Source organism: Oncorhynchus mykiss, chromosome 10 (assembly GCF_057628025.1).
Source record: "Oncorhynchus mykiss isolate SJ-2025 chromosome 10, ASM5762802v1, whole genome shotgun sequence".
Taxonomy (NCBI): domain Eukaryota; kingdom Metazoa; phylum Chordata; class Actinopteri; order Salmoniformes; family Salmonidae; genus Oncorhynchus; species Oncorhynchus mykiss.
In genome coordinates, this window is record NC_143031.1 from 15,828,764 (window position 1) to 15,900,852 (window position 72,089).

A 72,089-nucleotide genomic window follows, 5' to 3' on the forward strand; every position below is an offset into this window, starting at 1 on the left:
AGATAACTGACACAGACATGGTGGCATAGCAGGAATATCTAAATGCTGTGAACCAAGAGGTTGTGAGTTCATATTCTAGGTGAAGATATGTTGAATAATAATTACTGTATAAATGAACATGCACTGTGTGTGAGTATCACTAACCTTGCCAACTGACAAAAGAGCTGTGAATGGATCAGTGGCTCACCAATAAGGACCTTGATGGGCTTGGCAACAATAACAGGGTGTGATGTGTCTTTCTTTTTTGGAGAACGTTTCTTTGGGACCATCAGGTGAAGTCCTGACAACTGATATACACAGAAATGTTCTTGCAACATTCCAATTAAATGTGTCTAGAACATGAATATCTTATATTCTGAGCAAGTGGCAACCATGTTGTGTGCATATTTGGTGGGAAGTTGATGGAATATTCTCCTAAAGCTGGACACATTGTATTTATTTTTTAAATCAAATTTGACATTATGAGGTATTGTATATAGGCCAGTGACAAAAATAAATACATATATTGAATCCATTTTGAATTCAGGCTGTAACAGAACAAAATGTGGAAAAGGTAAAGGGGTGTGAATGCTTCCTGAATGTTCCACTAACTAACGGAAAACTGGACACTCAAACATTAGGGGAACATTACGGGTAACATTATAAACCCGTTCTCTTTCCCTATGATTGTTAGCTGGTAGAGCAGCACATTACATTTCGGATAAAGTAGAAAGGCAAGGTGTATGTATGTATGTACAGTATGTATGTATGTATTCCGTTATTTCTCCCCCCAAAAAACTCTACATTCCCATGCACACACACACACACTAACGCAATCCCCACCCAGACTTAATAAATTAGTTTAAACTAATTTAAACAGTCACAAAACCAATAGAACAACGAAGTCAGCATTCATATTTCTTTATGACATGTTCATCATCAACAATCTTTCATTGAGTAGCGAGGCTCACCAGGAAATGTCAGCATCTAACGAAATGTTTCATGCTGTGAGTTTCGACTCATCGGCTGAGCCTCGTGCTTGGGTTTGGACATAATCCATCTCCTCGGGACCACTCAAGAAGTTGTTCTCACGGTGCAACGCAGTTGTCTTGTCTTGGGTAAGTGTTATCTGCCTTTTTCTGATTATAAATTAAAACAATGTTTATTTTTCTCTATGTATTGCGTGCGATGATGACAGTCGTGTTTTAATAAGGCTATTTCTGAATACTGTAACTAACGCAATATTTTTGCCATAAAACAATACATTGCGGGAAATGTTACATATTGTAAATCAACTGCCGCACTTGATTTATGTCGTGTAAATTTTGTTTCCTGGATTCAATAAAACTTGCAAACTGATCATTTTGCCATTTCCCCATTGTTACGTAAATTCAATTGAAGTTCCAACTCAACTGTATCTCTCCCAGTAGCCTCTGCTAAAATGAATCAGATCAGTGAAAAATAATGTGTATGCCCAAGCTCTAGAAAAAATATCAGATCACAACATTAAAATGATAGGAGGACATACATTTTGGGAATAATTATTTTTCATGCATGTTCATGCTTTGTTGAAAGGCCAGTTAAAAGTTAATCCAAGGTATTGTTAAATCCAAGGGCAATGGTGTGTGTGAATTTGACCCTAGACCCTGATCTGGGGTCAGTTTTGAATTCCCTCCACTAATGGTTAGTGTTGGGGGAGGAGAAGTTTATCCTAGATCTGTACCTAGGGGAAACTTCAACTCCAGAGCCCAGGTGGACAGGCCTCCTTTAAAATATCAGCTTCCATTGGTCTCAATTGAAAATACTTGTGCCAGGAGTCTTGGATGCTGCACGCTCAAGTCAACCTCTAAATTGGTGAGCTCTCGGAAGTGAGCAAGCACAGGGCAGACGTGCTTATGCAAGCTACACTCATTAGATGTTTCACCTACAACCATAAACCACCGTAAACAAATACCAAAAAATGGTACACTCCATTGACATTTGTGTTATGTTCTCTGCAAACCTGTGGCTTAACATTGATCTCACATATTTTCAGATATTTTCCTTTGACCACACAGTCCCAGATCATTGGTACTCTGTTGTAACATGCAAGCATTCCTTTTGGTGCTCTAAGCGTTTCTTTCAAAACTTCTCACCAGTTGTGTAAAGTAGGGGGGGGGGGGGGGGGGGGGGGGGGGTAAAATCCCTATAAGCATACATCCTGCTTCTAGCATACAAATAATTTGTACAGTACATCGAGTTGCCATAGAATGATATGTGGTTGGTGAGATCTAAAGGCCAGATTTTCAAATGTGTTCAACAGCGTATAACAAACCTAAACCAAGGGTAGCCCAGATTGTAAATGAAAATAGTTATGTATATTTTTATCTGAGATCTTTCCTTAGCTGCCTATTCATAGACTGATCCGCCCCTACGGGCATTGGGAAAACATGTCAGGTTTAAAGGCCAGTGTAGAGAAAGGGGACACCTAGTCAGTTGCACAACTGAAAAACATTCAACCGAAATGTGTCTTCCGCGTTTAACCCAACCCCTCTGAGTCAAAGAAGAGCAGGGGGCTGCCTTAATCAACATCATCAGGGAGCAGTTGTGGGGTTAACTGCCTTGCTCAAGGGCAGAACGGGTGATTTTTCCACTTCGCCGGCTCAGGGATTACAAACAAGCAACCTCTTGGTTACTGTCCCAACACTCTAACCTCTAGCCTACCTGCCACCCTAAGTGTACTGCCTCTGATTGTGGAACTTAGTTAGTAGATTTATACATTAGTTGTCTGTTTTTATTTCAGTCTCATGCATTTCATCCGGTGACAAAGAACGAATAGAAGTATTTTACTGTAGCTCCATTAGCCATTTTGTTCTAACCTATTTTACGATACATTCGCTACAACATTGAAAGACACATGGACGACTACAAGCAATATATGTGCCCATATTGCTTATCACTGGCATAGTTGTCTTGGTTCAAACTTCCATTCTCTGAAGGAAGTGCTACTGCTGCAAGTAAGGAAATGAAGGCTAATCTGATTGTGTACATAGCAAAGCAACCAGTCCCCTTGGGGAAAACAGGATTTGTAGCATTCTTTAAAGTTAATGATGTGCTCTGTTTATGGGCTGCAGAGTAGCCTAGTGGTTAGAGCGTTGGACTAGCTCAAATCAGCTCAAATCCTGAGCTGACAAGGTAAAAATCTGTTGTTCTACCCCTGAACAAGGCAGTTAACCCACTGTTCCTAGGCCATCATTGAAAATAAGAATTTGTTCTTAACTGACTTGCCTAGTTAAATTTTTGTAAAATGGTGAAGATGATTGGTAATCCCCTAGTACCTCAAGCTTTGCCAGTCACATTGATTTGGTTTCCTTTGACCACAGTCATACAGTCCCAGATCATTGGTACTCTGTTGTAACATGCAAGCATTCATTTTGGTGCTCTAATAGTTTCCTTCAAGACAACTCACCAGTTGTGTAAAGGAGATTGATAGTTAATTTCCACCATGTTCAGTATGGAAATTTGCTGATAGCTGCTTTATTGAGGAAACATGTACTTACTATGTCTGTGATATGAGGTTGTCCCACCTATCTATCTTAAGATTAATGCAAGAACTCTAAGTCACTCTGGATAAGAGCATCTGCTAAATGATGGAAAATGGAAAATGGAAACATGTATTTGATGAGGCTGTGCGCCCCGTGGTGAAGTTGCCCCTAGGTACAGATCTAGGATCAGCTTCCCCTCCCCAATCCTAATCTTAACCATTAGGTAAGGAAAATGCTAAACTGACCCAAGATCAGCGTCTAGGGGCAATTTCACCCTGCTCCAGGTTGAGCAGATTCTCTCTGTGATGACAATTTATTAAATCATCTTGTGCGCAATAATTTCAGATTATTTAAACTATACTCTACATCTAAATTCATACATGACACAATTATACATTATGAATTGGGTTCCATTACATGGTCTTTAGCAAAAGTATTATCTAAATGTATCTAAATTGCTCAAGAACACCACAGCTATTGGAGGGGTGGCCAATGAGGCTTTATGGATGCAAAGTTGCACACTGTGTCTTTCTTGTCTTTGTCAAAAGAGATCTACAAAATACAGAAATATTATTTGATTATTATTGATACAACAAGTTGGGGATGATTTGCTTGGGTCCCAAGTTGCATACCATTCCCTATTCAGTGCACTACTTTTGATCAGGGCCTATAGGGCTCTGGTGACATGTAATACACTATACTGTATAGGGTGCCATTTGGGATGCTGCCCCTCCCTCCCTGTTCCCTGTCTGTTCCCTATCTGTTCCCTTTTCACCTCACAATGAAGCACCTCTTTATGGCTCACTTATGACTCAACCTCAGAGCCAGCAGAATTCAACAGTTCTGTGATTGAATAGAGAACGATTTCGCTTCCAAATATAGTCAAAGGCACCTCTCACTGATGTTGCATAATATCCTGCTTTGTGCTAATGGTGAGATTTTATCAGGTGTTTAGATCTCAACCGGGCCAGCCACGTATCATTCTATGGCAAATAAGTGTGCAGTAGTTCCAGTGAAGAGAAATCTTAATGCTACAGCATACAATGTCATTATAGACTATTCTGTGCTTCTAACTTTGTGGCAACAGTTTGGGGTAGGCCCTTAGGCCCCCCCGTGCACAAAGCGAGGTCCCTACAGAAGTGTTTTGTAGAGATCGGTGTGGAAGAACTTGACTGGCCTGCACAGAACCCTAACCTCAACTCCATCGAACACCTTTGGTATGAATTGGAACGCCGACTGCGAGCCAGGCCTAATCATCCAACATCAGTGCCCGATCTCACGAATGGTCTTGGAAGCAATACTGAATGGAAGCAAGTCCCCGCAGCAATGTTGCCTCATCTAGTGGAAAGCCTTCCCATAAGAGTGGAGGCTGTTGTAGCAGCAAAGGGGGGGACCAACTCCATATTAATGCCCATGATTTTGGAATGAGATGTTAGATGAGCAGGTGTCCACATACATTTGGTCATGTAGTGTATGACAAATCTACCTTGTGACGAGCCCACTGATTAACATCGAATGGAAATTAACTATCGAGCGCCAATCTCCTTCATACACCACGAGCTGTCTTGAAGGAAACTCTTAGAACACCAAAAGGAATGCTTGCATGTTACAACAGAGTACCAATGATCTGGGACTGTGTGGTCAAAGGAATCCAATCAAATAAAATGTTATTAGTCACATGCTTCGTAACCAACAGGTGTAGACTAACAGTGAAACTTCCCAACAATGCAGAGAGAAAATAATAGAAAAGTAAAACACGTAATAATAAAAGTAATAAGAAATACACAATGAATGATAACTTGGCTAGATACACGGGGTACCAGTACCAAGTCGATGTGTAGGGGTACGAGGTAATTGAGTTATCTATGTACATATAACTAGGAATAAAGTGACTAGGCAACAGGATAGAAAATAAACAGTAGCATCAGCGTATGTGATTAGTTAAAAACAAGTTTGTGCAAAAAGGGTCTGGGCAACTATATAACTAACTATTTAGCAGTTTTATGGCTTGACGGTAGAAGCTGTTCAGGGTCCTGTTCGTTGCAGACTTGGTCCATTGGTACCGCTTGCCGTGCGGTTACAGAGAGAACAGTCTATGACCTGGATGGGTGGAGTCTTTGACAAAAAAATGTGGGCCTGCCTCTGACACCGCCAGGTATAGAGGTCCTGGATGGCAGGGAGCACGGCCCTAGTGATGTACTGGGCTGTACGCACTACCCTCTGTAGCGCCTTGCTGTCAAATGCCAAGCAGTTGCCATACCAAGCGGTGATGCAGCCAGTCAAGATGCTTTCAATGGTGTAGCTGTTGAACTTTTTGAGGATCTGAGAGCCCATACCACTTTTTTTCAGCCTCCTGAGGGGGGAGAGGCATTGTTGTGCCTTCTTCACGACTGTTTTGGTGTGTGTGGACCATGATAGATCCTTACAGCCCTGTCGATGTGAATGGGGGCGTGCTCGGTCCTATGTTTCCTGTAGTCCACGATCAGCTCTTTTGTCTTGCTGACTTTGAGGGAGAGGTTGTTGTCCTGGCGCCACACTGCCATTAGTCTGACCTCCCTATAGGCTGACTTGTCGTCGTCGGTGATCAAGCCTACCACCTTCGTGTCGTCAACAAACTTAATGATGGTGTTGGAGTCGTACACGGCCACGCAGTCATGGGTGAACGGGGACTGCAGAAGGGGACTAAGCAGACATCCCTGAGGTGCAACCGTGTTGAGGGTCAGCATGACGGATGTGTTGTTGCCTATCCTCACTACCTGGGGCGGACCATCAGGAAGTCCAGGATCCTGTTGCAGAGGGAGGTGTTCAGTCCCAGGGTCCTTAGTTTAGTGGAGGGCTTGAAGGGCACTATGGTGTTGAACGCTGAGCTGTAGTCAATGAACAGCATTCTCACAGAGGTGTCAGAGGGCAGTGTGGAGTGCAATAGAGATTGCGTCATCTGTGGATCTGTTGGGGCGTTATGTGAATTCTAATGGTCCAGGGTGCCTGGTATGATGGTGTTGATGTGAGCTAGAGTGGGCAGCACCCCCACACCAAAATAGTCTATCATCACTGTCAATTGTGAATGATAATTCTTCACGTTTTACCAGTGAATCTTCAAACTTTGTCTGCATACCAATCACTTGATCTCAATCAGTTTCATGGGAATATACATTTGGATCTTCTGGAGTTACTGTTTAGTGAGCAAATTAGAGCATATGGTGTTAACAAACTATATAGCCTTCCTGTATTTTGTTTTAATCCAAGCACATTCTGGCTAGTGCTTTGTGTGGTTGAGTTTTGGTCGTATTATCATTTTTTGGGGACTATTTCGCTAACCATCCGAACATTTAACAAGAAATTAGGTGGTGTTTTTGTTGTAACAGTAACGTTATACTATGCTATTATATTTGGTTATGTTGTATAATAATGAATCATTATGTGATCTTCCAAGAAATTCAACTTTGAACTAACTTTACTAAACCAGCAGCATTGGGATAAGTGCCTGAGCGACACTCTGGCAGCACTACCCCTGCCTGCTCCCGCTGCACCAAAAGACACGCACCTAGTGGGCTATAGCCTACTCTTTTGACTTGTGAAAATTTTGATGATGTAGAAACAAGAGACCACGTGTGGCTGTTTTATGAAAATCTGGGAATATTTGTCAAAGGAAACATTTCTGGTTGGTCTCAGGGAATGTGAAACAGCTAGTATGGGAGTCTTTTAAAACAGGATTGAGTGAAGTAGCAGCAGAGATGTTGAATGAGCAACTAATGTACATGGAGAGCCTCACAAGTTTGATGAAATTACCTTATATCTTTCAGTCTAATACGGCTATTTACTTACTTGTGTAGCTCTATGTCAAAGCACACTTTTTAAAATTAGTTAGTCCTAAATATCCTCTCCAAGTTTAGCCCGAAAGGATTTGATTGGTTGATGATAGGCCTATGACATTGGCCTATGTTTTTGTCTTGCACTGCGCAAAATACCAAATCTCAATAACGATTGGAGTTAAACATCACCAGTACCACATACTTATGATATATACCGTGCCTTCGGAAAGTTTTCAGACCCCTAGACTTTTTCCACATTTTGTTACATTACAGCCTTATTCTAAAATGGATTAAATAAAACATTTTCCTCAGCAATCTACACACAATACCCCATAATATCAAAGTGAAAACAGGCTTTTGAAAATGTTTGCTAATTTATAAAAATGTTAAATATCTTATTTACTTAAGTATTCAGACCCTTTGCTATGAGACTCGAAATTGAGCTCAAGTGCATCCTGTTTCCATCCTTGACATTGGTGATATCAGATGTTTCTACAACTTGATTGTAGTCCACCTGTGATAAATTCAATTGATTGGACATGATTTGGAAAGACACACACCTGTCTATATAACGTTCCACAGTTGACAGTGCGTGTCAGAGCAAAAACCAAGAAATTGTCCGTAGAGCTCCGAGACAGGATTGTGTTGAGCCACAGATCTAGGGAAGGGTACCAAAAAATGTCTGCAGCATTGAAGGGGGAGAAGGGCCTTGGTCAGGGAGGTGACCAATAACCCGATGGTCACTCTGACAGAGCTCTAGAGTTCCTCTGTGGAGATTTGAGAACCTTCCAGAAGGACAACCATCTCTGCAGCACTCCACCAATCAGGCGTTTCTGGTAGACTGGCCAGATGGCACACATGACAGCCCGTTTGGAGTTTGTCAAAAGGCACTTAAAGACTCTCAGACCATGAGAAACAAGAATGCCAAGCTTCACGTCTGGAAGAAACCTGGCACCATCCCTATGTTTTTTTCAGCGGCATAGACTCGGAGACTAGTCAGGATCGATGCAAAGATGAATGGAGCAAAGTACAGATAGATCCTTGATGAAAACCTGCTCCAGAGTCTCAGACTGGGGCGAAGGTTCATCTTCCAACAGGACAACGACCCTAAGCACACAGCCAAGACAACGCAGGAGTGGCTTTGGGACAAGTCTCTGAATGTCCTTGAGTGGCCCAGCCAGAGAGGATCTGCAGAGAGTAATGGGAGAAACTAACCAAATACAGGTGTGCCAAGCTTGTAGCATCATCCCCAAGAAGACTCGATGCTGTAATCACTGCCAAAGGTGCTTCAACAAAGTACTGAGTAAAGGGTCTGAATACTTATGTAAATGTGGTATTTATTATTATTTTTTTTCAACCTGGAATTAAAATTGATTTTTTTGGTGGTTTGTATCATATGATTTACACAACATGCCTACCACTTTAAAGATGCAAAATATTTTTTATTGTGACACAAACAAGAAATAAGGCAGAAAACTTAAGCTTGCATAACTATTCACCCCCCCCAAAGTCAATTACAGCTGCAAGTCTGTTGGCGTATGTCTCTATAAGCTTGGCACATCTAGCCAGTGGGATTTTTGCCCATTCTTCAAGGCTCCAGCTCCTTCAAGTTAGATGGGTTCCACTGGTGTACAGCAGTCTTTAAGTCATACCACAGATTCTCAATTGGATTGAGGTCTGGGCTTTGACTAAGTCATTCCAAGACATTTAAATGTTTCCCCTTAAACCACTCGAGTGTCGCTTTAGCAGTATGCTTAGGGTCATTGTCCTGCTGGAAGGTGAACCTCTGTCCCAGTCTCAAATCTCTGGAAGACCCTCAATAATTTCCCTGTATTTAATGCCATCCATCATTTCTTCAATTCTGACCAGTTTCCCAGTCCCTGCCGATGAAAAACATCTCCACAGCACTATGCTGCTACCACCATGCTTCACTGTGGGGATGATGTTCTTGGAGTGGTGAAAGGTGTAGCGTTTTCCTTGATGTCCAAAAAGCTCAAATTTAGTCTCATCTGACCAGAGTACCTTCTTCCATATGTTTGGGGAGTCTCCCACATTCCTTTTGGCGAACACCAAACGTGTTTGCTTATTTTTTTCTTTAAGCAATGGCTTTTTTCTGGCCACTCTTCTGTAAAGTCCAGCTCTGTGGGGTGTGTGGCTTAAAGTGGTCCTATGGACAGATACTCCAATCTCTGCTGTGGAGTTTTGCAGCTCCTTCAGGGTTATCTTTAGTCTCTTTGTTGCCTCTCTGATTAATTCCCTCGTTGCCCGGTCCGTGAGTTTTGGTGGGTGGCCCGCTCTTGGCAGGTTTGTTGTGGTGCCATGTTCTTTCCATTTTTTAATAATGTATTTAATGGTGCTCCGTAGGATGTTTAAAGTTTCTGATATTTTTTATAACCTAACCCTGATCTGTACTTCTCCACAACTTTGTCCCTGACCTGTTTGCAGAGCTTCTTGGTCTTCATGGTGCCGCTTGCTTGGTGGTGCCCCTTGCTTAGTGGTGTTGCAGACTCTGGGGCCTTTCAGAACAGATGTATATATACTGAGATCATGTGACACTTAGATTGCACACAGGTGGACTTTATTTAACTAATTATGTGACATCTGAAGATAATTGGTTGCACCAAAACTTATTTAGGGGCTTCATGGCAAAGGGGGTGAATACATATATTCATAGCAAAGGGCAAACTTTTCCGTTTATAAAAAATAAATAAAAAATTGAAACAAGTTTTTTTATTTTATTGCATTTCACCAATTTGGACTATTTTGTGTATGTCCATTACATGAAATACAAATAAAAATAAATTTAAATTACAGGTTGCTATGCAACAAAATAGGAAAAACGCCAAGGGGGATGAATACTTTTGCAAGGCACATTAATATGGAAAAGAACAAACAAAGCAAGATATATTTTTTTGAAAACATTCAGCATTCCATTAATCAGTTGGTGTGTTTAAGTGTGTGTGTGTGTGCTGCGGGGTTGAAGCTACAAACCCATAGGCTTGGTTCTCTCATCCCTTCCAGGCTTTTGGGAGGGAGGGTGGACAATGAGCCTGTCGTAGCGGATGTAAGCACTGTCCCCACTTGCTCTGGCAGCTTGCATGGCCGGGATAAGTTATTTTCTCTTCTGGTGCACAGCTTCCGGATAGACGTCGTCTCAAGTTTTTGTCTCTTTCCAGAACAGCTACCTTGTACCTGAACCTCAGGAACTTGACCTCTATCGGCTTGGGTCTGTCACCTGGGCCGGGGGTGGGTTTTCCAGTCCTGTGGGCATGCTCTACCTCAATCTTCCTGTGGTCCATCTTCAGTTTCTCCAAGATCATTTCCCTCCCTTTGTCTTGAGACTGCGTCCAGGTCTCATGTGGACATTCTGCAATTCCGTCCACAACAATGTTGATCCGCCTTGATTGTCCCTCGAGATAATCTGATTTCTCTGTCATTGTTATCATGGATTCACATACAGAACTGATGTCCTCTCTCAATGACTTACAGATTGCTGTCATCTTGCCGGTTTCCTGTTTAAACTCATCGAGCTGACCCTGAGAGAACTGCAAACTGTTCTTCAGGTCCTGGACCTCGCTGGTCTGGTCGTCCATTATTTTATTAGTTGACTCCACCAGTGTTGGGCACAAAACTTGTAGCTATTTTCTAGTTTTTGTAACAACTGCAGTTAGAAGTCTTTTTGTTTGTTTAAAAGACCCTTCACCCATGATAGAGAGAAACCACTTTCTTCAACAGTACTCCCACCGGCTTTGGTCTTTGTCATGGTAGCAACGTAGGCTACACTGTTAGTCCTCGCAGTTCCGGACAGAGCAGGTCGCAGTGATAATGGAAATAGAAACAAACAGCATGGATCTAGACAGTCACAAGCCCAACACAATGCTCGGTTCCAGCCACAAGGTCTAACTGTCTCATGGTATGCATTCTAGCCCTCGTGGAAACCTTGTGTTACGAATCCCTTTTGGCCCGACAGTCTAGGGGGGGATGGTAATGAGACCCGTAACATAACTCATGTAAATTATAGCCGTGACAAAGTAAGTGTGAACGAAATAACCACGACAACTGAAATAATACCGTCAAACTCAGGGTTTATTTATAAACACACGGTAATGGGGGGAGCAGGAAAAGGGGCTGAGCTGGACCCAAGGAAAGAAACAATAAGTATTCAAAACACCCCTAAGCTAGACTAGCCTATTTTAACAACACCTAACTAACTAACCAAAAATACAGTGGGTGGTCCGCCCAGTTCTAACTAGTGTATTTAACAAAGTTCACCTACGGGTAGTGTATGCCCATGGGCGACTTGTCTTGGTTTCCCCTTTTCCCACCAGCAACAAACAAACACCATAACCAAAACAATACTCACAGGAGATGACAAAGTGATTTGGAGGTGCTCAAACAAAAGAAGAGGTTAAGACGCAAAGAGAGAGATCTACATACATGGCATTTACAAAGAGATTGAGCTACTGAAATCTATATAGAACAGAGATCTACCAACATGGCATTTACAAAGAGATTGAGCTACTGAAATCTATGAAGAGCAGAGATCTACCAACATGGCATTTACAAAGAGATTGAGCTACCGAAATCTATGAAGAACAGAGATCTATCAACATGGCATTTACAAAGAGATTGAGCTCTAGAGCAAACAAATGATGGGGTTTTCAAACCATGGGGAAGGAACTGTGATAGGGTAGGAAACAGGAGGAGGTGTGTCTTCTGATTGATGGGTTGATTGTTGACTGATTGGGGAGTGATGATGTTCACCTGTGAGGGGAGACAGAGAGAAAAGAAACACACACAGGATACACGCACACAGGATAATGGTATCCGTAACACTCCCACCCTTAAAAGAGCAACCCTAGGGGGGATTGCGACCACAGTATTAATGAATACTCACAACAATAACAAAGTCAACAACCTTGCAAAACATACAACAATCATTAGACACGAGACAAAAACTCGTAATTGCTTACTCACTACTGGGGCTGTAATCCTTCGCAGAGGAATAGCCTCGGGGTATCTTGTAGCCATAAACATTATCGTTAACAAAAACTGGTTACCCGATTTTGTCTTCGGTAACGGTCCGTCACAATCAACCACCACATGCTCAAATGGTTCACCTATGACAGGTATGGGACAAAGAGGAGCGGGAGGAATAACCTGATTTGGTTTTCCTGTTATCTGACATGTGTGGCATGTCCGACAGAACTGAGCCACATCTTGTTTTAAACCCGGCCAAAAGAAATGTCGAAGGATCCGATCATACGTCTTTGTAATTCCTAAATGACCAGACCACTGGTGATCATGAGCAAGGGATAACACATTTTGTCGAAAGGCTGTAGGAATCACTATTTGGTAAACAGCATTCCAATCTCCACCCGCGTCAACATGGGATTTCCATTTACGCATGAGGAGATCACCATCAATGAAGTAAGCCACGTTCTTCTTCTTCACATCTTCCAATGAGACAACACTAGTAAAACATTTAGCAAGTTTGTTGTCAACCTTTTGGTTAGCAATCAGCTGCTCACGAGTGACTGGTAACTGTATTGCATAAGCAATAAGTTCAACGTTCTTTAATTCTTTCCTGGGCTGTTTGTCAGAGGTGATCAACTTCTCAGAGGTATCACACAATCCATCCTCTTGATCATCCTCTGAACAGAACAGTGTTCGACAAATCTATCACGTCACCCTCTTGTAGTGCCTGAGCACGAGTGACAGCACAAGCGGGGAACACATGTGGATAACTCTGTGCCATCTCATTCGAGAGAGAGTGGTCACTTTTATCCAATACTTCCAATACGGGTACTACCTTTCCTCCGGCAATATCGTTACCCATTATAAAGGTCACACCTTTCACTGGCAACTTAGGACGTACCCCCACTCTGAATATTCCACTGATTAACTCAGAGTGTACTTTCACAAAGTGCAATGGCACGGGGACAAAACCCATTTCAATACCCTGCACTAACACACTGGAACCACAGTATGTATCGTCAGATAAGGGCAACACATCAGACAATATAAACGACTGCGCCGCACCAGTATCTCTAAGGATTTTAACCGGACGCTGAGACGCTTCGTCATTCGTTAGGGACACAAACCCCTCGGAAATGAATGGTTCATAACTGCGGTCGGGGACTGAGTCTTTCAAACTACAGTTACTCTGAGGCACCTGTTTTGTTGCAGACCTCACAACCGTACGAATTAGACCAACACCTGTTGGTGGCTTGGCACGAAGAGGCATCCCTTGTTTGCGTTTAAGCAGGAAGCAATCATTAATCATATGTCCCACTTTATGACAATAGAAACAGGAACGCTCAGTCTTCTGGCGTGCTTGATATACCACTGCTGGTCGACTAGGGCTAAAGGTAGGAAACTCAGTGGTTCTACTCTCAGTTTGAGCCGAAAACACACTCTTGTGCGTCAACACAAACTCGTCTACCAACACAGACGCTTCTGCCAGGGAGGATACTTTCTGTTCGTTTAGGTAAACTACAATGCGTTCGGGTAAGCAATTTTTAAACTCTTCCAACAAGATTAACTCCCGGAGAGAGTTGAAATCAGTTACCTTACTAGCAGCATGCCATTTATCAAACAGATTTCCCTTGTCTCTAGCAAATTCCACATAAGTCTTACTAGAAGACTTTCTATGAGACCTAAATCTCTGTCGGTATGCCTCGGGCACAAGCTCATAGGCACGAAGAACAGTAGCTTTGACCACTTCATAATTCAAACTGTCCTCTAGAGGTAGCGCTGACAAAACCTCTTGGGCTTTACCAGTTAATTTACACTGAAGTAATAGGCACCATACCTCTTCAGGCCACTTCAATGCTACGGCTATACGCTGAAATACACAAAAATAGGAGTCAACCTCCGACTCTCTGAATAAAGGTACTAAGGCTATCTGCCTACTAATGTCAAACGTGTTTGAGGACGGCTCACAAACAGGCACAGTAGGAACAAAGGCTAGCCTTGCTGTCTCTGCCTCCAGTTCCATCTGGCGCATTTTGAACTCCAACTGCCTTTGTTCTCTATCTGCCTCAATTTTACACATCTCCAAATGCCGTTGTTCTCTTTCTTTTTCTGCCTCAATTTTACACATCTCCAACTGGAGAGTCTCTCGCCTAATTCGGGCTCTCTCTTCCACCTCTAGTTGGAACTGTGCTAAACGGACATCCCTCCTGGCATCACCATTTGACAGTGGGGAGAGTGGATCAAAACGGGACAATGTGGCTGGTGTTTTAGCCTCGCCCTCATTCTCAGACACCAATGGGCTTACAGGAGCAGCAACATCCCCTATAGGGGTAGTAGACTCAGACAGCGGTAACACAAGCACCTGCTCTTCCAACAATACATTTAACACTAGCTGTTTAACCTCCGCCTTAACTACACTCTGCGGAATCGATATTGAATAATGGTCAGCCAAGGTCATTAAATCAACTCTACGACATTTATCAAAAACCTCCCACGAAGGATTATCCAAAAAGGACTTCAAATCAAAAGTAGCCATCTTACACTACTTCACAAGAGCCAAAGAAAATAGCAAACACTACTGCTACTTCAGCTATGACGCTCAACACTGAACTATACCACGATCACAATCTACATGAGCGGCATGGGTGTCAGTAAAGACAGATCCCGGATGAGGCTCCACTTATGTTACGAATCCCTTTTGGCCCGACAGTCTAGGGGGGGGATGGTAATGAGACCCGTAACATAACTCATGTAAATTATAGCCGTGACAAAGTAAGTGTGAACGAAATAACCACGACAACTGAAATAATACCGTCAAACTCAGGGTTTATTTATAAACACACGGTAATGGGGGGAGCAGGAAAAGGGGCTGAGCTGGACCCAAGGAAAGAAACAATAAGTATTCAAAACACCCTAAGCTAGACTAGCCTATTTTAACAACACCTAACTAACTAACCAAAAATACAGTGGGTGGTCCGCCCAGTTCTAACTAGTGTATTTAACAAAGTTCACCTACGGGTAGTGTATGCCCATGGGCGACTTGTCTTGGTTTCCCCTTTTCCCACCAGCAACAAACAAACACCATAACCAAAACAATACTCACAGGAGATGACAAAGTGATTTGGAGGTGCTCAAACAAAAGAAGAGGTTAAGACGCAAAGAGAGAGATCTACATACATGGCATTTACAAAGAGATTGAGCTACTGAAATCTATATAGAACAGAGATCTACCAACATGGCATTTACAAAGAGATTGAGCTACTGAAATCTATGAAGAGCAGAGATCTACCAACATGGCATTTACAAAGAGATTGAGCTACTGAAATCTATGAAGAACAGAGATCTACCAACATGGCATTTACAAAGAGATTGAGCTACCGAAATCTATGAATAACAGAGATCTACCAACATGGAATTTACAAAGAGATTGAGCTCTAGAGCAAACAAATGATGGGGTTTTTAAACCATGGGGAAGGAACTGTGATAGGGTAGGAAACAGGAGGAGGTGTGTCTTCTGATTGATGGGTTGATTGTTGACTGATTGGGGAGTGATGATGTTCACCTGTGAGGGGAGACAGAGAGAAAAGAAACACACACAGGATACACACACACACAGGATAATGGTATCCGTAACACTTGCTAGATTGATAGGCAGCTAACAGTGGCAGCTAGGCTAGCTGCTACACCAAGCAGCTCATCAGACCCTTGGTCGGCAGGATCCCTGGACAGATAGCAGCAGTCCCAGCAACGGATGCCAACCCCGTTGCGGGATCCAAATTCAAAAAGTAGCTAGCTAGTAACAAAACCTTTTCAATAGATCACTTTTTCAGAGACTTTCAAAACTTTCCAAAACAACAAACCAAGTTCTCCCTCGTTCCGCGTTCAAAAGGAAGTGACGACGTTCAGTAATGTTATGCTCTCTCCTCCGCCCTCTCTCCTCCGTGACCCGGAAACCAATAAGTGGTCAAGGAGATGTCAATTTGTTAGTAGGCGAACAGAAGTGTCCTCACCGATACTCACCTTTCATCGAGGATTCTCCGTAAAACGGCAGCTATCCATTACAGCACCATTCCACTGTCCTATTGTCTCGTCACACATCAGCTCCAGTTCGAAGTTCACCTAAACAAGTTAATTCTTCGTCATTTGAACCGTTTACTGATACTATAACTTAAACCGTAACTGAAACAAAAACTGATTGTAGGAAAATAAAATGGCCTTTCCATATGGATACAAGTCCTAAACTGGTGCCTAATTTGAGTTAAGCTTAATTCAATTTTAGAACAACTAGGGCTTTCTCTACGGGAATCCACTCAACATGTTTTTAAGAGTGTTCAAACGCCACATTCTCTCAGTCAGCTGACAATACCGTATCACATGTCTCCTATAATCACAACGCCTCACTCTGACTCGTGAGGTTGATATGGGAAAATGGCATCCTGCCTGTTACCCCAATCATGGGAAATTATTACATTTGAATACTTGATGAAAAGGCTCTGGAATAAAAAGCTACTAAAGGGACAAATGTTTTCAATAAAAGATCATGAAAGTGTTTAGAGAATATGTAAGAAGATGCAGGTCTGTATGTTTTAGTGTCTGTCTAAAAGAAGAATTATTATTATAGATTTTTAAAATTAGACTTATATTGTGTTTTGCTGTGTTTTGCAGGTGCTAATGATGGATCACTGACAGACCACCACCACACATATACGAGCAGCTGCACCAAGTTAACCCTACCGCGTCCATACAAACCTGGCAATACATTCCCCTTCAGCAAGGAGAGTGCAAAAAGTGAATCAGTAATACTGAGATTGAGACAGAGGTCCCCTCATCCAGCCATCTACCCACTGAATATGAGCCTTTGGAAACTCAACTGACGCCTGGACTTTAGCACATAAACCACCTTCACTAACCCATACGTTGACTTCAAGGACCTCTGTACCAGGGGCTGCTGGAATTCCAATAACCCATATCCATAACTATACCTGGATTCTCCACCAAGCCACTGACCCAAACTAGGGAGAACCATCACCATCACAGACACCCTGAACAGTGGCTTTGAGTGGAATTGGCAACCATTTTGTTTTCTGAGAAGAGATAAGACCTGCAGAGTGGGCTTGGCACCATGATTGACCTGAGTTACCTGACGGAGGAGGAGCAGGAGATGATCCTGTCCGTATTAAAGAGGGACACAGATCTGAAGAGGGCCGAGGAACAGCGTGTGAAGTGAGTTCACAGGATGCCTTAGAGTTGAGAGTGAGTTGTCTGTGGATCTGTCAGGGCTGTGTGCAAATTAGATTGGGTCCAGAGTGTCTGAGATGATAGAGTTGATGTGTGCCAGCCTTTCAAAGCACTTCATTATTACAGATGTGAGTGCTACAGGGCGGTATTCATTGTGGCTGGATGCCTTAGAGTTTTTGGGAACAGGAATGATGGTAGTCAGCTTCAAAATGTGGGGATTACAGACTGGGACAAGGAGAGGTTGAAAATGTCTGTGAAGATGCTTGCCAGATGGTAAGCACATGCCCTGAGGACACGCCCTGGAAAACAGTGGCAGGGTTAAAGAAAAGTATTATAGCAGTGTGGGGAAACTCCAAGATATTAAAGAGATTCTCTGGTACCTTTGTATACTTTTTTAGCCAGTAGTTCTGTGGTTCTGAAAGTAGTCCCCAAAAGTGGTCCCCAAAAATTGCGTACTACCGCACATATGTGCAGATATGTGCACCACGTCATTGCTCTCTCTCTCTCACTCTACTGTGTGTATGTTTTGCTAGCTGTCACTCAAATGGCGAGGGGCTGTAGCTCATTGGCTAGAACTCAAATTGCTAGGGGGCTGGCCCATGTAGGGGAAAATATAAGGGAAAATGGTGCAGAACAGCATGCATAAAAACAGTTGTTTTTAGGGATAATGTGGCTAATTGAAGTAAGACAATAATTGTGCTCATAGATTATGAACGTTTGAACTACACATTGATACATCCAGCTTAAAAAATACTTATTAGTCACCAAAGTTATTGAGCATGTATTTAATAGATATGTCTGTTTCCTTATTATTTTTATCCTAATTTGTTTAATAATAAAAATGTTGGTTTGGGTTGACTACAAAGGCATTTTAAAATAAAAAACATACTGCTGAGATATGTGAAGAGCTTCATAAACAATAAAAACACAAAGTTGTGACAGAATTCAAGCTTTTGTATTTAAAAACTTACTGGGTATACCTTCTACTGCTTTTGTATTTAAAAACTTACTGGGTATACCTTCTACTGCATTTGTATTTAAAAACTTACTGGGTATACCTTCTACTGTTTTTGTATTTAAAAACTTACTGGGTATACCTTCTACTGCATTTGTATTTAAAAACGTACTGGGTATACATTCTACTGCATTTGTATTTAAAAACTTACTGGGTATACCTTCTACTGCTTTTGTATTTAAAAACTTACTGGGTATACCTTCTACTGCTTTTGTGTTTAAAAACTTACTGGGTATACATTCTACTGTTTTTGTATTTAAAAACTTACTGGGTATACCTTCTACTGCATTTGTATTTAAAAACTTACTGGGTATACCTTCTACTGCATTTGTATTTAAAAACTTACTGGGTATACCTTCTACTGCTTTTGTATTTAAAAACTTACTGGGTATACATTCTACTGCTTTTGTATTTAAAAACTTACTGGGTATACCTTCTACTGCATTTGTATTTAAAAACTTACTGGGTATACCTTCTACTGCTTTTGTATTTAAAAACTTACTGGGTATACCTTCTACTGCTTTTGTATTTAAAAACTTACTGGGTATACGTTCTACTGCTTTTGTATTTAAAAACTTACTGGGTATACCTTCTACTGCTTTTGTATTTAAAAACTTACTGGGTATACATTCTACTGTTTTTGTATTTAAAAACTTACTGGGTATACCTTCTACTGCTTTTGTATTTAAAAACTTACTGGGTATACCTTCTACTGCTTTTGTATTTAAAAACTTACTGGGTATACCTTCTACTGCATTTGTATTTAAAAACTTACTGGGTATACATTCTACTGCTTTTGTATTTAAAAACTTACTGGGTATACCTTCTACTGCTTTTGTGTTTAAAAACTTACTGGGTATACATTCTACTGTTTTTGTATTTAAAAACTTACTGGGTATACCTTCTACTGCATTTGTATTTAAAAACTTACTGGGTATACCTTCTACTGCATTTGTATTTAAAAACTTACTGGGTATACCTCCTACTGCTTTTGTATTTAAAAACTTACTGGGTATACCTTCTACTGTTTTTGTATTTAAAAACTTACTGGGTGCACCTTCTTCTACTGTTTTTGTATTTAAAAACTTACTGGGTGTATTTTCTACTACTTTTTCACAATTGATTCAACATATAAATGGTTTGAATATTACATTTTCTCTCTCTCTCTCTCTCTCTCGCTCTCTCGCGCTCTCTCTCATTCTCTCTCTCTCATTCTCTCTCTCGCTCTCTCTCTCGCACTCTCTCTCTCTGTCTCTCTCTCTCTCACACACACGCACTTAGACAACATTAATTCAAACGTGTGCTTGATTGCACTGTGTTTTGTTCACAAGAAATGTTGACAAGGTATTGTTGCAATCATGTGAAACAACTGTAATACATGAGACTCATAACAAGGATTACATCACAGATTCATAACTAACAGCATGCACCTTCTTTAAAAAAACCAGCACATATGCTTATGTTACTGTAAATGCCCCTACTAGCAGGGAACTCAAGGTTTTCCAGGTTCTGACATAAGCTGTCATCAACTTATTGTATTGCCTCTGCCTGGTCTCCATTACTGGTTTTCTATTGTTAAGTGTCCATATTTTGAACGTTTACCCTCTCTCCACTTAGGAATCTACAAAAGCAAGAACGTGACAAGGGCAAGCTGAAGTACCTGACTGGAGAGTGGTTCTATGAGACAAAGTCAAGGCGTCACAGAGACAGGATCCATGGTTCTGACATCATCAGAGCATCCATAAGTCGGAGGAAACCTGTGACCATATGTGAGTTATAACTGTGTCAAGCTATGCAACTTTAGACAGCCGTTGACTCTTGCAAACACCATTACGGATGTGTATGACTAAATGCTGCATTGCAGAAATTGCTCACAAATTCCCTTAAAATGTACAGTAACTCTATTCCTAGGCATTTAATTTGTTGAAATATTGTTTGGTGGATATTACATTGGTGAACATTGATATGAACAATTGACTCTGAAACAAGACCATAAAATAATCATTAAATAATGCATTTTACTCTTCATTCCTATTTTCTATAGCTGGTTGACGTTCAGTAGACATAGAGGGTGTTGCACCTAAGTTTATCCAATAGGAATGCTCATTCCATCCTTCACTTCATGAGAGGGATGGCTGTTAGATGTATTGTAACATATAGAGTGGAGGTGAGTTGGACTCACGCTCTTGGGATGAGGTTGCCCTGCCTGCAACTTCAAAATCAATGTTACCCTTGGCCCAAAAGTTAATTTCCTTTTGGCTTAATGGTCGGTTTCCCGAGCAGTAGATTGGGGTTTAGATCCCACCTGTGACACAGACATACAGTATGTGTCTTCATCTGGTTTGTCAGTGGTTTTACTGAGGCCTGCATCCCATTTGTTCTGTGTTGTAGTGGAGCTTTCCCAGATGTGGGCAGAGAGGCCCAGTTTCGTGAACAGTGAGAACCAGGATGTGTATGTTCCTCCAGAACTCTCAGGCCTTTTAGAGGAGCCACTGGCACAGCACAAGAACTACTACAGGTGAGAGTTCCATGATATGGACCCATTGTGCAGTGGTGGAAAAATTGTCATACTTGAGTAAAAGATACCTTAATAGAAAATGACTCAAGTAAAAGTGAAAGTCACCCAATAAAAAACCTACTTGAGTAAAAGACTAAAAGTATTTGGTTTTAAATATACTTAAGTGTCAAAAGTAAATGGAAAATCATTTCAAATTCCTTATATTAAGCAAGCTAGACGGCAACATGTTCTTGTTTTTAAAATTTACGGATAGCCAAAGGCACGCTACAACACTCAGACATAATTTACAAATGAAGCATGTGTTTAGTGAGTCCGCCAGATCAGAGGCAGTAGGGATGACCAGGGATGTTCTCTTGATAAGTGTGTGAATTAGAATATTTTCCTGTCCTGCTAAGCATTCAAAATGTAACAAGTACTTTTGGGTGTCAGGGAAAATGTATGAAGTAAAAAGTACATACTTTACTTTAGGAATGTAGTAAAGTAAAAGTTGTCAAAAATATAAATAGTAAAGTAAAGTACAGATACCCTCAAAAAATACTTAAGTAGTCATTTCAAGTATTTTTACTTAAGTACTTTACTCCCCTGCCCTTGTGTTCATGTTTTTAGGAACTATGGTTGTTTTTAGGGCTGCGTGTAACGCCCATTTTATAGTTTACTCTGTTTGTCATCTCTCTCCCTTTCTCCTGCTGCGGCTGTTTCCTACACACAAAGCCTCGCCCTCTGTCACGCAAGCGGCGCAGTTCCTTCTCATCAATGTTAGATTCAAAGTTAGATACATACATTTGCATGCTGTTCTGTTAGATCAAATGCAGTCAACAAATTGTTTGAGACAAGAATGATGCTGCTTTCCACTTTCTTTACAATCGCTAGGACCCATTTCTCAATACTTACGTCACTTTTTCAAAACTCTTCACACAGTTCTCCTAACCAACTTTCAGCTTGGCACAGTAGTTAATTTCACATCCCAAATGTAGTAAAACTACCAAAACACTTCATACATGTCTCAAATCAACTAATTCTTCCATAACACCAGCAAAGGTTGTCACCCAACAAGCACACTTTGTCACTCATTTAACAATGACCTAAAAAATACTAACAATAGGTAGCATTACACAATGTTTTCTTTTGTAACATTTCTTACAAAACAAGAATGACACCTCTCTACTGTTTAGAATTCACTTCAGTATATGTTACAGGAATGAATCAGACATGATGCAATATGCTTCAATATGTTTTATGTCATTTTTTGGCCTTGAGTGATTCCAAAATACAATTATTTCTATATTCACCATCTACAGATACAGTAGCAATGCTAGTCAACCCTGTCTTCTGCATTTGGCCACAGGTTCTCATCCACATCACATCTTATGTCATCTTGGGAAATACACATAGGAAATAATATTTTGGCATGCCTGGTCCATCCCTGGCAATCTTCTGCAGATATGTCCAGGCATCCAGCATTAATTTCGTCCAGGAGGGACATTTGATCATGTGGATGGTGGTCATAAACCTTCCACCTCCACGAGGAAAATAATTCCTCAATGGGGTTGAGGAATTGTCACGCCCTGACTTTAGAGAGCCATTTTATGTCTCTATTTGGTTTGGTCAGGGTGTGATTTGGGTGGGCGTTCTATGTTCTGTTTTTATATTTTTGTATTTCTATGTTTTGGCCGGGTATGGTTCTCAATCAGGGACAGCTGTCTATCGTTGTCTCTGATTGGGAATCATATTTAGGCAGCCTTTTCCCTTTTCTCATTGTGGGAAGTTGTCTTTGTTAGGGGCACTATAGCCCTTGTAAGCTTCACAGTCGTTTTTGTTATTTCTTGTTTTGTTGGTGACATTTTACTAAATAAATGAAAATGTACGCTCACCACACTGCACCTTGGTCTTCCTTTAACGACGGTCGTGACAGAACTTCCCACCACCAAAGGACCAAGCAGCATGGCCAGGAGGAGCATGGATCCTGGGCCCGGGAGAAGAGAGAGTGGAGGACATCTTGGACAGGTTATGGCAGGGGACAAGACCCTGCCATGGAAACAGGCGGAAGTAGCAAGGGAGGAATGACAACTATACCAGGAGTCACGGCAACGAAGCAGGCATGAGAGGCAGCCCCAAAAAATGTTTTGTGGGGGAACACGAGGAGATTGGCTGAGTCAGGTTGGAGACCTGAGCCAACTCCTCGTGCTTACCGTGAGGTACTGGTTAGGAACCGTGTTGTGCGGAGGAGCGCACGGTGTCTCCAGTGCTCTACATCACAGCTCCTCGCATCTGCCGGGTTAGGGTGAGCATCCAGCTAGGACGGATGATGCCGGATCAGCGCGCCTGGTCTCCAGTGCGTCTCTTCGGCCCCGGGTATCCTGCGTCGGCTCTGCGCACTGTGTCTCCGGTGCGTCTGCACAGACCAGTGCGTCCTGTGCCAGCGCCCCGCATTTGCAGGGCGAAGATAACCATCTAGCCAGGACGGGTTGTGCAGGCTCTACGCTCGAGACCTCCAGTGCGCCTCCACGGCCCAGTGTATCCAGTGCCTGCGCCAAGAACCAAGCCTCCTGTATGTCTCCCCAGCCTGGTGAGTCCTGTGGCTGCTCACAGAACCTGGCCTCCTGTATGTCTCCCCAGCCTGGTGAGCACTGTGGCAGCTCCACGACGTCTCCTCACTCCAGGGATGATCCATGGCAAGAAGCATCCAGTGATGATCCATGGCAAGAAGCCATCAGTGATGATCCATGGCAAGAAGCCTCCAGTGATGATCCATGGCACGAAGCCTCCAGTGATGATCCATGGCAAGAAGCCATCAGTGATGATCCATGGCAAGAAGCCTCCAGTGATGATCCATGGCACGAAGCATCCAGTGATGAGCCATGGCAAGAAGCCTCCAGTGATGATCCATGGCAAGAAGCCTTCAATGATGATCCATGGCATGAAGCCTCCAGTGATGATCCATGACAAGAAGCCATCAGTGATGATCCATGGCATGAAGCCTCCAGTGAGGATCCATGGCAAGAAGCCTCCAGTGAGGAGTCATGGCACGAAGCCTCCAACGAGGCGACGGTCTCCAGTCCGGATCCTCCAGCGACGGTTTCCAGTCCGGAGCCTCCAGCGACGGTCCCCAGTCCGGGGCCGGCAACGAGGGTTCCCAGTCCGGGGCCCGCAATGAGGGTCCCCAGTCCGGGGCCCGCAACGAGGGTCTCCAGCAACAAGGGTCTCGAGGGTCTGTCACGCCCTGACCTTAGAGAGCCTTTTTATGTCTCTAGTTTTTTTGGTCAGGGTGTGATTCTATGTATTCTTTTGTATTTCTATGTTTTGGCCGGGTATCAAATCAAATCAAATGTATTTATATATCCCTTCTTACATCAGCTGATATCTCAAAGTGCTGTACAGAAACCCAGCCTAAAACACCAAACAGTAAGCAATGCAGGTGTAGAAGCACAGTGGCTAGGAAAAACTCCCTGGAAAGGCCAAAACCTAGGAAGAAACCTTGAGAGGAACCAGGCTATGAGGGGTGGCCAGTCCTCTTCTGGCTGTGCCGGGTGGAGTTTATAACAGAACATGGCCAAGATGTTCAAATGTTCATAAATGACCAGCATGGTCAAATAATAATAATCACAGTAGTTGTCGAGGGTGCAGCAAGTCAGCACCTCAGGAGTAAATGTCAGTTGGCTTTTCATAGCCAATCATTAGGAGTATCTCTACCGCTCCTGCTGTCTCTAGAGAGTTGAAAACAGCAGGTCTGGGACAGGTAGCACGTCCGGTGAACAGGTCAGGGTTCCATAGCCGCAGGCAGAACAGTTGAAACTGGAGCAGCAGCACGGCCAGATGGACTGGGGACAGCAAGGATTCATCATGCCAGGTAGTCCTGAGGCATGGTCCTAGGGCTCAGGTCCTCCGAGAGAGAGAAAGAAAGAGAGAAAGAGAGAATTAGAGAGAGCATACTTAAATTCACACAGGACACCGGATAAGACAGGAGAAATACTCCAGATATAACAAACTGACCCTAGCCCCCCGACACATAAACTACTGCAGCATAAATACTAGAGGCTGAGACAGGAGGGGTCAGAAGACACTGTGGCCCCATCCGATGATACCTCTGGACAGGGCAAACAGGAAGGATATAACCCCACCCACTTTACCAAATACAGCCCCACACCACTAGAGGGATATCTTCAACCCCCAACTTACCATCCTGAGACAAGGCCGGGTATAGCCCACTAAGATCTCCGCCACGGCACAACCCAAGGAGGGGCGCCAACCCAGACAGGAAGATCACGTCAGTGACTCAACCCACTCAAGTGACGCACCCCTCCTAGGGACGGCATGAAAGAGCATCAGTAAGCCAGTGACTCAGCCCCTGTAATAGGGTTAGAGGCAGAGAATCCCAGTGGAGAGAGGGAAACCGGCCAGGCAGAGATTGCAAGGGCGGTTCGTTGCTCCAGAGCCTTTCCGTTCACCTTCACACTCCTGGGCCAGACTACACTCAATCATATGACTCACTGAAGAGATGAGTCTTCAATAAAGACTTAAAGGTTGAGACCGAGTCTGCGTCTCTCACATGGGTAGGCAGACCGTTCCATAAAAATGGAGCTCTATAGGAGAAAGCCCTGCCTCCAGCTGTTTGCTTAGACATTCTAGGGACAATTAGGAGGCCTGCGTCTTGTGACCGTAGCGTACGTGTAGGTATGTACGGCAGGACCAAATCGGAAAGATAGGTAGGAGCAAGCCCATGTAATGCTTTGTAGGTTAGCAGTAAAACCTAGGAATCAGCCCTTGCCGTAACAGGAAGCCAGTGTAGGGAGGCTAGCACTGGAGTAATATAATTTAAAAAATGTGGTTCTATTCAGGATTCAAGCAGCTGTATTTAGCACTAACTGAAGTTTATTTAGTGCTTTATCCGGGTAGCCGGAAAGTAGAGCATTGCAGTAGGCTAACCTAGAAGTAACAAAAGCATGGATTAATTTTTCTGCATTATTTTTGGACAGAAAGTTTCTGATTTTTGTAATGTTACATAGATGGAAAAAAGCTGTCCTTGAAACAGTCTTGATATGTTCGTCAAAAGAGAGATCAGGGTCCAGAGTAACGCCGAGGTCCTTCACAGTTTTATTTGAGACGACTGTACAACCATCAAGATTAATTGTCAGATTCAACAGAAGATCTCTTTGCTTCTTGGGACCTAGAACAAACATCACTGTTTTGTCCGAGTCTAAAAGCAGCCATCCACTTCCTTATGTATGAAACACAGGCTTCTAGTGAGGGTAATTTTGGGGTTTCACCATGTTTCATTGAAATGTACAGCTGTGTGTCATCCGCATAGCAGTGAAAGTTAACAATGTTAATTATGTTAATTATGTTTTCGAATAACATGCCCAAGAGGTAAAATATATAGTGAAAACAATAGTGGTCCTAAAACGGAACCTTGAGGAACACCCAAATTTACAGTTGATTTGTCAGAGTTGTCAGAGGTATGGTTCTCAATCAGGGACAGCTGTCTATCAGCTGTCTATCGTTCTCTCTGATTGGGAATCATACTTAGGCAGCCTTTTTCCCCTTTGTCATTGTGGGAAGTTGTCTTTGTTAGGGGCACTATAACCCTTGTAAGCTTCATGTGCAGTTCAGTCAGATGCCCTTACAGAATGCACATCTTACCTGTTATTTTGCAGATTTGGCTGCACTCTCAACACCAGCCTCTCTCATTGATAGACCATGATTTATTACATGATCAATTATAGTAGCCCTACTCTCATCTGAGGCTACAGCTCATGATCTTCCTCTCAGTCTTCTTCCACCACGCATACATATTCCTCTCCCTCTCCCAGCCACTCAAAGTTTTGTTGCTTTGCATTATTTACCATCTTGTGCTAAGAAGTGCAATGCCATAGAGAGGTTCTTAATTATTGCATTTTAAACAGGTAACAAACAGACAAATATAAGAAATTAGCAGTTTGTGAGATATCGCTCTTCCTGTCTTCGGAAAGTATTCAGACCCCTTGACTTTTTCCTAATTTTGTTACGTTACAGCCCTATTCTAAAATGGATTAAAATAATAATAATCGTCAGCAATCTACACACAACACCCCATAATGACAAAGCAAAAACAGGGTTTTCAACATTTTTGCAAATTTATCACAAATGAAAAACAGAAATACCTTATTTACATAAGTACCCTTTGCTATGAGATTCGAAAATTGAGCTCAGTTGCATCCTGTTTCCATTGATCATCCTTGAGATGTTTTTACAACTTGATTGGAGTCCACCTGTGGTAAATTCAATTGATTGGACATGATTTGGGAAAGCACACACCTGTCCCACAGTTGACAGTGCCTGTCAGAGCAAAAACCAAACCATGAGATCAAAGGAATTGTCCATAGACAGGATTGTGTCGAGGCACAGATCTGGGGAAGGGTACCAAAACATTTCTTCAGCAATGAAGGTCCCCAAGAACACAGTGGCCTGGTCATTTTTAAATGGAATAAGTTTGGAACTACCAAACAATCGGGGGAGAAGGGCCTTGGTCAGGGAGGTGACCAAGAACCTAATGGTCACTCTGACAAAGCTCCCGAATTCCTTTGTGGAGATGGGAGGAGCTTCCAGAAAGACAACCAAGCATCATGTCTGGAAGAAATCTGGCACCATCTCTACGGTGAAACATGGTGGTGGCAGCATCATGCTGTGGGGGTGTTTTTCAGCGACAGGGACTGGGAGACTAGTCGGGATCGAGGGAAAGATGAATGGAGCAAAGTACAGAGAGAACATTGATGAAAACCTGCTCCGGGTCGCTCAGGACTGGGATGAAGGTTAACCTTCCAACAGGACAACGACCCTAAGCACACAGCCAAGACAACGCAGGAGTCTCTGAATGTCCTTGAGTGGCCCAGCCAGAGCCCGGACTTGAAATCAACCGAACATTTCTAGAGAGACCTGAAAATAGCTGTTTAGCAATGCTCCCCATCCAACCTGACAGCTTGGGAGGATCTGCAGAGAAGAATGGGAGAAACTCCCGAAATACAGGTGTGCCAAGCTTGTAGCGTCATACCCAAAAAGACTCTAGGCTGTAATTGCTGCCAAATGTGCTTCAACAAAGTACTGAGTAAAGGGTCTGAATACTTATGTAAATGTGATATTTCAGTTATTTATTTTTAATAAATTTGCTCAAATTTAGATTGATGAGGGGAAAAAACGATTTAATACATTTTTGAATAAGGCTGTAACCTAATAAAATGTGGGGAAAGTAAATGGTCACTGTATGTCTTGTCTTCACCATCAAAGAAGTAAGCTAACTTGAATCTCAGCCCCTGTTTAGTAAGGCTGTCACATACATTAAATGGGATCAAGCATTAGCCCAGATCATATGGGCATGATTGCTAAAGGAGGAGTCATTCAGGCATTACAGTAAGTCGACATTTAGTAATCTGCTTCTAAGGTTAGAACTCACATGCCCTTGTTTTCCTTGGTTTCCACAGTCATGGTACTTCTCATTCATACATTGTTGAGGAATGTATGTTGTGTGAATGAGTGGTACCATTACACTCTAAAAACCAAGGAAAACAACTGGACTGCAGTCAGCCAACTACAGTGAAAATATCTGAGATGTGAAAATTTGAGTTTTTTGTCAATGTTGATACATGCAATACTTGGGGCTTTCATGAATGCATGCAAAGCTTGCAGAGCAAATGAAAATGCACCTGCACTTAACTGATGTGGTGGCAGTTATGTGGTCGACTGTAGGCATAATCGACCAATTGTCCACATAATTGCTAGAGTGATAACTTAAAAACATTAAACATTATTCCCATTATCCCATGCCTTAATCAAGTGTATGTTATTCTTTAAAAGATTAAGATAATAATGATGTCTACATTTTAAATTGTATTCACTATAGGGACGACAGCTACAATCTGCCAGAAGTGTTGCAGTCCCCCACAAAGGTTGGTTGAAGTAACTGTTACACTTTATTTCAAGTTCATGTTCATTGATTCTATTGATTTACTATTTAGTAACAAAGTATATGGTAACGCGCACACACACGCGCACACACGCGCACACACACACACACACACACACACACACACACACACACACACACACACACACACACACACACACACACACACACACACACACGCACACACACACACATGCACACACAAACACACACACGTGCACACACACACACACACACACACGCGCACACACACACACACACAAAAGTGGACAACATGGGTGTTTCATTGCTGATGCAAACCTGTGTTTTCCTCTTACTGTACTGAAGCAAAGACAGAACCCATTCAACAGCACACCACTTACACCTGAAACTTTGGAGGAAACAGACAGCCAGTTGCCCAATGAAGCAATGGAGCAAACCAAGACACCTGACGGGGGTGAGCTCCTTACCTGTACATTATCTGTGGGTGTCATTTTAGTATCCAAGAATAAACTGAAAAAGGACATCAAGTGAATATATGGATTTGGTAATAACACTTCATTTGAATGGTCTGTCATAATGTCTATGTAAGGTGGTCATAAACATGACTTAATGCTACGCTGCATGTTGCACCAAAAATGTTCTGAAACCTTACAGCTGAGAAGTTAGTTACTTTAATGAATCTTACTGTAAGTTGTGTTTTTAGCAGTCTTATGTTAATGATATCACGGAACATTCAGAAATGTTCAAATACATACCAATCACTGACATATTGTTTTATGGTTCCTATGCCAAGTCACCACCATTTTAGTGAAACATTTTGAGGTTGTGGTTTCGATTTGGCGTCATGTAATTTGCACGTTTACTACAGTAATTCAGGATTCATGATTCAACTGTAACACACCATGTGTTGTGTTTTTAATGGAGTGGACAGCTAGATGGACAAACAGTCAAAGCATTTTCCTTGCAAACAACCGTAAGTCTGGTGAACTGATCCCATTGAAAGCCATGCGTGTAAACCCTCTCCTGGGCTTTCGGTATTTCTCCGTTGCTTTTTAAACAGATTGCTAGCATGTTCTCCTTGCATGATTGTTGTAAGCATGTATTTTTGTCATGAACATAATATGTATGTTGTATTTCTTCCACCTTTCTTTCATAACATTCTCATAAGAAGGGAAGAGGAAAACACAGTTCCCATTAGCCATTTTGTAGATTTCAATTACCGAAACAGAATGCAAGAATGATTACCATTGTTCATTCTCATTGTTTGGCTAAAAGATTAACCTGCATTTCCCTTGTATAATAACTAATGGTCTAGTATTTAGGTAAACTTCAGTTTTGTAACTATAGTGCTTGAGCCAGTTGCCCTTAATTTCAAGACGTGCAACAATAGTGTGGCAATTTCTCAAAGTAGTGCTCTGAAACAATTGCATTTCATGAAATGAGCCAATTAGTATCTAGCAACCAGTCAGGTTTTTCCCAGAAGGAAGGCGAGCCAAAGGGGGAGGTATGCAAATACAGACTAGCAGAGGGATTACGCATAAAGGCATGTACCCTGACTCCAAAGCCCTAAGCTGCAATGCATGACTTGTCTGTGCTGGAGATCCTTAATATTTCCCCCATGTTTTTCAAGGAATCTAGGCACTAACTACCCACTGGGCAAAAACTGGTTGAATCAACGTTGTTTCCACATCATTCCAAACCAAAAAATGTCATGTGTTGACGTTGAATCAACATGGAAAACTGATTGGATTTGAAAGAAGTTATCAATTTAATGGAATTTCATATTTTTTTCACCCAACTTTTAACCTAAATCCAATGACATGGTGACATTTTTGATTGAATTCACATTAGTTGACAACTTAACCAAAATGTAAATCAAAACTAGACATTGAACTGACGACTGTGCCCAGTGGGTATTTTTTAACATTCTCTCATGTAGAATCATCTCCCAAGGTATTATGAAAATCATGATAATAACAATAACCATGAAGGAATTAAACCAAGGAAGTAAACCAAGAAAGTAATCCGATGCAAATGTACTAAAAGTCCCTAGCCCCACCACCCAATTAATGTATTGCATTTACATTGGGATCCATTGTATGTTTGTGGTGTTAACCATAAGACGTCATTGTCATCGCTTCTTGAAACATGCTTGCTTTATCCACCTGTTTTGTGCCCTAATTTTCTATCCACCACCCCCCATTGTCTTTCCCCCAGAGTTTCTACCACCATCTGAGTTCTGCGTTGCTCATCTAACTAACTTAAAATCGATCTGTTCCGAAAACATCCAGAGTGCACCTCTGCGCATGCCTGTCCCCAAAACAAGAACAATCATTAACAGATCCCAGGACTCTCTCTTGGAGAGCCCAGCAGCCAGACAGGCCAGCAGCCAGACAGGCCAGCAGCCAGACAGCCCAGCAGCCAGACAGGCCAGCTTTCCCGCCCCTAGGAGCATCCTCAAACAAAGTAGCTCCACTGACTTTCTTCAGTTCCGAAACGTCTGCAGCTGCCAGCCAGAACCACAATGTCCACAAACGCTGCACTCCAGTAACGGGGTCTTAGAGCCATCTTTAGACACCTGGCCTGCTAAAGAGAGAGAGACCCTGGTCTGGATAGACAGGAAACAGGTGAGATTCGGCCTAGCAGTGAGCAGGAGCAGCGTGGAGTGGCCCACTGAGATGCAGGATGGAAAGGAGCTGGGCGAACACAGTCTCCTGGATTTGGACTGTACAAGCCCCCCAGAGGGAGAGGAGGAGACGGGGCAGTCAGACAAAAGTGGCATCAACAGTGGTATTGACCAGGGTGATCACGGACCACTAAAGGAAGACATTGAGGTTTTGACAGCTGTAGGTTCACCTTGCTGGCTCCAACAGCCCATTCATGATATGCAGAGACAGGTGGACATAGGTGAGGGTCTGAGTTGCAGAGAGAAGCCAGATATAAGATGCCTAGACACAGGCCCAGCCCAGGTCCCTGCTGGTAAGGCTAGTGCATCTCCATTTAATTCATTTGATGATTTTATTAATTAATTCAATCTATCAGTCAACAATCAACCCATTAATCTATTCAAATATTTGTAGTGAGGAGTGCAGAGAATGATTTTAGGTTTGTATTCAATTAATTTAGGAAATAAAACTTTATAAACTACTCACCATGTTTGTGTTGTAAGATCTGTTTTTAATCACTAACCTGCTTGCTTTCATACATGAATGTACACATTCATTTATTGTATGATGATAATATTTGCTGATGGTGATTGGTGAATTTGGACTGCAAGGAATGTGCTCTTTTTTTCATTGGTGGGGGCATTCAGGCTTTGAAATTATATGGTTGTCTAATGTTTTATAAATCATTTTCTTCTTACATGCTATTGCTCATCATTATACTGACTTGTAGATGACATAGTTCAATTCAATAATTTGCTTGATTATTTATTGCTCTGTTCAAATGTAGGATCTGAATTTGATTATTCTTTTGTTGCTGAGAATTTTCCTGGTTGTAGTATATTTGAGTTTTAAAAAAGGCTTCCAAAATGTGTCATTTCCACTTTAAACTTCTGACTTGATTTGCCCTAATGAAAAATATATCAACCCCTGCAAAAATGTCCATTCATTATAATCCACATAATAATTCACATTTCCTGTTGCTGCAGGATTATTTTCCTGCTGTAGCAAACTGGCTCAAATTAAGATCCTACATTTGTATGTCAGCAAATACAAGTGATGAGAAATCCAAGTTGTTTTGATTTCCTTTACAGATCAACTTGACCATCGTCATGCTGAGTCCCTTACCCTTCAGGTGTCCGACATCCGTTGTGCTGAGCAAGAGACAGGTAAGCCCATTCTCTTGGGGGCCGCGGCCCAGGGGATCTCCCCCACCACGATAACAGAGGAGGACGGTCAATCCATGGCTAAGGTTCGCGACTGGTTCAGCTGGAACCTGGGAAGCTGTGACAAGCCACAGGTTCAGCTCCCCCAACAACCCAGTGATGAACCAGTGACTCCTGTCGACATCATCACAGATGAGATGCCAAGTGATGCTGCCTCTAAGAAGCCATCTAGTCGTGTGTCTCCAAAGCCTCGGAGAGGGCTCCTAGGGATATTTAGTAGATGGGAAGCAAGAGAAGAGAAAATCCCTGAGCCGCAAAGCCCAGTTAAAGAGGAGGTGGTTCTCTGTGAACAGAAAGAGCTTGACGACACCACCCTGAACTTCGTCTTCTGCCAGTCCACTGTGAATACTTATTCTGACCAGCAGCAAGATCTGCATAAATGTGCTACTGACAAACAGTCAGCTAAAAATGAGAAGACACCGGAGGTTAGAGAACTAGTGCTTAAAAAAGAAATAGACCAAACTCAACAGGAGCCACAGGGGAGTGCATGTGGAGTAGATGCGTTACCAGATAAACTCTCCAACTTGAAATCATTTTGGGAAAGAGAAATTGGCCCTAAAATACTGCTCAGTAAACTAAGCACTGATACAATGAGGTGTGAAGTACTTGTCAGTGCTGGGGATACTTGTGACCAAAAAATTCATGATTTTGGTAAAGATTTTGCCAAGGCTGAGACTGTTGAAGCATCATCATCTTTTCAAAATATTCAGCTTCACCTCGACACTAGTGGCATGAGAAAGTCCAATATCTTTGGAGCAAAAAGCAATGATAGTAATGACTCACATAGGCTGATTAACGATCCCTTCTCCCAAAAGGTGGAAACCTCAGAGCAGTGTAACATAGACCTCAGTGCTGCTCTGTCATATGACGAAAAGTCCTCATCTTCTGTTGAAAGTAACTACATGTTAAAAACATCAGGTGACAATGGTACATTCAGGGATAAATCCATCCTTATCTCTGAAGATAATTCCAGTTCATCTGTGGGCTTGACAGTGCCTTCTCAGACAGTCCAGCCAGATGAGAAGGTGGACATTCCTTTACATGTCTCTCCATCCAGTACCCGCACAAGCCGGCAGGGGCGTGTCCCAGTGCCCCTTGTTAGACGTTCCCTCAGTCAACAGGAAAGCAGAAAGGCCAAGATCAATAACCTCAAGTCCTTCTGGGAGAAGGAGAATAGTGGACCAAGGGTCATTGTTGGCAAACCAAAGGAGGCTTTAGATAGTCAAACCCATCCATTTTCAGAAACACCTCCAGTCCACCACTCAATTGCCACTTCTCAGTCTAGTCTAAGAGCAATTGAAACTGACCCAGGGAAGGGTGACTGTGACAAGCAAAGCTCTTCCTTATACGGGGTTAAGGCCAGCGCCTCCGACTTGTCCATGGCTGAAAGAATAGAAAAGGGTTTCATCAAGTGGAGTTCAAACTCATCACTACCGAGTAGTCACTGTAGTGTTGGCGATGTTGATTCTATAAATCAGCAAGATTCATGTAAGATGGAAGCAGGGCCAACCCTGAATCAAGAAAGACCCTTAAGTCCTAAAACACCTCTGCCTAGATCTGAAATTCCAAAGTGGAAAGACAAAACTGACGATGAACTTAAGAGAAGTCCTTCAAAGACCTGTCATCCAAAAGTCCTGCCCAGAGGTTCATCCACTTTCCAAGGAGCCAGGCGTGATAGTTCTCCATTTAAATCCTTCTCCATAGACATTGCCTCACCCACAAGAGAGCATCAGGATGATCCAGAGAGAGCAACACCAGTGGTTAAACAGAGAAAAGGACTCTCACATGAAGCAATGCAGTCAGGATCAGAGTCCACCAAACATACCCTAGGAATCACGTCTACCTCTCCACAGTTTAGATCTGAAGAGAAGGGTCAGGATCGCCTGACCTTTCCACGTAGAGGCTCGGCACAGAGCTCACTAACTTCTATGATGTCCCCGCTATCACCTACTAGGTCGCTCCCTTGCCCCTTCAGAAGGACCAGTTTAGGGAACCTAAGTGTACAGGAGGGCAGTCCTCACTGGTCCTCTAGGCCAAATCATGGGGACCCGCATATAAGAAGAGCCTTTGAAGCTGGCAAGATTGGTCAACAGCCCATCAATAGGGATCCTGGTGAAAGAAAGCTTTCGGGAGCATCTGAAGTCTCTGAAACATATCTCCGCCTTGCAAGATCTTTCATTCCCCAGAGCAACCAACATTATTTGGGGCTCCCTGAGCAGACACACATCCCTCAGTTTATCTCAGATAAAGTGGGGAATGACCATCTGAGTCCCACTGTCCCCACTCCATTGCTCCTGAGCATGAGAAGCAGTGAGGGGAGTCCATCTTGGATCAGTCCTAGGTCCATGGAGAATGTCGACAGTCGCTTATCCAGAGGAAGCATGCCTGAGATCTGGTCTCAATCTCGGGCAAGTTCAAGCTGTGAGCTTTGCATTTTCTCATCAAACATAGATTTAGTGATTTAGAAGTGAAATGGCTAATGATTTAAATGTGGGGGCAAATCATGTTGGCCACATCATTCTGAACTTTGATGGGAGCAGCAGGGTTAGACATACAGGACAATGTCTTCCACATGGCAGAATTGGCCTCTTTTGGGTAGCTATACAGTGGTTCTTCCTTTAAAAGTTACAAGCTTGTGCCGCGACCGTTTGTGGTAGATGGTGGCATTCTGTCATTTCACCACACTATCACAAGGGGGAGTTAGAACGCTGATCTATCAGTAGTCAGGAACTGTGGCGGCTTAATGGAGGCGTTTTCAACAGTCATGTGGACTGACGATTTTCAAAAAATAGGTACAGTGGGCTTTTGGTTTCTCGCCCTCTAAAAACAGGAATAAAAAATTCTAAATAACAAACTGGCTTCATTTATAAATTAGTAAGAATTACAAATTCAGATTACAAATGAAATCATCTCCAAAATATAATAATTTTTTAAACAAGCAATAGAAAATTGGTTGTAATTTCAGCAAAAAAAAAAAGAAAAAGTAAGGAACTTGTCTGTCGGCCCAGCATTAAAGACCGAAATTGGTTAAAGAAAATTGTGATAAATAAAAATAAATACCACTGTCTCTTGTGCATGTCGTTTTTCTTTCACAATACATTATTATTATATAAAAGCCCCTTAGATATTCTCACAGATTAGATTTGCCCTAACGAAAAACCCTTAGATATTATTCACGGAGAGTCTCGTCATTGGTGGAGAGTCAGGTGGCATTGGCAGGGTTGAATAGGGCGAGGAACGAGATGGATTCACAATCCATGCCAGGCAAACATGCAAATGTTTATTTCAACTACATTTTAGTTACAACAAGTTCGATCGGGTTAACATCAGGAGACCTACATGTAGAGATGTAAAAAATATTTTAGGCCTACCGTAGGCGACATGAGTCTCACTAGTGTTGAGTAATGTGCTGTTAAAAGTATTTTATGTATTTTTACTTAACCTTTATTTTACTACATAAAGGATGACTTACTCTGACGTCTTGACCCAGTTTATGCCCTCATTTGCAATGCAAACCATAACAAATTATTATGGGAATAAATGGAAGAGGCAAGTGGAAGGGGGAGAAAGTAAGGAACCTGTCGGCCCTGGAGGCCTTTTGAAAACATGTTTTCAAACACTTGTTTTTCACAAGGGCTATTAGCAGGACTATAGACATGACGTGGTCCCAAAAACACCTCTCTGACATAGGGTCCAGACCCATTATCAGCAACCATCACTCCTGTGTTCCAATGGCACATTGTGTTAGCTAATCCAAGTTTATAATTTTAAAAGGCTAATTGATCATTAGAATCCCTTTTGCAATTATGTTAGCACAGCTGACAACTGTTGTTCTGATTGAAGAAGCAATAAAACTGGTCTTCTTTAGACTAGTTGAGTATCTGGAGCATCAGCATTTGTGGGTTCGATTACAGGCTCAAAATGGCCAGAAACAAAGAACTTTCTTCTGAAACTTGTCAGTCTATTCTGGTTCTGAGAAATGAAGGCTATTCGATGCGAGAAATTGCCAAGAAACTGAAGCTCTCGTACAACGCTGTGTACTTCTCCCTTCGCAGAACAGCGCAAACTGGCTCTAACCAGAACAGAAAGAGGAGTGAGAGGCCCCGGTGCACAACTGAGCAAGAGGACAAGTACATTAGAGTGTCTAGTTTGAGAAACAGACGCCTCGCAAGTCCTCACCTGGCAGCTTTGTTAAATAGTACCCGCAAAACACCAGTCAACAGTGGCGACTCCAGCATGATGGCCTTCTAGACAGAGTTCCTCTGTCCAGTGTCTGTGTTCCTTTGCCCATCTTAATCTTTTTTTTATTGGCCAGTCTGAGATATTACTTTTTCTTTGGAGCTCTGCCTAGAAGGCTGCTTGTGGTCAACTATTTCAGCACCATTTCGAGCTGCGCTGAGACAAGCAAGACTACTTAATATACATTTTATAACAGTTTTTTTTATCGACTTCAATAACATATTTGTCCTATTGTAAAGTGTAGTCTAAAGGCCAATATGGGCAAACTTGCAATGTATTTAATGCTTAAGTACTCTAAAACCACGCTTGTGAAAAACAAAATGCCTCCAGCTGTCCATCACTACTGTAAATAAAAACACACAATATCTAAGGGGCTTTTATATGATTATAATGCAGGGTTAGTAATAATAATAATTGTTGGATAACAGATCACTATCACAATATTAAAAACTTTAAAATGCATTTATGGATTATATCGCTTTAGTCGACATGTTGCGGTTCCTCTGATGAAGGTGCGCATGGGCCTATTTATAAAATGGATATGAAATCGGTGGGCAGAAATGATTCAATATTTAAGCATTAGACCTCTCACTAAAGGCGTCAGTCATACAAAAGTTATACTTAAATCCGAACTGGTTGGAGATTATAAAAGTACATGGCCATAAAGGCTAGATAATTTTTCAAGCTGTTCATACATTCATAAATGATCAGCAGGGTAAAATAATATAAACAGTGGTTATGAAGGGTGCAACCGGTCAGCACCTTAAGAGTAAATGTCAGTTGGCTTTTCATAGCCGAGCATTCAGAGGTCAAGACAGTAAGTGTGTGTGCATGTAAGAGAGAGAGAGAGCAAGAGAGAGGATCTAAACACGCACACACAAAAAGTGAAAGCTAGCTTGCCAGACCTTCTGTGTCCCTATTGGATAGCACGCTATTGTGTCGTTGAACTTTACTCAACTTTATCTCGTCGCTCCTTCAGCCAGGTGTGCATAGCCAACGGTTGCATCACTCAAAGTCTCTTCATGACATTAATGGGTCGAAATAGATGAGCAAACCGACAACTTTTGCGGTAAAAGGAAGTAACAATATTGAAAATACTGTGCTGTACCAAACTACTAATGCCATTAAGACTGTCACTTTGCAGGAGCCAATAAGATCTCAATTAGATTTTTAATTTATATACAAATTCCTACATTTCATGGGACTAATCTGCCTTCATATTTGTAATTGTCATTTTATTGTATCTGCATTCTGACATAGGCACAAGATGATTGTCTCTAACATTATCATGATAACCATTCTGTAGAGTAGATTAACTCTGATTCAAATAAGTACATGAAGTGTAAAGAGAACCTTTTTGATTTCTAGATGCTTCCAATGTAAAATGTTTAGTAGATCACCTTTTCAAATCACTCTGTATGCCACAGACTTGGATCATTAAGAAACTGAAGTAAGCTAATATATATTTGTATTATCTGTCAGGGTGTTTTAAATAATCAGTTGATGGAATTGAAAACAAACTAATTCAAATATTCCCTAATCTTCATAAAGTACAATCAATAGATTTTTGGAATGCTGTGCAACTGTTTGTTCAGAACAAGTATCTGGAAATATGAGATGGGGACATTTTTCTTAATGTCATGCAATCTATGAAGACCGGTCTGTTTGTTTGTCTGTTTTTTGCAATATTTTCCAGAGCTGATTTTATTTGATCTGTGGCAGGTCATGGTGAGAACTCAAGCCCTATCAGGTTAGAGTTTAAACAAATGTCTTCAAGACCCTTATCCAGAAGTCTGGAGGACGTTTTATCACCACCAAAACGTAAATAGACAGTTCTTGGTTTTCCTGAGCTCAATAGGCTTGATTCTTGAATTCCTTAACTCAGTGTTATTCTCAATCCTAGACTGTGGTTAGCCGTGGCCAATTGTCGCTGTAACCATTCAAATAAATTGTTTAAGAAAGAGTTTTCAATGAGCATTATGATGTTGTTTTCATGATATCTGAATTTAACTGTTTAATCCTCTAACCCTTTATTTTCTTCCAAAGGAGAAGAGAGAAGTATAACTGACCAAAGAAGTGAAATGAATCTAAATGTGGATGATGGTAAATATTTCTGCTCAATTTCATTTGATAAAACAGTGTACATTTGCTTTTTGTTTGAAGGCAGACACCGAGTATTGTGCAAACAAATACAATTTTGTTATACTTGGTTTCTACTAAATTGTATTATTAGATTTTGACTGTATTTATTGGTGAGAGTTGAAACCGTGAACTATCAGTATTGAGAATAGATTAGAATTATAACTCATTGTTGAAATATCACTATTCATATTTTATTTCAATTTGAGGAAACTAGAATTTTTCAAATAACATTGTTCTGTTGGTTGTTGTGGTTTCAGGCACAGTGATGCCATGGTTATAACAACATTTGATCTTGTGATTGTTTAAATCAATCTTCCTTGACTCTGCCCAATATGGCAACAATTCATGCACCTGTACTATCATAGGGCAAGGTGGAAGTTCCGCAATTCGCTTACACCTTCCCAATCCTCTCCGATCTACTCAATTGTCCAAGGGGAAGATAATAGGGGTTGATTTAGGAATGATTCAGGAAGTGGATTATTGAGAGCAGGGGAATATTAAGGAAAGCATGTCGTTTGGCCAATATGATTACATCAGCTGTCATTACATTGTCTGGCAATTTCACTATTTCAGTGAAGACCCTGCTGATTTGAGCCATTAGGAGAGATTAGTTAGAGAGTTGTAAAAGTCCTTATCCACCTATCTGCTTTGCCTCTTCCAGTCTCTGCAGTGCCTCCCTCCTCCCTCCTTCCTCTCCGTCTCCCTCCTCCCTCCACCCTTTCAGTCCCGGAGCAGATGAAGAATATGAGCAAGTCGGTGTCTGTTATGCAGGATGAGGTAAAACAAATACAAATAAAAATACAGTGCCCTTTGTTCATTGTAAAAAAAATACCTAAGCATTTTTAGAGTGATATACCCCATCTGAATTAGGGGGAAGTGAATTGCCTTGTTAGCTTTAAGATGACAACAATACAAAATAACTGATTTTATAGAATTCTTTCCTCTTGAATTCATTTTAATGGCTTTCAAAATCAACCATTTATGACCAAATGCATAACATATTCAGGGGTCAGGTCACTCTCAAGACCTTTCCTTTTTTGAGGTCATATAATGAATGTATTTTTCATGCTTGGATAAGACGCATGAGCTATTGATAACCAAACTGTCCCACATTTGAGTACATTTTTAACATGGCTTGTACAGTGCCTTCGGAAAGTATTCAGACCCTTTCACTTTTTCCACATTTTGTCAGGTTACAGCCTATTCTAAAATTGATTAAATAGTTGTTTTTGCTCATCAATCTACACGCAATACATCATAATGACAAAGAAAAAAAACTGTATTCTGACCCTTTACTACTTTGTTGAAGCACCTTTGGCATCAATTACAGCCTTGAGTCTTCTTGGGTATGAAGCTTGGCACACCTGTATTTGGGGAGTTTCTCAGATTCTTCTCTGCAGATCCTCTCAAGCTCTGTCAGGTTGGATGAGGAGCGTTGCTGCACAGCTATTTTCAGGTCTCTCTAGAGATGTCCGATTGGGTTCAAGTCCGGGCTCAAGGATATTCAGAGACTTGTCCCGAAGCCACTCCTGCGTTGTCTGGGCTATGTGCTTAGGATTGTTGTCCTGTTGGAAAGAGTACCTTCGCCCCAGTCTGAGGTCCTGAGCTCTCTGGAGCAGGATTTCATCAAGGATCTCTCTGTACTTTGCTCCATTCATCTTTGCCTAGATATTGATTGGTCTCCCAATCCCTGCCGCTAAAAAGCATCCCCACATCATGATACTCCACCACCATGCTTCACCGTAGAGATGGTGCCAGGTTTCTTCCAGACATGATGCTTGGCATTCAGGCCAAAGTGTTGAATCTTGGTTTCATCAGACCAGAGAATCTTGTTTCTCATGGTCTGAGAGTCTTTAAGTGCCTTTTGATAAACTCCAAGCAGGTTGTCATGTGCCTTTTACTGAGGAGTGGCTTCTGTCTGGCCACTCTACCCTATTGGCCTGATTGGTGGAGTGCTGCAGAGATGGTTGTCTTTCTGGAAGCTCCTCCCTTCTCCACAGAGGAACTCTGGAGCTCTGTCAGAGTGACTATCGAGTTCTTGGTCACCTCCCTGACCAAGGCCCTTCTCCCCCGATTGCTCAGCTTGGCCGGGCGGCCAGCTCTGGGAAGAGTCCCGGTGGTTCCAAACTTCTTCCATTTAAGAAGGATGGAGTCCACTGTGTTCTTGGGGACCTTCAATGCTGCAGACATTTTTTGGTACCCTTCCCTGGATCTGTGCCTCGACACAATTCTGTCTCGGAGCTCCACGGACAATTCCTTTGACATCATGGCTTGGTTTTCGCTCTGACATGCACTGTCAACTGTGGGACTTTACATAGACAGGTGTGTGCCTTTTCAAATCACGTCCAATCAATTGAATTTACCACAGGTAGACTCCAATCAAGTTGTAGAAACATCTCAAGCATGATAAATGGAAACAGGATGCACCTGAGCTCCATTTCGCGTCTCATAGCAAAGGGTCTGAATACATGTAAATAAGGTATTTCTGTTTTAAAATTGTAATACATTTGCAAAAAAATCTGAAAACCTGTTTCCGCTTTGTCATTATTGCGGTGTTGTGTGTAGATTGCTGAGTTTTTAACATCTATTTCAGAATAAGGATGTAACAGAACAAAATGTGTAATACTACCCGAAGGCACTGTATGTGCATGTAGCAGACCCTGGCTCCAACCACCATGTAGGCCCACAATGTGTTTTAACCTGTGTGTGTGTGTGTGTGTGTGTGTGTGTGTGTGTGTGTGTGTGTGTGTGTGTGTGTGTGTGTGTGTGTGTGTGTGTTTCTGACCACCCGCCATTGTTGTTTCTGCACTATCTTGTAGAAGGATGGCAGAGACAGTGACAGCACCTCAGTGGAAAGTCTCAACTTCAGCTGGAAAAAGCGGATGGGCAGTTCCCTCACTAACCTTAGCCTCTCCTCTGGCATGGCGTCCATGTCCTCTGTATGTTCCCATGCAGCTTCCCTATCAGATATGTTGACGTGTGCCATGAAATAATCAAACTCACTTTGCTTTGAATTCACATGGCTGCAATCCTAATAATGCTAATAACAAAAGTTATTAGCATAATACAGCAGAACATTTGTTTTCTCCCCCACATGTGATACACAGGAATCATACAATTGTCCCATAGCAGATGTAAGAAGATTAGGGTTCTAGAGAATCGGGAATATTAGGGTTATAGAGAATCGGGAATATTAGGGTTCTGAATGTGGACTAAGAGAGGCATTTGTTCCGCATCTAGAAGAAAATAATGCTGAGGTTCAGTGGTGGCTGGTGGCACTTTAAATTGGGAGGACAGGCTCATTGTAATGTCTGGAACAGAATCAATGGAAGGGTATCAAACACATCAAACATCTGGTTTGATGGCTTGATACAACACTTGGTGATGCTGTTGTCTCTTCCTAACATCATGTGGACCGTTAAGGTGAGCGGCAGTGTGGCAAGCATCTACAGTGGAGTAGATGGGGATGTGGAAGTGAAGGGAACAATCCGGTTTGCCATGAATTATGTCCAGAAGCTCGGGGAGTTCCACATCTTTGTTGTCCACTGCAGAGATCTTGCCGTGGCAGAACCCAAGAAGAACCGTTCTGATCCGTAGGTGTTCTTGCAATAAATAAGATTGTGTGTGTGTGTGATTATCCTATCATTGTAAAATAAATCTGCCATCTCCAGGTGCATAGGTTTACAGAGGTTGATGTTTCCCATTACCTTACATAGGATCATCAGTGTGTTATTGCAATTTGAGACTAGGTGCATGGAAAGCAATGATGTGCCTTGGAAACTTTCACCGACTTCTATCCGATTGCACTTGTAGACATGTTACCGCATTTGCTGAGATCGCATTCAAGGTAAACATTGCAGATGCCTGCTTAGTTGTTAATTACCTTTAAATGTCCAGCGCACTATAGCACAGCTTCTAATTTAATCCCAGCCGTAGTTGCTTTTGCTTTGTATTTGTGTAGTGGCTACGAATCTGATGTTGGATATTCATTTTCAGATATGTGAAATGTTACCTCTTACCGGACAAAGCGAAGATGGGAAAGAGAAAAGCCAGTGTGAAAAAGAAGACCTTGAACCCCACTTACAATGAGATCCTTAGGGTAAGAGAGAAGAGATATGATGGCTGGTTATTAAAGTCCTCATCCAATCTCCTTTTCAGATTATTTATCACCTGATTCACTCAACAAACATCTCAATAGGGGGTATGGCAGAAGTCTGTGTGTGTGTGTGTGTGTGTGTGTGTGGGGGGGGGGGGGGGGTACATTCCTGATTTTATACTCGGGAAATTGTTTTTCAACAGTTCAAAATTAGCTGGACACAAAGCTATCAGTGCTCGGTCTATTGTGTCTATATTGAGTAAACAACTTTTATCCCCTTTTCTACCCCTGCAGTTTAAAGTTACCATGGAGACCCTCAAGACTCAAGCACTTAATGTCTCCGTGTGGCACAATGACAACTTTGGACGGAACAGCTTCCTTGGCGAGGTGGACTTGGATTTGTCTGAATGGGACTTTAGCAACACGCAGATGAATGATTATGCTTTGAAAGCAAGGGTAAACTGCAAGAGGATTAGTTTTGGTCGTATACAGTCTGTTTTGCAGTGTCAATTTTTATATAGGTGGTAATTCATAAAGACTGATCTGGTACCAACTTGCCACAACTAAAAATAAAGTTATTCTATTCACTCTAGATCTCAACACAGTCTCTCAGTCCCTCTCACTCCCAATCTATTGACCATAGAGGAGAGATGAGAATAGGATTGCGTTTCCTGCCACAGATCTCCTACAGTAAGCGGTTTCTCAGACCACTCTCATCATCATCTAGCCTGTTATGTGTTCTATTGAACATAACTTACTTATGTGTGTTTTTACTCAATTGGTAGGTAAGAGGTCATCCAAAACTGAGACGGGTGAGGTGCAGATTTGGGTGAAAGACTGCAAGAACCTGCCTGCTATCAGGGGTGCGATCATTGACCCCTTTGTGAAATGGTATGTGTTTTGGATATGTTGCACCTGGTTAAATACGGGTGTGAAGCATAATTTAGTATTGAATATGTTTATAGTGCCAATGTGTCATTTAGTCATATATAAACTAAACCATTGGATTTGTAGCGATTCACTCACTGTAGAAATACAGATTTTTTTATACTGTTGTACTCCTGTAGATGGCAATTTTTTGTCCTCTTTTACTCACTGAATATTGGCCCTGTTTTAATACTTTGAAAATGCATCCTCCCTTCTTTCCTTGAGGTAAGCACTTATGCATATAAACTCAGCAAAAAAAGAAACGTCCTCTCACTGTCAACTGCGTTTATTTTCAGCAAACTTAACATGTAAATATTTGTATGAACATAAGATTCAACAACTGAGACATAAACTGAACAAGTTCCACAGACATGTAACTAACAGAAATTGAATAAGGTGTCCCTGAAAAAAGGGGGGGTCAAAATCAAAAGAAACAGTCAGTATCTGGTGTGGCCACCAGCTGCATTAAGTACTGCAGTGCATCTCCTCTGCATGCAATGCACCAGATTTGCCAGTTCTTGCTGTGAGAAGTTACCCACCTCTTTCACCAAGGCCCCTGCAAGTTCCCGGACATTTCTGGGGGGAATGGCCCTAGCCCTCCGATCCAACAGGTCCCAGACGTGCTCAATGGGATTGAGATCCGGGCTCTTCTCTGGCCATGGCAGAACACTGACATTCCTGTCTTGAAGGAAATCATGCACAGAATGAGCAGTATGGCTGGTGGTATTGTCGTGCTGGAGGGTCATGTGAAACGCCATAGACAGAGTCTGCAGGCAGGGTACCACATGAGGGAAGAGGATGTCTTCCCTGTAACGCACACCGTTGAGATTGCCTGCAATGACAACAAGCTGTCCGATGATGCTGTGACACACTGTCCAAGACCATGATTGACCTTCCACCTCCAAATCGATCCCGTTCCAGAGTACAGGCCTCGGTGTAATGCTCATTCAGTGAAGAGCACTTTTTGCCAGTCCTGTCTGGTCCAGTGACGGTGGGTTTGTGCCCATAGGCGACGTTTTTGCCAATGATGTCTGGTGAGGACCTGCCTTACAACAGGCCTACAAGCCCTCAGTCCAGCCTCTCTCAGCCTATTGCGGACAGTCTGAGCACTGATGGAGGGATTGTGCTTCCTGGTGTAACTCGGGCAGTTGTTGTTTCCATCCTGTACCTGTCCCGCAGGTGTGATGTTCGGATGTACCGATCCTGTGCAGGTGTTGTTACACCTGGTCTGCCACTGCGAGGACGATCAGCGTTCCATCCTGTCTCCATGTAGCGTTGTCTGTGGCATCTCGCAGTACAGACATTGCAATTTATTGCCCTGGCAACATCTGCAGTCCTCATGGCTCCTTGCAGCATGCCTAAGGCACGTTCACGCAGATGAGCAGGGACCCTGGGCATCTTTCTTTTGTTGTTTTTCAGAGTCAGTAGAAAGGCCTCTTTAGTGTCCTGAGTTTTCATAACTGTGACCTTAATTGCCTACCGTCTATAAGCTGTTAGTGTCTTAACGACCGTTCCACAGGTGCATGTTCATTCATTGTTTATGGTTCATTGAATAAGCATGGGAAACAGTGTTTAAACCCTTTACAATGAAGATCTGTGAAGTTATTTGGATTTTTACGAATTATCTTTGAAAGACAGGGTCCTGAAAAAGGGACGTTTCTTTTTTTGCTGAGTTTATATGCAATTTGATAGGTATAAGGTGAACACCCTATTACTTTCAACAAGCCACCCAGTTCATATCTGTGATTACCTCAAGAATGGTAGTGAGGAAGGATAGGATGCATTTCTGTAATATTCTAACATGGCCATTGATTGCTTTTGTCCTAAACTTACAGTATACTGTTAGAGCTAAAGCTCTTCCTTGAAATGCACAGGATCAGATTGTGGGCCAGAGTGTGCTAGGCTACTAATCCGTTGTTGTTGTATGCTATTTTAGCACCGTGCTTCCAGACACGAGCAGGAAAAGCCGACAGAAGACTAGGGTGGTGAAGAAGACAGCCAACCCCATGTTCAATCACACCATGGTCTATGATGGCTTTCGGCCGGACGACCTACGAGAGGCCTGCATTGAAGTCACAGTGTGGGATCACGACCGGCTCACTAACCATTTCATTGGGGGCTTAAGGCTGGGCCTTGGAACAGGTAAGATACTTTGTAATTTGTTTAAAGTTTGGCCTGTACTCAATTCAAGGCACGTTAAAATGCAACACACTATAACAGACTTTTAAAGGTAATTTACACATGAGCCGACATGCGCAACGTTGACCATGAATGCGATCTCTGAGAACATCGGGAAAATGTCTTTAAAAGGCACATTCTCAGCTGTGCTATAGCACCGATTGAATTACAGCATCTGATGGGTTGACAAAATTCCCCACATTTCTGAATCTGATTTATGCTTTTCTCTAAGGTAGTATGTCTTTATATTGAAATAGTTTCTTGAGTCGTTCCAAACCTAATTATTAATATTGAAATGCATACACAATACATCCAATAGGAAGCTAACTGGATCATCTCAAATCTGTCTTTACAGGTAAAAGTTATGGGTTAGAGGTGGATTGGATGGATTCAACCTCTGAAGAAGCAAGTTTATGGGAGAGAATGATGCATTCTCACAATGAATGGGTTGAGGATATTATACCCTTGAGAATGTTGATAATGGCAAGAGGTTTATCAAAATAAGATGGTGTGTGAAAAGTTGGATGTCAAAATGAGAAGAAAGTTGCTCATTGGGTGTATCAGTTTGATGAAACTTATAACCGATAATGTAATCAGTAATATAATCTCTCACTTTTTAAAGAGAAAGACCATACAGGCACATTGGAGTATTGTGCTTGGTGCTTAGATTCTTCTTAGAATTACATTACAAGTGTGTATTTTATTTTTTTGAAAGATTAACATTTTACATAATCATGCTTGTTGTCATACAGATCAAATACCTACTCAGAAATTGTTAAGATATAAATAGGTTGTTTTAATTGATTCATTCCAATGCATATTTATCGCTATTTGTATATATTCCTATATATGTTTTCATAATGTTATTCCATGGTAAATTAACTGAAGAAAATGTTTCCACTATTGATACAACAGCATATATAATCAGAAATGTGGTGTTATGTTATCATTGTTGTCTTTGTAAAATACATTTTTTCACATTACTCAATATAGTAACAGCATATATTTTTCATCAAAGTTAATGTTTCCACTAATTCAGGCACCCCAACAATAAATAGAATATCACATGTTGAAATTTATTTGGGGTGTGAATTCAATAGTAATGGTTGTACACAAAGAATGACATTTTTCGCCAGCAATTGGCAGGAAGCAATGAGAAAAATAACCACAACATTTTCAAATAGACTGGAAGTTGGATTTCCAAGAGAATGCAAAAAGAGCCGTGATCCTATGGGGAATTTGGGACAGAGTTTTTTTTAAATGCTCCAGAATTTGTATTATTATTAATAACAATATATTGCTGTTATTTGGCAGAGAGGTTTGGAACTCTATTTCTTATTGGTCTATTAACTAATTTACCGCAAGACCCAAACTCCATTACAGCATACCATAACAGGCTGAAATTTCAGGCGGTCATTTCAAACAGGGCACTAATCATAATTTTCATAGTATCACGTTTTTGACTGCACAGAGGTCGTTTCTCTCATTTGTCTTATGAGACCTTTTGAGTCTTTTGAACATCTGGTGATTATAGATCTCTCTAGCATCGACTTATTCAGTCTGACGAATCTGGCTACAATACATCCAAGCGTGATCAGAGCTGCCTTGCGCACATTAGAGCAGTAGAAAGGGAGGAGGGGGTGGAACCGAGTAGAGAAATGCTGAGGGTCTAAGATGCTACAGCGGCCGAATTTCAGCCACGTGTGGGCCACCCTGTGAACCAGGAGCGAATGAAGGCCAAGTGGTATACAATTCGATATTTTAAAATAAGATATTTATTTTTAAAAGGTAGCCCTGCTAGGAGGCCCAACCCTTCATAATGTGCACAAATAACTAAGCACAGCTGCGACTATTTTTATAGACTCACGCTAGACCCCATGGGAAAGATCGCCTTCATTTGCTCAGACGTTGCGTGCATCAACCAATGGTTGCAGCACCGACTGGCAGTTACTGCTATAACATGATGGGGTTCGCTGAGAAGTAAAATACCTATGTAAGGTCTGGCAGACGTTAGCAACGCCTGGGCAGAGGAACTGATTTCCCTCCCAAATATAAAGAAATGGGAGCTTGTTGAATTTGCCAAGTTTATTGGAATTGTAAAAAAAAAGGTAAATAAATTACAGTGACGTTTCACAAAGAGTTTTCATTGTATATGATTATTAGTGATGTTTTTCCGTCTCGTCACTAGTTACCATAGCCACAAAGTCATTAACCACGCCCATGTCTACAATTGATCTTTATCAGATTTTAAACCTAACCACAATGCTAACATTATGTCTAACCGTAAATTAAATTAAGAGCAAAAGGCAAAAAAAATCTCATATTATATATATATATATATATCTTTTTTTTTTACAATATAGCTGTTTTACTTTGGCTGTGGTAGCTAGTGAAAACCATTTCCGTGAGTTGAGTCGCCATTTTGACTTTGTGGGTGTGGTAACCTGTGAAAACCATTTCCGCAGGTTGAGTCGCCATTCTTTGCGTCCTTTGTACGTTTAGAAGTTGTCTCCGCTAGTCAGCAAGTAGTTGTTTCGGGATTAGACAAATTTACAGACTGTCAAACAAGATCGAATCTTTTCCTACGAAAGCTGAATAATATTACGAACAAATAGCTACAATAGGATCCAGTTAAAGCTTCACGGACGGTAAGTGTGGTTACTTCAAAAATGCTTTGTCATTTTGTTTGTGCGCAATGGTCTTCCAACTAGCTAATATTGTTATAACTAACTAGCGTTAAATAAAAAATAACGTTAACGTTGTTGAAACCACAAACTAGTTAACAAAATATCAATGTGAGTACTTATAACATGTTCCAAAAAACATAAAGATTGCATGGTAGCTAATGTTAGCTAGTTAGGCCTAATGTAACGTCATTCTTGTTCAGACAACATTATGGCGCCTAAATTAGCTAGCTAACGTTAGATACAGCACGCATTGAACAACTGCATTAACTAGAAATGTTTAATTTCTCGAGAAAGATCCACACAGAATGAATGTTTTTGCAATTGAATGTTCATGATGTTTGGCTTTGGAATTTCCATGAAAAAGCTCTAAAATCACGTTTACAGTAAAAAAATAAATCGAAATCCGTGATTATTTCAAATGATCTAACCGAAATATGACAACTTAAAAAGCACTAATCGCTCAACGCTACTGATTAACGTTATTTGGTAAAGGAAACGTGTATGGCCTCTAGACTTTAGTCCCTTCAAAATGGGGGTTGAGGTAAGGGACAGAGGATCTGAAGGCTAGCTAGGCCTAATTTAACATTACTCACTGAAGCACAGGACACAATACTCATGTCTAGGGGGTATGAAACCCAATATATTCATTAAACAGACTTAATTCACTAATCAATGTTCTTGTTGTATTCTCACAGATAATCTGAGCGGGAATACATTGGTGGTGTCCCTCATCAAAAGCTAAAAATGATCACCAGACGAAGAGGTCGTTCAGACATCACCAATGTGGAGGTGCACTCTTCAACTTGTCCTTTTGACGTTGAAGTCACTGACTTTGTTGAAATGATAGAAAATGTTAAAACGAGTCCCTCTGAAGAAATTAGGTCAGAGAATGGGGATAGTACAGTTGGATTAGAGCTGGATGATTTATTTGGAATTGACGAGTTAAACTGGACATTTGAGAAGGATGCAGTCTCCCCTCTTTTCGACATTGGGTTGACCGAAATAGGTGTGGGTGACACAACAGATCAAGATTTTTGGATTGGCACGTCCAGGACCCCATCGCCCGAAGGAGTGTTTGCTGTTCAGAAAAGGAAGGGGAGAGATGACCCGTCTGGGCACATGATCAACAAAAACGCTGTCGCTGCGCGAATTAATCGTCTGAAAAAGAAGGAATACGTGAACGGGCTGGAAAATAAAGTTGGGTCTCTGTCGTCAGAAAACCGCATACTCAAACAGGAAAACGTCCAATTGAATAAGAGGGTAGAAGAGTTGGAAGATGAGACGAGGTACCTGAGAGCTGTGTTGGCCAACGAGAGCATGTTAGCCCAGCTGTTGTCAAGGCTGAGCGGTGTGAACGGCATGAAATTATCTTCCTCGCTTTTCCAGGGGTCCAACAAGAATGACGACCACGATTATGCCTTGCCGCGGAAACGTGTGAAGGTGGAGGAAAAGGAGACTTCTGGTGGCGTCTGTCTGCACGTGGACAAGAACAACGTCTCAGTGGAGTTCTGCACTAAGTGTGCAGAGAGTGCAAGCGCATCACTCAAAATGTAGGGTCAAGTACTTGTATCTGTTTTCAGATGTTGAGACTGAACCTGATTAACTTCAGTGTAATGAACGTCAGGGGAATCTATGAACACTGTTAAAACTATTTGAGATCAATACTTAATTAAGAAATGTTGAATGATTGAGCATGTGTAAAAAATCTTACCAATGATTTAAGTACACGTTACTCGTTAAACCTTGTTGCCAGTTTTCTTCTAGGTGATGATTGTTCTACCATGCTGGATGAATGGGTTACAGAACGTCCCTGTCTGCTTGGCTCCATGGTAAGGATCTCAGATGAAGAAAAGCTGATGATTTGATAAATTCTAAGGTGTTTTTCAAGTTTTATTCCTCTTAGAATACACCAAAGGCTTTTACACTAACATTAAGTTTACATTGGAACATATCTTTCCATCTTAGTTTGAATTACTTTTGTTTTAAGTGCTATGCAGTAAGCGTTTAACCTGTAAATATTAAATCAAACTGATTTCCCTCCCAAATATAAAGAAATGGGGGCTGTTGAATTTGTCAAGTTTATTGGAATTGTAAAAAAATAAATAATTGTAAATAGATTACAGTGACGTTTCACAAAGAGTTTTCATAGTATATGATTATTAGTTCATATTGGCTCTCAAACCAGAATGGGTAAAAACAAGAACATATAATGGCGTAGCATGGTTTGGTTAGAACTTGTCTTTTTGTGAAACGTCACTATTCTGCTGAAGGATGTTTTCATTTAGCGCCCCTATTTTTCTTTATTGCTAAAGTGGATTCTGCTGTTCGGGAAGCTGAAGAGGCGGGACCCGCTGCTGCCAACTTGGCCTGGTATTTTTTTAAAGGTAGTATAACAAAGGGTGTAAGTGACTACATTCAACCAGTATCCCATAACACCTTCTTTGTAAAAAAGTAGTGAATTTAGAATATATTATGGATGACAAGTGTTCCACTACCTATTACATTGACAATATTAGAGGTCCTATTACAGTTTGTTCACAAGTTTAACCTGACTTGTTGACACATTGGTATGTAACCCAGTTGTTTAAAAAAAAAAACTAGTCAAACTATCTTGTTATCGATGTGATCCTGATAGAAATGGACATCACCAATTTTGTATAAAGTGACAATCTTAACGAATGTTATGTAAAGTACAAAGATGTGGCAACTTTTTTTTCTAAATGAGAGAACAATGTTTCAGGAACATGGATATGATTGAAAATAAATCTTATTTTGATTATACACGTTTCAGTTATATTTTACCTTGAATGTGACCCAATGTATTTGACATTAACACATCTCTTTTTCTCTTTTCAAACAGCAAGCTCTTTCTGCAGACAAAGGTCTATCAATTCCTCAACAAAATGGAAAAATGTGGTGATGGTTTGTGAGGGCTGATTTCAGTGGAGAGTTCAAAGCCTACTAGTCCGATGTACTTTTTACATAATGCTGCTGCATTTAGTTTTAAAGTGATATTTCACTCAAATCAGCTTCAGGTGTTTTCAGACTTCAAAATTGGTGTAATGAATAAGTTCATGTCCCACCCCACCACCTGTATAGATCCAGCTGTATGCCTCAATCGCAAATGAACCCCCCCCAAAAAATACAGGTGCTGATTAAAATAATGCAAATTCAAATAATTTCAGATGGCACCTGTCTTTCCTTGGGGTTGAGGCATTTAGTGGGATTTACACACCTGGTAGCTTGGGCCATTGATTCGTTTAGACAGACCACTTCTGAGGTCTGAAAATATCTAACAAATGGTGTAAGGGACTGTCACTAAAGTTTATCGAGCTGGATGGCATTTCAGTGGCATTTAATGTGGAGAACCCACAACGCTTTCATTTGGATCTGAAAAGTAAATAGTTGGCTACTTCACAAATTAACTTTGTTAAAAGGTACCGTCCTTAAATTGTTTTTCAGACCTAAACACTTTTTGTTTGCTATAAAGCCAAAGGATTGGTTGGAGAAATGTAACCACCTTCAAATTCATAGACGAAGCTATTGCTGAAAGGAGTGACAATACATGAGATCGAAATGATAGTTTGCGTTTATATTTAAGCTATACATAGTTTGAAACAACCTTATTTTGGGTTATCATGGCGTTAGCTCAGGGGGCGTTAAGCTGTATTCCAAGAATCCATAGGTATAGGTAGGTGGCTAAAATTCACAGGTGGTGGCGTGCAAGGCTACTTATTTGGGCATGCACTGCAAACTAAACTGTTTTTATGAAAAATCTGGAATATTTTGCGATGTGTGCATATATGTTGGACATAGGAAACCGTAAAAGGGTTTGAGAGCCTGTTGACACAGAACATTTTTAGACTGATGCATTTAGCTGATTACTTGAGGTGTACATGATTTTCAAGGACCCCAATCAAAACACACCGTTGAAACCATAGCCCCCAATTTGTTTTGTAATCCATTGTTTAAAGAATATCTTTGTTTATATACACTATAGCTTCAAAATATGGTTAAAACTATCACGTGGACAGTCAGTACATGCATCCTATGAATTGAGTGCTTATATTTCTCCAGCCCTGTGATCACGCAGATTTGTAGCAAACCAAGTAGTGGTGCTGTTGATTTAATTGTTGTGCCATTAGAATAAGTTTGGTATTTAAGACCTTTACAGTTAAATTGTTTTTTTTTGCACTGAAAGTAGACCAGGAGCCAGTTGGCTGCAATTTGGATTTCTTAAAAACACAACTCCAGCCAACTTTAGCCACTGCTAACCAAAAATCAATGGGAGTGATGGTTGCTGTCCAATTTTGAACAATTCACTGGCAAATAAATTAAAATCAATTTAATGACTTGGTTTGAAATCACGAAAGGTGATTTGGCCAAAAGTGAACACTTCACAGGTGCCTTCATCACGACCATTGATTTTTTTTGTTAGCAGTGAGTGGCTTTAAAAAAATAAAATAAAAAAATCCCAATTGGATTTAGACTCCTGGCCCATATACCACTGTCAGGGTAAGGAATCATTTACATTTTTATTAATTTAGCAGACTAATCCAGTGTGATTTACAGGAGCAATTGGGGTAAAGTGCCTTGCTCAGGGGTACGTCAGATTTTTAACCAAGTCTGCTTGTGGATTCGAACCAGCGACCTTTCGCTTACTGGCCCAACGCTCCAAACTGCTAGGCTTCCTGCCGCCGAATGATGAATGAATGTATTTGGCACTCTCAGACCTTTGTTTTCATGTCAGGTCACTCAACATTTTCCTTGTGCACATAGGGTATGTTGTACGCTTTTTTGGGGGGCCTTTGTGTTAAAGGGTTTGTTTAGGATTTGACGCCTTTATCAACTTCCCCATCAGATGAACTCGTGGATACCATTGTCTGCATGTAGTTTGAAGGAAGTTGATCAGTAACGGCAGCGCAATTGCTAACTAGCGTTACCCATAGACTTCAAGTCAATGCACTATCTGCTAGCATGCGCTAATGCTAGTTTGTATTGGTTCGTGAAACTACCTAAACTTCCTTCATATTGCACACAGACGTAAAAATTCTATCCATGAGCTCATCTGACTAGGGAAGTAGAAAAAGGGCTTCATTGCCAAAATCCTGAAGTTGACACGTCCCATGAGCCGGGTTGTGACAGTGTCCATTTCAAATAATTTAGGACCCTCAGTTTATGGGCATTTAACACACAGCTTTGAGGTAGGCCTGGATTTAAACAACCATTGTATCGCGATCCTGATTCTGAGGTGTAATTTCTTACCACTAAAATTGCCAATGGATCATGCATTAAGTAAAAATATGCCAAGTAAAAACATTTTCAAAATCCAGAACAGTTATACAAACTGATAATCACCTAATGCATATTTTAATTAACATTTAGCATTACGTTATAACATGTATATTGAACTGGGCATGTTATTTAATGTCTGTTAGCTGGGATTCCACTTCAAACACAGCAGAAGCATTTTACAAGTTAATTGCAGTGCAATGTTCTGCGCAATTTGTTTTGAATTCTGTCCTCTATACTAATTTCAGTGAAGCGAGAATGCCCCATTCTCCCGAGGTTAAACTACAGTTGTCCATATGGTTATGAAACTACAGTGAGAACACTGAGTAATTTGGTAATCCCATAAAGCACACTTGATGTGGGCCACGTTCAGTAGGCAAACCTATTTGAATGTTAGAATTGCCATGAATAGAGCAGATGTGAATCCATGTCAGGCCTGTTCGTTCTACATATATCTACGAGTGTTCCACTACATCAAGTATTCCCAAATGGGTACGTGCAATGTTGTCGGGAGTACGCCACGAAAAATGTGATTCCCTTTTTTTGTTAACATTTTCCAACGGGGCTATACATCTGGGTGAGTATTTTTAATCCCCTCGCCTGAGTAGCCTTGTTTCACTGCCCAAAATAAAATTAAACCATCTAGTGTTCAGTGAAATAACAACGCAATGTCAAATACAGGTAGCCTAGTCAAATAATTCACATCCAATCACATGAACCGTTAATGTCTCACGGGAAACCTAGAAAAGAAACGTGCCAATTTGAAAAATAAGCCGCGGGAGTTTGAGCTAGAATTAAGATGAATTTCGAGTGGTAAGGCATGTATAACCACAACGGATACCATTAATAAGGGTCTAGAAGCGTCTTATATGGTGACCTACCGAGTGGCTAGGACAGGCAAGCCCATACTTTTGTGGAGGACTTAATTATTCCTGCTGCTGTGGATATGGCTGGGACGATGCTGGGGGTAAAGGCCCAAAAAACTATACAGACAATATCTTCATCAGACAGCACTTTCACGACGCATCAGTGTCATGGCAGGAGATGTTTTGAAACAAATACTGCTTCGCATTCAAGCCAGTGAATTTATATGCGTTACAGCTGGATGAGTCCGTTACATTTGAGGGGTCAATTAAATTAAGGAAGACTTCCTCTTCTGTATATCACTGGAAACCAAGACAACATGAGGATATTTTTAAAGTACTGGACAGCTTTGTGACATCAAATGGACTTTGGTGGTCAAGATGTGTTGGTATCTACTGATGGCGCATAAGCCATGACAGGGAGACAGTGGAGTGGTTGCTCCCGACGCCACTTGGGTACACTGCAGCATCCACTGAGGCTCTTGCTGCCAAGGGAATTGCCCGATGGCTTGAAAGACATTTGACACTGCAGTGAAAATGGTTAACTTTGTTAAAGCAAGGACCCTGAATTCGTGTATTTTCTGCATTATGCAATGATATGAGCAGTGACCATGTAACGCTTTTACAACATACAGAAGTGCGCTGGTTATCAAGGGGCAAAGGACGTGTTTTTAAAAAAATTGAGAGACAAGCTTAAAGTTTTTACTGAACATTTTCACTTATCTGACCGCTTGCATGACGACTGGCCTATCTGGGTGATGTTTTTTCTCACCTGAATGACCTGAATCTAGGATTTCAGGGACTGCAACTATATTCAATGTGTGGGACAAAACAGGCTATGATTAAGAAGTTGGAGCTCTTTGTCTGTATTAACAAGGACAACACACAGGTCTTTCCATTTTTTTTTTGTGCAAATTATCTCAAGCTTATGGACAATGTCAAATGTGATATAGCGAATCACCTGAGTTTGGTGCACAATTATGCAGGTACTTTCCTGAAACGGATGACAAACAACTGGATTCGTTATCCCTTTCATGCCCTGCCTCCAGTCCACTTACCGATATCTGAACAAGAGAGCCTTGTCGAAATTGCAGCATGCGGTTCTGTGAAAATTGAATTTAATCAGAAGCCACTGCCAGATTTCTGGATAGGGCTGCGCTGAGTGTAGCCTGCCTTTGAAAATCGCGCTGTTAAGACACTGATGCCCTTTGCAACCCGCATACCTATGTGAGAGTGAATTCTCGGCCCTCACTTTTATGAAAACTAAATACAGGCACAGATTGTGGAAAATGATTTAAGGCTCTCCAATAGAACCCAACATTGCAGAGTTATGTGAATCCTTTCAAGTACACCCTTCTCATTAACCTGTGGTGAGTTAATCACAATTTAATGAACAAATGAGGTTTAATATGTAAGGTGGTTAAGAGCAAAATGACTGATTTGTTATTTGTGCCCTGGTCCTGTAAAAGCTCTTTGACACGTCCCATGAGCCGGGTTGTGACAAAGTCACATTTATTAAACATAAGAATGAGTGTATCATGTAGTGTGTGTGGCAGTCTTACAACGATGGCAAAAAACAACATTTGAGAGTACGCTGACCCTGGTGCTAGAGGTGGTACGCAGCTGGAGATTGAATGGTTGAAGGGGTACAGGACTATAAAAAGTTTAGGAACCACCGCACTACATAGTGCCACAATGAATGCGGCCACCAACTAAAATGTAAACAATGGAGCAAATATAGTATTTGTCAACCTGGGGATACTTGGGAAGAATTGTAAGAACATAGGCCTACTGGTAAAAAGCACGTGAGGGGGGGTACTCTGGGCAGAGCAAAGTGTAATTCTGGATTTAAATTATATTTATAGTGATCAAAGAATGTTCACTTAAGGGGAGGATTTATTTTGAATGTGTAACTTGACAGCATAATGATGGGAGGAGTTGGTTTGTTGAGGTAAGACAGTTATGCATCTCATTAATATACTAGCCACTTCAAAATCAAGGTGGATTCACAGGCTGTTCAGACAGGCAGACCATTCTGATGTTATTTAATTGGTCAAAAGTCCAATTAGTGAAAAACTATTGGAATTGTGCTGCCTGTAAACGGCCTTGGACAAGGTCTGCTGGAAATGGTATACCCCCTCCCCCCCAAAAATTGTACAACTGGCATTTCGCAATTCATGGACTTTAATAAAAATACAACTTTGCACATTTTAGGTTTGTTTAAAACTGTTTTAATCCTCAAGTTCCTTGTCACCTGAGGTGGACAACTGAAGCAACTTCAATTAGCTGTCAAAATGTCTGGAGCCTAGGTAGGTGCCAAAGAGAACCTGTAGCACAATCACAACACCCATGTTCCTCAGGATGGGTTGGATAATGTTCATCCAAAAACACGTTTCTGTTATGTTTGTTCTTTGTATAACGACAAACCGGGGTGTAGGTTTAAGTAATTTTTAATGAACGTATACTTCAGCTAGAAAACTCCTTGTTTAGCCATGCAAGGCATTCTTCAACCACCTGCCCCGCCCACATAGCCTGCTGGGTAACGTAGTCTAAATGTTATTAACACATCTTTCCTTTAAAATAACTTATTTTCTATGTAACTACACGTTACATCACATTTGTTTACTCAACCTGCATAACACGCAATTTTCAATAACACTTTTCTTTCCCCCATTTTTAATTTTTACATTGCTCTCATCACTTAAGAGGCAATAAACATTGTGATGTATTTTTTTTCCAACTAAATATAGTCTGTCCAACAATACTCTATTGTGGCTCTATTTCTTTTAACATAAAAAAACGTCCAGGTGCCCCTTTTTTTTTATTTAGCAATTCTGAGTAAGCCTTTCAGGGGGTCTGACAGTCCTTTTTGGTCGTTCTGAAGTGCCATTTCTAAAGGCATTTGACGCTTCAGCAGTATCCTGATGATCCTCAGTCCCTTGAGTGAATGGTTGAAGCCTTAGATCCACTCTGTTTTGTCTCCGTTGTGATCCATGCTCCGTTTGGATCTCATAGGATTGTGGTGCAACTTCTCTCTGCACACACCCTTGCTGCATCCAGGTTCCTGTATTAATGTCTCGGAGTCGTACAGTGCCTTGCGAAAGTATTCGGCCCCCTTGAACTTTGCGACCTTTTGCCACATTTCAGGCTTCAAACATAAAGATATAAAACTATTTTTTTGTGAAGAATCAACAACAAGTGGGACACAATCATGAAGTGGAACGACATTTATTGGATATTTTAAACTTTTTTAACAAATCAAAAACTGAAAAATTGGGCGTGCAAAATTATTCAGCCCCTTTACTTTCAGTGCAGCAAACTCTCTCCAGAAGTTCAGTGAGGATCTCTGAATGATCCAATGTTGACCTAAATGACTAATGATGATAAATACAATCCACCTGTGTGTAATCAAGTCTCTGTATAAATGCACCTGCACTGTGATAGTCTCAGAGGTCCGTTAAAAGCGCAGAGAGCATCATGAAGAACAAGGAACACACCAGGCAGGTCCGAGATACTGTTGTGAAGAAGTTTAAAGCCGGATTTGGATACAAAAAGATTTCCCAAGATTTAAACATCCCAAGGAGCACTGTGCAAGCGATGATATTGAAATGGAAGGAGTATCAGACCACTGCAAATCTACCAAGACCTGGCCGTCCCTCTAAACTTTCAGCTCATACACGGAGAAGACTGATCAGAGATGCAGCCAAGAGGCCCATGATCACTCTGGATGAACTGCAGAGATCTACAGCTGAGGTGGGAGACTCTGTCCATAGGACAACAATCAGTCATATATTGCACAAATCTGGCCTTTATGGAAGAGTGGCAAGAAGAAAGCCATTTCCTAAAGATATCCATAAAAAGTGTTGTTTAAAGTTTGCCACAAGCCACCTGGGAGACACACCAAACATGTGGAAGAAGGTGCTCTGGTCAGATGAAACCAAAATTGAACTTTTTGGCAACAATGCAAAACGTTATGTTTGGCGTAAAAGCAACACAGCTGAACACACCATCCCCACTGTCAAACATCATGGTTTGGGCCTGCTTTTCTTCAGCAGGGACAGGGAAGATGGTTAAAATTGATGGGAAGATGGATGGAGCCAAATACAGGACCATTCTGGAAGAAAACCTGATGGAGTCTGCAAAAGACCTGAGACTGGGACGGAGATTTGTCTTCCAACAAGACAATGATCCAAAACATAAAGCAAAATCTATAATGGAATGGTTCAAAAATAAACATATCCAGGTGTTAGAATGGCCAAGTCAAAGTCCAGACCTGAATCTAATCGAGAATCTGTGGAAAGAACTGAAAACTGCTGTTCACAAATGCTCTCCATCCAACCTCACTGAGCTCGAGCTGTTTTGCAAGGAGGAATGGGAAAACAATTCTGTCTCTCGATGTGCAAAACTGATAGAGACATACCCCAAGCGACTTACAGCTGTAATCGCAGCAAAAGGTGGCGCTACAAAGTATTAACTTAAGGGGGCTGAATAATTTTGCACGCCCAATTTTTCAGTTTTTGATTTGTTAAAAAAGTTTGAAATATCCAATAAATGTCGTTCCACTTCATGATTGTGTCCCACTTGTTGTTGATTCTTCACAAAAAAATACAGTTTTATATCTTTATGTTTGAAGCCTGAAATGTGGCAAAAGGTCGCAAAGTTCAAGGGGGCCGAATACTTTCGCAAGGCACTGTACATGATCTCCAGGTTTCAGTTCAGGTAAGTGTCATGCACTTTTGTCGTGTCACTTTTTGTTTGTCTTTCTGTTTTTCCTTTGTGAGCACCTCTGGGTGTTAGCAAGTCCTCATGGATGGGTAGGTTGGTTCTGATGCGACGTCCCATCAACATTTGTGCAGGTGGAAGTCCGTTCTGCAGCGGTGCGCTGCGGTAGATCATCAGATCTTTTAGGAAATCCTCCTTTCCACCGTGTGCCTTTTTCATCCAACCTTTTTTGACTGAACTCTGCTAAGCCGTTGGACCTTGGGGCTGGAGGTGTTGTGTCGGAATCCCCAGTCGTTAGCGAACAATCGGAACTTGAGAACTGCGGGCCATTGTCCGAGTACAGTTCAGACGCAACCCCATGTCTTGCTACTTCAGGGTAGTTTGAGTAGTAGTCGTAACAACAATGTGACTTTTACCATTGCAGTAAAAAAGGTCAACTCCAACTTTGTAGTAGGGTCAGTTGGGTAGTGGATGAGGCATTAGCGGCTCTGCTTGCTGCTTTGGCCTGTAGGTCAAACACAGTTCACATGAAGCAGTGGTCTGGCTGATTTCCTGGTTCATTCTTGGCCTGTACATTACTTCTCATGCTCGTCGTTTGCATTTTTCCTCGCCCAAGTGGCCCTCGTGTATTTTGTGTAGCATTTCTTTGCATGGGAATGACAAATCTTGTTGCCTTTGAACACTGTCATCCACAATGGTGAGCTCTGCTCTGCACATCCAGTAATCCTCTATTCTCCTTGGACAGTTGTTTTTCTGTGCGGGCCATCCTATCAGTGTTGTTTCTTTCAACTCTGTCATTGTTCGGTCAGGTGCGGTCTCTTTTTTGATCTGCTCCATTCTCTCAGAAGACACAGGAAGTGATGCTACGATCATGGCGACGTAGGCCTGAATCTGTGTTTTTCTGTGTGACGACTGCTCGAGAAAGAGTGTCTGCGGCGATCATGAACTTTCCCAGGGTATAGATCGTCTTCATATCATACTTTTTCAGTCTGATCATCATTCTCTGGATTCTCATTGGACAATCATTTAGTGGTTTAGACATGATTGACACCAATGGTTGTGGTCGGTTTCTACTTCGAAGTCTCGTCCGTAGACGTACTGGTGAAACCTTTCGCAAGCGTATGTGCTTGCCAGTAGTTCTTTCTCTATTTGTGCATACCTTGTCTCTGTGCCTGTCAAGGCTCTGGATTCATAAGCGACGGGTTGCCATGTGCCGTCATGCTGTTGCAGAACTGCTCCCAGGCCAAACTGTGACATGTCTGCAGAAATCCTTGTGCTTTTCTCTGGATCATAGAACCTGAGCACTGGCTCTTCTGTGATTGTCTTCTTTAGGTTTTTGAAGCTGTTTTCCTGTTCATGGGACCATTCCCATTAATTTTTCTGTTCCAGAAGACATCTGAGTGGAGCGGACTGTGCTGACAGTTGAGGTATGAACTTTGCAAGGTAGGTGATCATGCCCATGAAGCGTCCGTCTCACATCGTCCTTGTTCTTCGGGCGCTCCATGTTGTTGATGGCTAAGGTTTTCCTCAGGTCTGGTTTGACTCCATCCTCTGAAAGAACGTCTCCCACGAAGGTGTTTTCACACCAAACTCGCATTTGTCCTCGTTTAGTTTTAGGTTGACCTTCCGTGTCAGGTCCAGCACTTGTCTCACTCTCGTGTCGTGTTCTTCTTTTGTGGATCCCCAGATGATGATGTCATCCATCATGGTCTCCACTCCAGGAATGTGCTCGAAGATCATGTGGATTGTCTTGCGGTAGACATCTGGCGCTGAGAGAATCCAATATGGTAGACGAAGAAATCTGTACCTGCCCTCAGGTGTGTTGAATGTGCATAGCCTTGAGCTTGCATCGTCTACATTATTTTGTCAGAATCCTGATGAGTCATCAAGCTTACTGAACCACTTTGCTCCAGCAAACTGTGACATTATCTCTTCTCTGGTTGGCAACTTAAAATTCTCTCTCTGATTGCTTTGTTGAGATCTCTCGGGTCTAGACATATCCTAAGATCGCCATTCTTTTTTTACCACAATAACCAGTGAGCTTACCTAGTCTGTAGCTTCATCCATTTTTGTGATGACGTCCATGCGTTCGAGTTCCTCCTTGAGCTTTTTCCTCAGTGCAAATGGAACTTTTCTGCATACATGCACAACTGGAGTAATTTTGTCATCAGTACATATTTTGTCTTCTCCTGGTAAACATCCAAGATCTTCAAACACGTCCTCATACTCAGCCAGTAGCGATTCTTGGTCATTTTCAGTCTGTGATGTCACTACATACACTATTTTCAACAAACTGAGCTTTTCACATGCATTGATTTCTAGATTGCTATACACTCTTTTCTACAATCAGCAGCTGTGCTCTGCACTGTTTTCCTTTGTGCTGCAAAGTTACTATGCAGCTTCCTTTGACTGGTACGTTCTCCCCAGTATCAAGCTTGAATGGTATTATAGTTTCATTCACAGTCAATGGCACAATCCATTCAGCTTTTACTGCATTGCATATTTCCACAGAATCAACAAATAATTATTCAATCTCCTTCTTGACTGTGTGAACCTTTTTTCTTTGTAGCCTCAGCATTGCAGCATTTTGTGAAATTATTATTTTTCCCACAGTTGTTACATGATTTGCCATATGCAGGGCAATTGTTTTGGCTTGTGGATAAATCCACATGTAGTGTTTTGATTTCTCTCTTTTGCTTGTTTTTGTTTTGTAAGGTGTTGTGTGTGGTGCTCCTCTTTTTATTGCATGCACTGACATCTCATCCCTGCGCAGCTCTTTAGCTTGTGCTCTGGTGGTTTCAGCTGCTAGACACATTCACTGCTTTATCCATAGTTACATCTTGCTCATACAGCAATCTCTCCTTGAGTCCATTATCAAGTATGCCACAGACTATCCTGTCTTTCACTAGTGAGTCTTTCAGATTTTCAAATTCACACGTTTTGCTAGTGTGTTCAGCTCAGCCAAATACTGCTCAAAACTGACTCCGTTTCTGATCATAAGAGAACAACATGTATCTCTCAAACGTGACGTTCTAGGCTTGGTACAAAGTACTCCTCAAATTTAGCCATTTAGCCAGTCAATGTCAAGTTTGCCTCCTCTTGCTGAAGCTATTGTAAATGTCCAATACATGCTCTCCAATAACGTGCAGAAAAATGGAAGCTAGATTGCCTGTTAACTGCATAGGAGTAGGAGGACTAAGCCTATCCATGATGGAGAACAGGAACCGTGTCAATTTCTTTTACTTCATTCAGTATGTTGCTCATCAACAGATTCCAATGCAGCCTTGCTCTCACTGATGTCACTCTCTGCTGCGGCTCGTTGTCCTCGCTCTTGCAAGCTAGCATCTTCGACTACTCATGTCACTGGACTTGTGGTAGAATGTTAAGTTTTCGTCCGGAAATTTGCAGAGTTACTCATTTTCTCTGTCTCGTCATAGCGACTACCAATCTGACTCCATGTTATGTTTGTCCCTTGTATAATGACAAACCGGGCCGTAGGTTTAACTACTTTTAATGAACATTGGCTAGATACTCCGCGAATAACCCATAGTTACAGATAGATCTAGGATGTTTCCCCTCCCCAATCCAAACATTGTGGGTAGCCTGCAAGTGGCATATTGAGTAGTTTTCATTTTACTGTCCAAACGCATTGCATGCTGCTGGCAAACAATTCATATCACTCCCTCCTGGACCGGTTTGTACCGAAAACATTCTCCATTCGGGCTGCATAGGCTTTGATTTCTTCAACTTCATTAAATGGGGGGGGATATGTATACTTTCCTTCTGAAAGTGGCTAAATGCTGATCCCGACTGTTGTGTATAGCGTTCAACCAATCCGGTTGAAACTATCAGACCAGGGGTTGCGTTTCTTTTATGTTTGCAGCATTAGTAGCATTGCATTAGCGGAAATGAATACTTCTCAGGGCAGGCTTAGATATATTTGAGTCGCGTTGATGAAACCTTTTAGCTAACCCTTTTCCTAACAACCTAATTATCCTAACCTGCTATCTGAAAAGTCACTTCTGCTAGTCAAAACCGGCTGACCCGCTCTGAGAACAGTCACGGTGTGTTCAGTTTGCTATTTGCAGAATGGTTTGTACTGAACGACACGTTTCCCCAAAACGTTCTTGTACATTTTTGAACAGACTAATGTACATTTGCTCCCGTTTGGTGGGTATAACAATGAGTGATAGCATTCCCACAACCCAACGCCGGCCATTTTTTAAACTTCTCATTCAGTACAGCAGCGTTCAACAAACTTTCTTTGGAGAAACCGTACCCATTACATTAGTACAACTGTTGTAATGAACACTTATGAGAATGGTGGACTGAATTTTCTGGACTTTACTACTTTAAATAATACTTTTAAGATCAATTGGATAAAACAATTCCCTAAGAAGACCCACTTCTATCTGGAATTTTATTCCTCATAATGTCTTCCCTACTTTTGGTGGCCTTAACTTCATGTTGTTTTGCAATTATAATATGGACAAAGTTCCAGTGCAACTTTCTGCTTTTCATCGGCATGTTTTCTTGTCATGGTCCTTAATTTATAAACCCAATTTTTCTCCACACAGATATTATATATGGAATAATCGGGATATATTGTATAGAAATACTTTTGTTTTTAAAATATTGGTTCCGAAATAATATCCTATTGGTGAGCCAACTTGTAAATGCAGAGGGTCTTTTACTCAGTTATAAAGAATTCTTATCACTTTACAAGATCCCTGTAACACCTAAAGATTTTGCAATTGGTTTAGATGCCATTCCCTCAGGTATTGCTATGTTATTCAGGAACGTGTCAAGACCTGACCCTCAGAGCCTACCTTCTATTGACCCTGTTGACTCATTAGTAGGAAAGATTTTTTTTTCTCTTTTGGTCCATTCAACAACAGAGCGATATGAACCTTGTTTCAGCAGGATGTTGTATTATGTCATGCCTTATTGGAATGGATTTATTGATAATATCTGTTGTAAAAAAGTTTGGATGTTGCCACACACATACCTACTTGTTAACACAATTAAGGACGTTTCCTTTAAAATGATTCATAAACATTATCCTGCCAAACACTATATGAAGAAGTTTAAGGAAAACATCAACTCAAATTGCTCCTTTTGTAATGACCACCCAGAAACAGTGTTGCATCTTTTTTGGCATTGTATGCATGTAAGAAAACTGTGGAAAGACATCAGTAGGTTTATAATTGAACACATTTATGAAGATTTTACACAATTGTGGAGAGATGTACTGTTTGGATTCTTTACATACAATAGAAATAAGCTGAAACATTTTTATGTAATTCATTTCATTATTCTTTTGGCCAAATTTCATATTCACAAATGTACATTTACAAACAGAAAACCACATTTTCATACCCTACAAAAATAAATGTAACTGTATTTTAAGACGGTTAAATGCTCTACTAACAAAAAAGCTGTTTGTTTTTTGTAAGTACATTGTAAGTACATGTATGTCCCTTAAGGTCCTTGTGTAATTGTAATGTGATATTGTACCCCCTAGCTCAATTATCCATTGTTTGTAATCTATGTATGATTGTGTTCCCTCATGTGCTTTATGTAATGATTTGTTGTTAATAAAAAAATTAAAAAGCGTTCCCCAACCCACAACTTCCCCGTTTTTCAGGAGCGCCGTTTCCGTTCAATTTAACAGTCCAGAACGTACTGAACGCAGCCCAGGTTAATTTACAAAAGCGGAAGTCCCATCACAGGCTCTCTTTCCATTTGGTCAGTACTACCAGGAACCCACACTCTTTCTTTTGTTTTTTTTTGTATTAATTTTTTACTTTTATTTAAAATATGTTTTAACAAATCAATACAGAAAGTATATGGGCGAACACAAGCATATATAAATAATACACGAAGGACAATTGGGCTAGGGGGTAGAATATCACATTACACAAGGACACTTGTGTAAGGACAGCTTTTTTATTCGTAGAGTATTTAATCGTCTTAAAATATAGTTACCTTTTTTTTTGTAAGGGACGTCCATACTCCAAACCCTTACCTAATAATAACTGTACCATAACTATTTAAAATGTCAACTACATTAGGGTATCGACGTCCCAAGGATCCCAAGTACCACGGTGTACGGGCCCTTTCAGTCTCACCTGAAAACCGGCACATCTGGTTGTTGGGAGGCAAGTAAGCCCGAGCATGGACAAAAAACTCGACATGCCATTTGATGTAATGTTTTGTCAATCAAGGGGTAGTAACCAACCTCGCCACTGCTAAGGTAAAACCATAGAGATATATAGGACTAATATATGCCGTTATAGTGTCTGACAGCATGGGCAGCGCCATTGAGCCAATCTCCATTGTCAAGTAGTCATTTTTCTTCTTCCCGATTGGCTGATCCCTCCTGATGACCCAGTTGGACGTGACTCCACCAGGGTCACCAGGAAGGATCAGCCAATGAAGTTGTAAGTCCCACCCAGTTGACTACATTAAAATGGTGGAAACCTTCAACGGCGCTGCCCATGCTAGTAAGGCCTTTTAGCCACTAGAGGCCTCTAATTCTCTATTGGTAAAACTGGTACTGATGCTGCTGCTTTCTACTTCGTGGTTGTAGACTTGGGAATCAAAAACGTGGTGATGTGACAGCTGCCAAGGAACAGGGAAAAAAAGAGGACGAGGAAGTTCCAGATATTTCGCAAAGAATATATGAAATGTGTAAAGTAGACGGGGTTATTGCAAAGCCATGCGTTTTACGGCACGATCAGACAGGCAGGTATTTTCCAACAGACAGTCAGGAGAGAATCTGCTCACTGGAATTAGGTTATCGTTAGCCAAACGCTCTGTCAACTTCCATTTTCACTGCCCAGGTTTTCGTTTTAAGTAGCCTAGCTGGTTAAGCTACTATGATGCATGTGTTTGCGAGTATTGGGTTAATTTCAGTTTGTGAATAGTTGAATAGACTTATTTAAAAATAATGTCATGTAGGCTAAACGAAAGAGAGATGACGGAGAATCACACAGCTACATAACCTTAGCTAACCGAGTTATTGGATGGAGCATAACAATTTTATTGGTTGTGGTATGTCTTGGAATAAATGTTGGCCAGCCAATGTTATGTATTTTGATAGCTAGTTATCCTAAGGCTAGGCTACTTAGCCGCAGACCTGGTTCGTTTAGCCAACTGGGCCATCCCAAATGCATAGAAAAAAATATTAAGCTATGAGGAATTGCTGCCAGGTGTGTAGCCTTATTAAACTTGCTGTGCTGTTAAGTTACAAATAGGCTATACCCCTGCTCATGTCATCATATCCCATGACATGCTGCAACGTTTTTTGCACGAGCCAAAATAGACTTGCTTGGTTGCATATTTCACCTCGCCGGGTAACGTTACGGCGCCTTTAACATTTCTTTGGACTGCCATTGGATTTGTGTTTTAAATCCCCAGCTCATCACATGGGAGCGCCATTGACTCAATGCCAGCATCAAACTGCAAGGGAAGTGGTAGGAACGCGGAACATCTCGCTGGGTGCTCACGAAAAGTTCCTGTCAGTTGAGGGAATTGACCTACCATTTATGCTAGGCTATAGTCAATGTCCATGACATGATATCAGAACGTGCGCGACTGCCGTTGCACCTGTCAGCAGCAGCACACACCAATCGGAAATACTTTGTTGAAGATGAACTGAACAAGCATACACAGCCACATTGCAAACATAGTTTTTGTTTGTGGCCTGTTTTGCCCTGTGCTCGTCTATTGTTTTAGACTGTAGACCACGGATTCTGCTGGAGCAAAAGCCTAAAACCTACTGCCTCTGTGTCTAAGGCTACACGTTATAGCACAACTGACTCGCTTTTTCACCACTGCCTGACATTTTTAATAATGCACTGAAGAGAACTGGGAATACGTTATGTTATTGGCGCAAGAGTAAATCACCGATACGAATCCAGCATTCAACTATGCCTGTAAGAAAAAAAGGTGAGCAGAAACGTATACTAATTGGCACAACAGTTGTCTCGCTGCCTCTATGTAGCCACAAGTGGATCTTTATTGAGATTCAGCACTTCTAGATTTCAGCATGTAGTCTTTATGTAAGTAGGACACAATTTTCATTTGCCTTTCTCGGCTTAATATGCTCCTGTAGGTAGGCTAGTGGCAAACCAAATAAAAATGACCCATAACTTGTAATATAAGCCTAATAAAAATATGTTGTTGCATGCACCTTGGCCCTCTGGCCTATGAAACAGAACAGTCATTGATAATAGTTTATTTTGGACAAGAGTTTTGGGTAAACCTTTAATAACTTTAATGAATAAGCATTAATAAGCTACACTAGGCCTACTTAAATAGTGTAAGTAATGTTACTAGGCCTATTAGTAAAATATTTCTGAAAGCATTTCACGTAAAATAGGTTATACAGCATTTATTCACATTTGTAGGGATTTATAATGCCATATTCAGTAAAGTAAGGCCTATCATAAGTGTAATTGAATATTTTGCATCATATTCAGTAAAGGACTGGTTTGTCCTTATTTGCAGCCTATATTGGCTGATGATTGGCATGTGGTGATTGTAGTGTAAGTGCAGTCTGCTAAGCAACTCCATATAAATAGATGTCTAATGAGGCTTGTCCTTGTGGAAGACATTGGTCTGTAATTGTGCAACAAGAAAGAATTACTGTCCAAATTGTTAAACTGTGCAATGACAATGAATGTCATGCAAGATTTTGCAACCTCCCAGAGTTTTCTGGAGTTGAGAGGTTAAAGTAAAAGTCTGACTAGACAGCAGTCAGCCAGATCAATTGAACAGGAAAATCCATATAAGTATTTAAAGACCATTTTACACTCTGTTCTTGAGAGTTTATTTGACACATGAGATATAGTTTAGTGTTGACTTTCGTCTTGTCACATGCTTGTCACAGCACCCCTCCTCCCCCACCCCTGAGTAAAGAGCAGCTTTGTTCCCCTGCGGTCTCCTTTGGTGACAGAGTCTGAGCTCAACGATGACCCCTCTGTCTCTGTGTGACAGTGGTGTCTCGCCCTCTGACACTCACGCCGAGCGTACACTAGATCGATGCTCCACATTTCTGTACCGTTGCAAAACTGCCTCTCATATTAGTAGTGGAAGTGGCTGCTAATTATAAACCATGCAAGTGGCCTCATCATCTTTTGCACATGCAGTTGTTATTACATATCTTTTCAGAATTGCTTTGCTGCTTGAGGTTGTTCTTAGAATCCCTTTCACAGATGGGGATAACATGTGGCGGAAGCTCAAGCTACTATATATCTTATTCAAACAAAATGCCTTTGTGAATTGATCCGTACTTGTCTGGTGGTTTGTGATATTTCATCACTTGTACTATGTTTAAATTAACTTATGTGACCATCATTTGAATAGCATGCTAACTGGTCTCCATTCCGTACCCTCCTGCAGACACAGCTAGGGCCCTAGGGCTTTTGGAAGACTACTGTGCTAAACTGACGAAGCCAGAGGAACAACAGCTCAAAACTGCCATTCAGAGAGTGATGGGGGTCTTCAAAAGCAGCCTGTTCCAAGCACTGCTTGGTAAGTCAGCAGGTTATTGGAATCCATCCATTCATTGAAGAATGCATTGTTGTTTTTATTGTCATAACAAAAAACAATATCCCCTCAACTGTTTAGCCATGTTTACCCTCAACTGTTTAGCCATGTTCACCCTCAACTGTTTAGCCATGTTCACCCTCAACTGTTTAGCCATGTTCACCGTTATATTCCATTTCATAAATTATATGGAATTTGATACTGAATGTCTATGCTAGTGGCAAAAATGCAAGCATTTTTTTACTTAAAAGGTAGACCCCGCTAAATGACGTTGCCACAGTGAAGCAGTGTGAAGTGAACCTGTGCAGATACTGTGTGTGAGAGTGAAGTCTTGCATCTCGCTCATCTCAATGTCTGTGCTATTGTAGCCAGGGCACCAAAACATCGTTGAAGTTGAGCCTTGCGCTTCAACACTCTTAGTTGTTGCGGAAATTTACCCACTATGCTGTTTACTTTGTGCACCTACAGGTAGCTGCCAAAATAATGGAAGCAATTGAGTAAATGATGGATACAGAGGATATTAAAGCAGGTGCTTCCACACTGGTGTGGTTCCTGAGTTCATTTACAGTGCCTTGCGAAAGTATTCGGCCCCCTTGAACTTTGCGACCTTTTGCCACATTTCAGGCTTCAAACATAAAGATATAAAACTGTATTTTTTTTGTGAAGAATCAACAACAAGTGGGACACAATCATGAAGTAGAACGACATTTATTGGATATTTCAAACTTTTTTAACAAATCAAAAACTGAAAAATTGGGTGTGCAAAATTATTCAGCCCCCTTAAGTTAATACTTTGTAGCGCCACCTTTTGCTGCGATTACAGCTGTAAGTCGCTTGGGGTATGTCTCTATCAGTTTTGCACATCGAGAGACTGACATTTTTTCCCATTCCTCCTTGCAAAACAGCTCGAGCTCAGTGAGGTTGGATGGAGAGCATTTGTGAACAGCAGTTTTCAGTTCTTTCCACAGATTCTCGATTGGATTCAGGTCTGGACTTTGACTTGGCCATTCTAACACCTGGATATGTTTATTTTTGAACCATTCCATTGTAGATTTTGCTTTATGTTTTGGATCATTGTCTTTGTTGGAAGACATCTCCGTCCCAGTCTCAGGTCTTTTGCAGACTCCATCAGGTTTTCTTCCAGAATGGTCCTGTATTTGGCTCCATCCATCTTCCCATCAATTTTAACCATCTTCCCTGTCCCTGCTGAAGAAAAGCAGGCCCAAACCATGATGCTGCCACCACCATGTTTGACAGTGGGGATGGTGTGTTCAGGGTGATGAGCTGTGTTGCTTTTACGCCAAACATAACGTTTTGCATTGTTGCCAAAAAGTTCAATTTTGGTTTCATCTGACCAGAGCACCTTCTTCCACATGTTTGGTGTGTCTCCCAGGTGGCTTGTGGCAAACTTTAAACGACACTTTTTATGGATATCTTTAAGAAATGGCTTTCTTCTTGCCACTCTTCCATAAAGGCCAGATTTGTGCAAAATACGACTGATTGTTGTCCTATGGACAGAGTCTCCCACCTCAGCTGTAGATCTCTGCAGTTCATCCAGAGTGATCATGGGCCTCTTGGCTGCATCTCTGATCAGTCTTCTCCTTGTATGAGCTGAAAGTTTAGAGGGACGGCCAGGTCTTGGTAGATTTGCAGTGGTCTGATACTCCTTCCATTTCAATATTATCGCTTGCACAGTGCTCCTTGGGATGTTTAAAGCTTGGGAAATCTTTTTGTATCCAAATCCGGCTTTAAACTTCTTCACAACAGTATCTCGGACCTGCCTGGTGTGTTCCTTGTTCTTCATGATGCTCTCTGCGCTTTTAACGGACCTCTGAGACTATCACAGTGCAGGTGCATTTATACGGAGACTTGATTACACACAGGTGGATTGTATTTATCATCATTAGTCATTTAGGTCAACATTGGATCATTCAGAGATCCTCACTGAACTTCTGGAGAGAGTTTGCTGCACTGAAAGTAAAGGGGCTGAATAATTTTGCACGCCCAATTTTTCAGTTTTTGATTTGTTAAAAAAGTTTGAAATATCCAATAAATGTCGTTCCACTTCATGATTGTGTCCCACTTGTTGTTGATTCTTCACAAAAAAATACAGTTTTATATCTTTATGTTTGAAGCCTGAAATGTGGCAAAAGGTCGCAAAGTTCAAAGGGGCCGAATACTTTCGCAAGGCACTGTAGCAATTAACATCCCATCATGCTTAGGATCATGTATAAAAATGCTGGGCAGGACATTATTTTGGCCATTATTTAAGCTATCATGGTTGTGCTGCCATAGGATGACAATGCCCCGATCCACAATGCACGAGTGGTCACTGAATGGTTTGATGAGCATGAAAACGATGTAAACCATGTGCCATGGCCGTCTCAGTCACCAGATATCAACCCAATTGAACACTTATGGAAGATTCTGGAGCGGCGCCTGAGACAGCGTTTTCCACCACCATCAACAAAACAGCAAATTATGGACTTTCTCGTGGAAGAATGGTGTCGCATCCCTCAAA

General features: G+C 41.5%; 3 protein-coding genes across 63 annotated transcripts in view; all 3 read left to right on the top strand.

Annotated features, from left to right (window-relative positions):
• Positions 1 to 671: 671 nt before the first annotated feature.
• On the top strand, positions 672 to 47,524 carry sytl2a (synaptotagmin-like 2a). Of its 12 annotated transcripts, none has more exons than XM_090185963.1 (19): positions 672 to 1,097; positions 16,958 to 17,515; positions 20,163 to 20,314; positions 20,937 to 21,063; positions 28,934 to 28,979; positions 29,324 to 29,432; positions 31,196 to 31,957; positions 32,736 to 35,288; positions 38,829 to 38,927; positions 39,153 to 39,209; positions 39,910 to 40,025; positions 42,068 to 42,187; positions 42,672 to 42,841; positions 43,245 to 43,347; positions 43,639 to 43,800; positions 43,938 to 44,034; positions 44,130 to 44,235; positions 46,208 to 46,413; positions 46,805 to 47,524. In XM_090185963.1, the coding sequence occupies exons 2-19, from the start codon at positions 17,415 to 17,417 to the stop codon at positions 46,951 to 46,953; spliced, it is 5,235 nt and encodes a 1,744-aa protein (XP_090042089.1). In that variant the 5' UTR covers positions 672 to 1,097; positions 16,958 to 17,414; the 3' UTR covers positions 46,954 to 47,524. The 12 variants fall into 12 exon arrangements, with proteins under 12 accessions (XP_090042089.1, XP_090042093.1, XP_090042092.1 ...); XM_090185967.1 differs by having other exon boundaries at positions 32,736 to 32,810; XM_090185966.1 differs by lacking the exon at positions 31,196 to 31,957 and having other exon boundaries at positions 29,324 to 29,951.
• Positions 47,525 to 48,869: 1,345 nt separating this feature from the next.
• On the top strand, positions 48,870 to 51,915 carry LOC110533414 (uncharacterized). Of its 3 annotated transcripts, none has more exons than XM_021617588.3 (4): positions 48,870 to 49,097; positions 49,832 to 50,686; positions 50,890 to 50,965; positions 51,449 to 51,915. In XM_021617588.3, the coding sequence occupies exons 2-4, from the start codon at positions 49,881 to 49,883 to the stop codon at positions 51,527 to 51,529; spliced, it is 963 nt and encodes a 320-aa protein (XP_021473263.1). In that variant the 5' UTR covers positions 48,870 to 49,097; positions 49,832 to 49,880; the 3' UTR covers positions 51,530 to 51,915. The 3 variants fall into 3 exon arrangements, 2 of the variants coding, with proteins under 2 accessions (XP_021473263.1, XP_036845665.1); XM_036989770.2 differs by having other exon boundaries at positions 48,881 to 49,097; positions 50,890 to 51,012; XR_016483584.1 differs by lacking the exons at positions 50,890 to 50,965; positions 51,449 to 51,915 and having other exon boundaries at positions 48,881 to 49,097; positions 49,832 to 50,422; positions 50,523 to 50,686.
• Positions 51,916 to 66,469: 14,554 nt separating this feature from the next.
• Positions 66,470 to 72,089, top strand: part of LOC110533415 (disks large homolog 2) — a 317,171-nt gene continuing 311,551 nt past the window's right edge. For all 48 annotated transcript variants that reach the window (XR_016483586.1, XR_016483585.1, XR_016483588.1 and 45 more), the window contains exons 1-2: positions 66,470 to 67,966; positions 69,422 to 69,553. Coding sequence is in view for 42 of the 48 variants with exons in the window: in XM_036989771.2 (XP_036845666.2) it covers positions 67,948 to 67,966; positions 69,422 to 69,553 (151 nt within the window). In the remaining 6 variants the exon portion in view is untranslated. The remainder of the gene's footprint in view (positions 67,967 to 69,421; positions 69,554 to 72,089) is intronic.

Coding starts and splice junctions, on each gene's coding strand:
- sytl2a (XM_090185963.1), top strand. CDS start 17,415: ATGATTGACCTGAGTTACCTGACGGAGGAGGAGCAGGAGATGATCCTG. Junction 31,958..32,735: donor CCCAGCCCAGGTCCCTGCTG/GTAAGGCTAGTG, acceptor TTTCCTTTACAG/ATCAACTTGACCATCGTCAT. Junction 40,026..42,067: donor TGTCTGTTATGCAGGATGAG/GTAAAACAAATA, acceptor ACTATCTTGTAG/AAGGATGGCAGAGACAGTGA.
- LOC110533414 (XM_021617588.3), top strand. CDS start 49,881: ATGATCACCAGACGAAGAGGTCGTTCAGACATCACCAATGTGGAGGTG. Junction 50,687..50,889: donor GCAAGCGCATCACTCAAAAT/GTAGGGTCAAGT, acceptor CCTTGTTGCCAG/TTTTCTTCTAGGTGATGATT. Junction 50,966..51,448: donor CCTGTCTGCTTGGCTCCATG/GTAAGGATCTCA, acceptor TTATTGCTAAAG/TGGATTCTGCTGTTCGGGAA.